We start from the raw sequence: 72089 nt of genomic DNA on the forward strand, positions 1-72089 counted from the left end.
TCTCTGTCTTGTCCTGCCTTCTCTGCAATTTCAAGTGTGTTCCATATCTAATTTTTCCCAGTTTTGATGCAAGGTCCCTCTTCACAGATACTATTTCAATTCCTGAGCAATTTCACCATTTTCTATTTTTTTTCAGATTGACAGTACTTTCCATCCCATCAAACTCTGCATTCAATAGATCATTCTTCAGAATTTTCCCTAACTTCACTGAGATTCCATCACTCTGACGATTCTTCACCTCCCTTCTCTTCTCAGCATTCCAAGTGGATTCTTTGGTCTTCTATCTTCCAAATCCTTTTCTCAGATAACTCTCCAATCCAACCGCAAGAGCTGCAACACCTGGTCTCTAGGTTTATCCCTTCTCATCATCCAGGAATCTTGAAGCACCCACTCACTTGGATTTCTTTCAAGCTGGTGCATTGCATTTAGTTTTTCATCTGTGTTTTGGTCTACACTGGAGAAATTGAAATATGCCAAAATGGAAGAACTTAAAAAGGAGTGCTGAGTGAGGAGTACCAACTAGGTACTAACAAATTGGGACACAGAATCAGGAATGCTCATGTATCCAAATGGGAGAACTGAAACTAGAGAGCCAAAGCTACAATCCCTGTACAGAAGCATAGTAAGAAGAGTATCCAAGTAGGAGTTCCAAAGAGGAGTGCACAAAAACGAATGCCCAGTTGAAACTGCTGAAACAGAAGTGCTGAAGCAACCAAACAAGAGCGCTGGGGCAGGAGGGCCAAAGCAGTGAAATCTCAAAATGTAGTACCAAAATCGTAGTATCTGAACATGTGGACCTAACTGGGTGCTTCAAAACAGCAGAACCTAATCTGGAATATGCAAACAAGAAGGTCAAATACTCAGAAAGGATTCTGCAGACAGCAATTGGGAGTTCTGAAATCAAGGGAAGCCAAACAGGAGAGTGAAATAAGAAGTCTCAAAAAGGAGCAACGTAAATAGTATAGTGAAAAAAAAAATCCAAGAATAGGATTGTTAAAACTGGAGTAATCAAACTGGAGCATCAAAATTGGGATACAAATGTTGGAGTTCCAAAACAGGGCAGAAGTAGTGCAGTAACAAATGGGTGCTTTGTGGAACACTTCAATTTAGCTCTCTGGGAAGGGTAGAGGAGGTTAGGTCTGTTCATGGTCAATATGCTTGGTGCAACCCCCAGAATGTGCATGCCTTCAAATCCTTTTGTTCCCTGTATCTGGAGTACTTTGTGCTGCTGTGTAGACCTTTCTGGCTGCCTAGAGAGTTCACGGCTGTTATTATCAAATCTGTGTATATTCCAGAGCAGTTTGATATTGACCTGGCTATCAAGGAATTATATGAGACCATCTGCACCTTGGAGATTGTACACCTGGAGGCTGCATCATTGTCACTGGAGACTTTAATCGAGCATCATTGACTAAAGTCTCTCTGAAGTTTTGTCAACACATCCAGGTGAGCACAAGGGGAGATAGTATACTTGACCACTGCTACTCTCTCTTCTGCAATACTTTCAAAGCACTCCTCCGTCCGTCCACTGTTTGGGAAGTCTGATCACTCCAGCATCCTCCTTCTGCCCGTGTACAGGCAGAAGCCGAAACAAGAGGTGGCCATAGTTAAAACCGTCCACTGACCAATCAGTTTCCATGCTGCAGGACTGCTTTGATGACATCAACTGGAATGTCTTTCATGATGAGGATGTCTCTGAGTTTGCTTCTAGAAGAGGTCACGAGCTTCATCTGGAAGTGCATCGAGGACGTTGTCCCCTAAAAATCAGTCAGGGTCTATCCAAACTAGAAACTCTGGGTCAACAGTTGCTTGTGCGCTGTACTCATCGTGCAAGACAGAACTTTCGCCATTGGTAACCACTAGGAACTCAAGAAGTGCATCTAGAATCTACGCCAAGTCATTAAGGCAGGGAAATGACAATACAGGGACAAGATCCAGACACAACTCTCCACCAGCAACACCTTATGGTAAGGTCTTCAAAGCTAAACGCAGCGGTACTGCCAATGTTGCTGTCTCTCTCTAAAATGAGCTAACTCTTTCTCACAACACACGAAAAACGCTGGTGAACGAAGCAGGCCAGGCAGCATCTATAGGAAGAGGTACAGTTGACGTTTCGGGCCTGGACCCTTTGTCAGGACTAATTGAAAGAAAAGATAGTAAGAGATTTGAACTCTTTCTCATGCTTTGTTCGATGTCACCAACTCGGAGCCCCCGATGCAACCTGCACCTTGGTTATCTCTGAGGCTGAAGTACGTAAGGGTTTCCAACAAGTGAACAGCCGCAAGGCTGCGGGACCAGACGGCATTCCAGGGAGCGTACTCAGAGTGTGCACGGCTCAGCTAGCTCGTGTGCTTACATACATTTTTAACCTCTCCCTCTCCCTCTCCCAGTGTAGAGTGCCCTCCTGCTTCAAAACATCCACCATTGTCCCTGTACCTAAAAAGACCAAGGTAACATGTTGGAATGACTGGCATCCTGTCACACTGACCTCAATAATAAGCAACACACATAAACCGCTGGTGGAACGCAGCAGGCCAGACAGCATCCATAGGAAGAAGCACAGTCGACGTTTTGGGCTGAGACCCCTCGTCAGGACTAACTGAAAGAAGAAAAAGTAAGAGATTTGAAAGTGGGAGGGGGAGGGCGAGATCCAAGATGATAGGAGAAGACAGGAGGCACTTATCCTTGTCCATTCGTCGCCCTATCCCTTCCCACCGATCTCCCTCCCGGCACTTATCCTTGTAAGCGGAACAAGTGCTACACATGCCCTTACACTTCCTCCCTTACCACCATTCAGGGCCCCAGACAGTCCTTCCAGGTGAGGCGACACTTCACCTGTGAGTTGCCTGGTGTGATATGCTGCGTCCGGTGCTCCTGGTGTGGCCTTCTATATATTGGTGAGACCGATACAGACTGGGATACCGTTTCGCTGAACACCTACGCTCTGTCCGCCAGAGAAAGCAGGATCTCCCAGTGTCCACACATTTTAATTCCACGTCCCATTCCCATTCTGATATGTCTATCCATGGCCTCCTCTACTGTCAAGGTGAAACCACACTCAGGTTGGAGGAAAAACACCATATATCCCGTCTGGGTAGCCTCCAACCTTTATTTATTATTTTTATTTTTTCCTTTTTCTCTCTCTCTCTCTCTGTCCCTCTCTCAATAACTCCCTGCCTGCTCTCCATCTTCCTCTGGTGCTCCCCTCCCCCTTTCTTTCTCTCTAGGCCTCCCGTCCCATGATCCTCTCCCTTCTCCAGCCTCGTATCCCTTTTGCCAATCAACTTTCCAGCTCTTAGCTCTATCCCTCCCCCTCCTGTCTTCTCCTATCATTTCAGGTCTCCCCCACCCCCTCCCACTTTCAAATCTCTTACTATCTCTTCTTTCAGTTAGTCCTGACGAAGGGTCACGACCCGAAATGTTGACTGTGCTTCTTCCTATGGATGCTGTCTGGCCTGCTGCGTTCCACCAGCATTTTGTGTGTGTTGCTTGAATTTCCCGCATCTGCAGATTTCCTCGTGTTTGCGTCAATAATAGGCAAATGCTTTGACAGGCTGTTCAAGGACTACATCTGCAGCATGATATCACCCACACTGGACCCCCTACAATTTGCCTACCTACACAACTGATCAACAGGTGACGCAATAGCCACAGCTCTACACACCATCCTTACACATCTGAAGAGGAGGGATGCTTATGTGAGGATGCTGTTCTTGGACTACAGTTCAGCATTCAACACCATAATTCCTTCCAGGCTTGACAAAAAGATCAGAGACCTCAGCCTTCACCCTGCCTTGTGTAACTGGACCCTGAAATTCCTCTCAGATTGTCGGCAGGTGATAAGAGTGGGCTCCCTCACCTCTGCCTCTCTGACCCTCAACACAGGAGCCCCTCAGGTCTGTGTCCTAATCCCCCTCCCTTACTCTCTGTACACCCATGACTGTGTCGCACCCACATATCCAAACTGCTAATTAAATTTGCAGATGATACTACATTTAATAAGGCAGCCTACAGAGAAGTCATCACCCTGACACAGCAGTGTAGAGAAAACAACCTCTCCCTCAATGGAGCTGATTGTGGACTACAGGAGGAATGGAAACAGGCTAACTTCTATTGACATCAACAGATCTGGGATTGAGAGGGTAAACAGTTTCAAGTTCCTCGGTTTACACATTACTGAGGACCTCACTTAGTCTGTACATATTGGCTGTGTGGCGAAAAATTCACGTCAACCCTCTTTCACCTCAGACAGTTTGAAGAAGTTCGGCATGAGTCCACAAAATGACTTTCTACAGGGCCACAGTTGAGAGCATCCTGACTGGCTGTATCACTGCCTGGTATGGGAACTGTACTTCCCTCAATCACAGGATTCTGCAAAGAGTGGCGTGGACAGCCCACTGCATCTGTGGATGTGAACTTCCCACTATTCAGGACATTTACAGCGTCAGGCGTGTAAAAAGGGCCCGAAGGACCATTGGGAATCCGAATCACCCTAACCACAAACTGTTTCAGCTGCTATCATCCGGGAAACGGTAAGGCAGCATTAAAGCCAGGACCAACAGGCTCCGGGCCAGCTTCTTCCACCAGGCCATCAGACTGATTAATTCATGCTGACACAACTGTATTTCTAAGCTCTATTGACTGTTCTGTTGCATAGCTTAATGTACATGCTATTTATTACAAAATACGATAATTTGCATATTGCACATTCAGATGGAGAGGTAACATAAAGATTTTTACTCCTCACGTATGTTTAGGATGTAAGAAATAAAGTCAATCCAATATACAGGTGATTTTGACTTTCTGGCTGCCTGTCATTTTAATTCTTCCTCCTACTTCAGTTCTGATCTATCTATCTGTGATCTTCTGTACTGTTCCAGTAAGATCCAATGTGACCTTCAGGAACAGCACCTCATCTTCTGTCTAGGCACATAGCAGCTGTCAGGATTCAGTACCAAATTGAACAACTTCAAATAACCTTGTCTTCCTCATTGTATCAGAACTGGTTAGTTCTGTTGTGAGGTTATCCATTTGTAATTTTTTTTTTGGCTCTTCATAGATATTAAATGATCTAGTAGATGTTTACATAAGAATTAAATTTTTACAAAATAACTCACATTTCTGAAATTCTCTTTTTCACTATCTACTCTAGGTTTGATCTGCATTTCAGAACTTTTGCTTGTCCCTTTTTTCTGTCTACCTAATTAATCAAACTTTTTAAAAATAATCTCCACTGCAACCTATATCTCATCCTATCATAGATTTTCCCTTTGTAATAGCCACTCTTCTCCCACCTTTCTTGTAATTAGAAATTAAATTATTTCTCATATTTCCATTCCGACAAAGGGACTTTGACCAGAAGTGTAAACTTGGTTTATTCTGTCTGACCTGAAGAGTATATCCAGTATTTTCTGATGATTTTTAGACTTCCAGCTGCCCTTCCAAAGTTGATATGAGGGCATTTAAATAAACTATAGTGCGGAAATGTTATCTTAACAAAGTCAAGTTATCTTAAACAGTATGCAGTGAATAGGGTTATCTTTAACTTTAAGGTTTTATTTTGTCATTTTGGCTGTTTTCTTGACGTAGAATTTACTTTATCAGGTTGACATGGGGTAATTTGATGTGGTGTTGCTACCTCAAAAACTACTGCCCATTTCTCGTCACTGAAATTTTGAAAGTCTCATGCTATTCAGTTCAACAACCTTTCTTGCCTTTTACAATGATTTTGTAATTAATAAATGATGGTAATCAAAGCAGTTTTCTCTTGCTAGGTGGCTCACAACTGCGTACGGGAGATTTAATCTGGAGTGCCAGAAGTACTCTGCTGAGACAAGCCATGCTGTCGAGCTTCAGTTCCCCGGTACAAACCCCCTGCAGTCCGGCTGCCCGGCGGTTGCCCTGGAAATCTGGCGCGCATGTGCAGCTGAGCCTAGCTGTGCGGCCTACTGGGAAGGCTGTCCGGCTTTCGAAGAGTTTGCGCCCTTCTCCAGGCCTGGATCGCGGATGGACGCGGACGGGCACGCTGGAGAGATGGCAGGGAGCGCCGGCGAGTGGTGCCTGATGGAGAGCGATCCCGGGGTTTTTACGGAGCTGATCAAAGGCTTCGGTACGGCTGGGACCGTTCCTCCGCGTGTCTCGAGTGGGAAGGATGGATGGGGGTGGCCGGGAGTCACGCCGTCGCTTGGGGCCTGCGCGCTGGATATCGGAGCTCGGGGCGGGCAACTTAATTGCAAGCTGTCAAAGCAAGGGACGAAGGACAGCATTAGGTTCAGCAACAGTAGGGTAGTCTTGTTATCACATATCTTTTGGTTGCAATTTGACCACTCTTCGTCACAAACGTTGCTAACATTTGAAACAGACTGTTAAAGGCCTAATATCTGCTCGAGGAATTTAGCGGGTCGAACAGCAGACGTTTCGGGGATCAGCGGTCGGAATAATCGGCGCTTCGACCCCTTATGCAGGGTCTCGGCGCATAACCATCGACAATTCTGTTCCCTTTGCGGATAACTGCTCGACTCGTTGAGTTCCTCTATCAGTTCGTTTTGTTTCAGATTATGCTTCTGCAGTCTCTTGTGTCGTTAGCATTTGGGAGCTGTGATTCAGTTATATGTACCGTGTCTTTGGGGAGATGATAGGTGTAATGTTTCTTCATAACAGAGCTTTAAAGTTGCAAGTATTGATCTCGCATATCGAATTCAAAGCTGCAAAATATTGTGGTCCAGATAGGAAAGAGTAATTTCAGTATAAATGCAAACAAACCTAAAATGTTGTTGAGATCAGACCACTTTAAAGCACTTACTTTTAGAAAAAAAATTACAGCCATCTTTAAACCATCAGTTTGATTTAAGTGTTTTTGTATCTTTTCAGCGGCAATGCCTTCCCAGAAGTTGTATTTTTTTGCTATACAATGACTGTTATATATGTTTTTAAATTTTATGCACACAATTGGGAGAGTATTAAATTTTAAAGTTGGTTCAATAACATGTTTCAGGATGCAAGGGTGTTCAGGTGGAAGAAATATGGAGTCTAGAACCAGAAAACTTTGACAAGTTAAAGTAAGTAACCGGATGGAATAAACTTTAAAATCAACATTAAATTAAAAACTGCATTTGGGTTCATCTGCATTCTAATACTGCATTCAGCAATAGAATATGACAGACTACCTTTAGCACTGCTATGGACTTGTTTCATGGGTTTTTGCTCTGTCTTGTTTCAGCATAGTCTATTCCCCCCACTGTCTTGTATAATTTATGTATAATTCGTGTTTATTTGTTACCTGAATATACATGCCTATGATTCTGCTGCAGGCCTGTACCTCATCATACTTGTGCATATGAATATAAACTTGATTTATCTTTATTTGGGTCTTAGCTTCATGCAGAAAAAAAGTACTAATTTGATGTATTGAGGGGAGATAGGTATTTGGTAAAAATTGAAAAGATTAGTTATGAATTATAAAGAAACAGACCAATGTGATAGGAAAATTAGGCAGGTCCTCCTTAACCTGGTAGTGTGGCTGGATAATGCACAAGGAAGAAGGGGGACATAGCATTTTTAATTGTGTTGTAAAGGATCAAAGGATGTTTGCTTAGGAATCTTCAAAAGTGGCAGGGTAAATTGAGGAAAACAATTATTTCTTCAAATAGAAGCAGAATATCCAAGTAAATGGTCAAAGCTTTCATAGTATGTTAAGTTAGTCCACGTGAATTACTGTCTGAAATTTTGGGCACTATTTCTTTTTAAATAAGTGCTAGGTCAGTTCCTCAAAAAAGTTATGGGATTTACTAGTGTAGTTCAAAGGATGACAGTCTTTAGTATGTAGAGAGATTAGATAAAGAGACGCAGGGAATCAGAGACATGAGATTTTGATGAAGGGACTCAACCTGAAACTTTGACTGTATATTTCTCTTCATAAATGTTGCATGATCTGCTGAGTTCCCTCAGCATGTTGGGTGTCATTCAAAGATTCAGGAGTTGCTTCTCTTGGAGCTTGAAGATTAAAGAGATATTTGATAGAAACTGTCAAGTGTTTTGATGAAATAATTTTACCAGTTATGAAGAGCAGAAAATACAGGACATCTACTTAACATGATTTCCAAAAGGAATTTTTCCACCAAATTAATATTTGTGATCTTGAAAACACTGTCTTGATGAGTTGTCAAAACATTCTATAATTTTCAAAGATGAGCTACTGTATAAAATGGAAAATGATGCTCACTGCTGATCAAGTATAGATTTGTTATTGACATGAATTGATTAGTTTGTTACCTGAACATTCTTTTGGATCTGTAGGATATCACTAAGCCAATTTTTAAAAAAAATTGTGGAATAAGTCTGCAGTGGAGTTCAGTATTTGTTATTAATTTCTAACTGCTTAAGAGAAGGGTACTACCTCAAACCAGTTGCTTTTTTCTGGTGAAGGTATACTCTTAGTGCTGTTGTGTGAGGAGTTCCAGGATTTAAACCGATTGACTGACCCTGAAAGAGCAATGGTATATGATTTTAAGGGGAATCTGGAGGTAGTAGTGGTCCCCAGACCTGAATCTCATAACCTCCTCAGTGGTAAGGTTCAAAGGTTTAGGAACTACTTTCACAATACTCTTGAGTAACTGCAGTGTTCCTTGCTGCTACATGTTGAAGCCATTATATATTGGTGGTTGAAAGAGTGACTACTTAGGATGATGAATAAGTTAGCAATTAAGCATGTGATGTTGTGTTGATGAATGCTTCTTGTGTGTTTTGCAACAGTCTGATAATTTAAATTTACTATTCATATTTTTGTCATTTGAGATTCATTTAACTGAAACTAAATCACTCAACTCCCGTGTTAGTATTTTACTTAGTTAATGGATCATAATTTCAGGCCTATGTATTTTTCTGGTATGGTAACATGATAAATTTCCAATATTTGAAACCTCAGTAAATATAAGAATGAAATTTATTGTGAGTTGACATCCATTGTATATGAGGCATGCAAGAAAAAGTTTGTGAACCTTTCAATTATCTGGTTTTCTGCATTAGTTACTCATAACCCTTTCAATTATCTGCATTAGTTACTCATAACATGTGGTTTGATCTTCATCTAAGTCACAACAATAGACAAACACAATCTGCCTAAACTAACAACACACAAACAATTGTACTTCTAGTTTACAAAAAGTACAGCGCCTATAAAAAGTATTCACCTCCCTTCATTTGTAAATCTGCCTGGAGCAGGCCATCCTCAAAAACTGAGTGACCGTGCAACAAGGAAATTAGTGAGGGAGGCTACCAGGAGACCCTATGATAACTCTGGAGGATGTACCAGCTTCAGAGGCTGAGATGGGAGACACTGCACATACAACTGTTGCCTGGGTACTTCACCAGTCACGGCATTGTGGGACAGTGGCAAAGAGAAAGCCACTGTTGGGAAAAAAATCGTATGAAATTTCAGTGCAATGCTGAAGGAGGTGAAAAAGAACCCAAGAGTAAGAACAAAAGACTTGCAGAGATCACTAGAACTTGTTAGAGTCTCTGTTCATGTGTCCACTGTAATAAAGAGACTGAACAAGAATGGTGTTCATGGAAGGACACCACAGAGGAAACCACTGCTCACCAAAAAAAACATTGCTGCATATTTCAAGTTAGCAAAAGACCACTTGAATGCTCCACAACGCTTCTGAGACAATGTTTTGTCAACAGATGTGACAAATGTGGAACTTTTGGGCAGAAATGCTCACTGTTATTTTGGAGGAAAATGGGCACTGCACACCAACACCAAAGCCTCATCCCAACTATGGAGCATGGTGGAAGGAGCATCATGGTGCTTCATTGCCTGGACAGCTTGTAATCGGTGAAGGAATAATGAATTCTAAATTGTATCAAGACATTTTACAGGAGAATGTCAGCTGAATGTTTGTCACCTGAAGCTTAATGAAGTTGGATAACGCAAGACAATGATCAGAAACACAAGAGTAAATCAACAACAGAATGGTTTTGTGTTTTGGAATGGCCAAGTCAGAGTACAGACCTTAACTCAATTGAGATGCTGCGGCATGACCTGAAGAGAGCTGTTTACGTGAGATATTCCAGAAATACTGATGAACTGAAACGGTTCTGATTAGGGTAATGTTCTAAAAATCCTCCTCGCCTTTGTGCAAACCAGCAAAGGCGAGGAGGATCAGCAAACGTTTGCTGGAGATTATTGCTGCTAAATTAAATACAAGGGTTCACATTTCCCAGCCTGGGTTGAGAATGATTAAATGATGTGTTCAATAAAGACATGGAAAGTACAATTGTTTATGTGTTATTAGTTTAGGCAGATTGTGTTTGCCTTTTATTGTGACTTGGATGAAGATCAGACCACATTTTATGAGTAATTGATGCAGAGTACCAAGTAAATGCAAAGGATTCACAAACTTTTACTCATCATTGTAAGTTCTCCAAATCTGGATCATCTGATAACAAGAATTCACTCTTTTAATGTACATGCAGCAATGTTATATGCATTGTTGGTTGCTAGATCTGTTAAGCAGACAGCTTGCCTAGCAGCTGGTAGTATGATAAAATTGCACTAAAATACTTAGGGTGTACATATTTCTTGCCATATTGAGGATAGTCTTGTGTAATAGCTTCAGTAGTTCTCTTTCTTTTTCAGACCAGTTCATGGCCTCATCTTCCTATTCAAGTGGCAGCCAGGCGAAGAACCAGCAGGATCCATTGTTCAGGATTCTAGACTTGAGAAGATCTTCTTTGCCAAGCAGGTGGACTAAGGCCGTTTCAATTAATTCTGGAACATGTGGTAAAACTATGATAATTTGGCACACTCTGCATTTTGTGATCCAACACGAGTTAAATTCACTAAAAAAAACTTATGCAGTATTATATGAATTTCCTAGTGAACCCTAGTTAGTGAATCTAAAGCAAGTGCAGGAAATGGGGTTCTGGTTAGTTTGAAGTAAATGCAGATGATGTCACCAGGTGAGCCAAACCATTGAGATTTTAGAGAAGTAGATTATCAGAGTTTTACTGCACTTGAGTAGTTTAGCTAGAATTATTAATTGGTAAACAAATAATGATATCGGCCTTGTGTAAAGAAGAATCGCAAGTATCACTGACTAATGACAAGTGGACATGCTTTGTAAATAAAAACTGGATAGGCTAAGCTCAACTGCTGCTTTCTCTGCTCACTGATTCATTACACCAAAATTTTCATCACATACTTTTATTTCCAAAATACGGATTGATAGAAAATATTTACCAAGATGTATTTCACCTTTGCTCTTCTGAATTATTTTTGTCTATTGTTAGCAAGTACAATAGCTAGATATAAAGGGCTGAAGTAGTGTGACAAAGCCAACAATATGACAGAGATTGCTTTCACTCAAGATCTGTCTACAAGCAAAAGGATAGTAGGAAGTGAAATAGAACAGGAGCAATAAATAATCTGCAGGAGTAACTGATTAGGTCAAACAACATTTGCTGTGGGGAAAGGAATTAATAATATTTTGAGTCACGACAGAAAGTGGAGAGGAAAGATGGCCAGTGTGAAGAGAAGACACAGGAGCAGAATTAGATCATTCAGTCCATTGAGTCTGCTCTGCCATACCATTACTCATTCATTCATTTATTTATTTAGAGATACAGAATGGAAAAGACCCTCCTGACCCTTTGAAACATGCCACCCAGCAACCCCTGATTTAACCCTAGCTTAATCATGGGACAATTTACAATAACCAATTAAACTACTAATCAGTACATCTTTGGACTAAGGGAGGAAACTGGAGCACCTGGAGGAAACCCACCCATTCCATGGGGAGAATGTAGAGACTCCTTACAGAGGATGCGGAGATTGAGTTCTGAACTCCAGTGCTCTGAGCTGTAATAGCGCTGCACTAGCCTCTACGCTACCGTGGCACCCACAATTACTATCCCTCTCAACCCCATTCCCTTGCCTTCTCCCTGTAACCTTTGACGAGTAGATCAGAAGATTATCAGTGAACTTAGGATGGTGACAGAATATATGTGTAAAATAGAACAGGATTTGGCTTGATGCCATATCTTTGGGAACAGTAAAGGTTCTTGAAGAGGTGCTTGAAAAGGGGATGCTTCCTATATCTTGGGAGCCTCTTCTTGATGAAAATAGATAACAGTGGTGAAATTCATCACAGCTTTCAGTGTCCTAGCACAGCCATTGATCATTTGAGGTTGTCTAAACATCAGGAACTTTGATCTTGTACAAAACCTGTGATGTATTGGGCATTAGTGATCCTTCCCTTCCAAAATGCCTCTGTGGTGTGGACTTGCATAGATAGCAGGCATCTCTGGTACTGGGGGAAAAAAACACTAATAATGCTCCACCAAGTACTTCAGTTTCACTGGAAAGAAAAGTACAACATTGTCAGTGCTTCTCCCTGTCAGCATCCTCAGGATAATGACCCTAGATATATCAATGAACTATATTGGGCAGGCCAGGTTGTTTTGACACCCAACTCCTTAAGAGACACTTAATTCCTAGCTTGCTCATGCAAAGAAGTGCCAGGTAAACAGGAAAAGATTCAAAACCTCCTTGGAGCAATGCTACTTCCCTCCAACTCTTGGAAACGGTGGACCATAACTAGTTGAAGTGGATTATGTTGAGAAGGTCAAGGGCATTTATTGGAAGCACACAGATGTCCCATTTACATCTTGAAGTGATAGTAGCTTTGGTTCACATTTTCACACCACCTATACTAAACTCTTCTAATCCTATTTACTCGCACTAGGTCTGTAGCTTCTATGCCTTAGTGATTGAAAACTTGTGTAGATGTTTATTAATTGTCTTGTAAGCTATCCACCCAGCACTTGCCTATTCTGTGGGAGTCTCCTACTCCTGTATTGGCCTCTTTGGTCACCTCAGCATCACGCAACAGTGAAGCAAAAACTTCTTCGTTGATACCAAAGGATTGGCAAAGACAAGACATAAGTGAACAAGTATTGTAATGCACTGTTGAGTTTCTTTTTGCAAGCAGGAAAATATAGAATTTTTGCCTACTCATTTCTCTTTGTAAGGATAGTGCAAATAAATATCAGATTGGTAGATATATATACACAATCAGTGGTTGTCAATTATGGGTTTGGAGGAAGTCCACCGAATTTTTTATTTGCTAGGCAACTAGTTATTAATTAACTACCAACAGCATTTTTCGTGAACAATTTGACATTTCTGAGGCCTGTCCTTCAATGACCTGTACTATTTGTGGCAGGCTATCAAGTGTAGAATTATATAAAGTATTCTGATCAATGGATCATTTTTCTGAATCCTCTGTAATGCTGACTATATGAATATTTTGTGATATGATAATGATTTTCATTTAATGATTGTCAGTGGAAAAATTTTTCCTGAACAAGATTTTTTTTTCTCTAAGTAAGACCATTTTGATATTTTCAGTTAATATATATAGGTTTATGGGTAGTTTTTATAGCTTTTAATATCTATATTGTGTTGGGCAGGTGGCCAAGTGGTTAAGGCGTTCGTTTAGTTATCTCAGGGTTGCTAGTTTGAGCCTCAGCTGTGGCAGCGTGTTTGTGCCCTTGAGCAAGGCACTTAATCACACATTGCTCTAGTGTCTGTGCGAGAAGTGGCGCCTCACACAGACTTCCAATCTGCGCCTTGTAAGGCATGAAAATGCCCGATGCAGGCCTCTCATGGTCTGAGTCAACATTCCCTCCCCTCCCCGTTCCCCTTAATATCTAGATACAAATTGTTTGCTGTATTAGAATATAAAACAGTTAAGTCTTCTCATCGAGATATTACTGTAGAATGGAACGATATTTTAACAGACTATAGGATGTTCTCTTTTTTTATATTTATTTCTTATTTAGTGTTTAAGTTTTGAATGTCATGGTTTTAAAATCAAAACTCAAAGCTATTTCCAATATTAACCAATGGGTACATACCTAAATAGTGCAGATTTAGGTGATTTGACAAAAGAATCAGGGAAGATGAAGAAAGAGGTTTGTAGCCAACTAATGCTTGGTATTTGCACTATGCTTTCAGTGTGTAACCTGGAGATTCCATATCTCTATAAATTTATTCAATGAAGAGGCAGGGAAGGGAACTAACTAGATTGTTCTTTGAAAGAGATGGTGCAGAGTCAGTGGAGCAGGTGCCTGCCATCTGTGTTCTACAAGTCTATGAATCCTTATATAAAATAATATAAATTCCCATATAGTGAAATTGCAATAGTGTTGAACAAGTGAATATAGACTATATTTGTTTACATAGGCATACTAAATATTATAAATACTATCAGACTATTGAATTAGTGACTTAAGATAGCTTGTTTGATCTGCAGTGGTGAAGTACTTGCCAGCTGAAGTTTTCATATTATGAAAGGATTAGATTGTGGCACCATGGAGAAAACATTTTCACTTCTGAGTATCATCAGCACTCTGGACAGTGAATAAATTAAAATAAACTTACCTGCAGAATTTAACTGCAAGGAGTGTTTAAGATGCTCAGCACCATATTTCTGGTTAAGCTTGATTTTAAAATCAATGGAGAGGAATGGAATGAAAGGATATGTTGATAGGAATCAAAGCAGGAGATGCTGTAAATCTGAATTAAAAACAGAATATGCTGGAAAGACAGGTCAGGCCGCAGTTATGGAAAGGGAGGGTTAAATATTTCAGAGACCCTCCATCAGAACTGCAAAGGAAAGAAGACAAGTTACTGATGAAGGATCTTTGACTTGAGTTGTTAACTCCATTTCATTTTCTACAGATGCAGTCTAACTTGAATGTTACCAGCATTTTCTTGATTAATTAAAAATGTTAGATAAAGAAGATAAGATTGGGGCTTTTGGCGAATAAATCAATATGCAAACTAAATAGGTTGATATCCATGAAGATATTAAAACAGGAAATACCTTTACTCATCCCAACGCTGAACTGAATCCACAATCTATGGACTCACTTGTAAGGACTCTACAATTTGTGTTTTCAATACTTATTGCTTAGTTATTTATTATTATTATATTTTTCTTTAGTTTTGCATTTGCACAATTTGTCTTTTGCCTATGGGTTATTTGTCAGTCACTGTTGTGACAGAATCAAGATAAACTGCACACGTTTCTTTGTATTTACTGAGAATGCCCACAAGAACATGAATCTCATGATAGTGTATTGTGACATATATATGCTGTAGTAATTAATTTATTTTGAATTTTGAATTAGAAAAGAAAAAAAGTTAAAACATAATCTGTATATTTAGTTCCTTGATTAGAAAAGTAAGTGAGCTAATAAACATGTTTTACTTTCTAGTCTTTCTAATTCAAAGATTAGAAGCAATTTAATATTAATGTCTTTATGGACATAGTTTTTTTCTATGATCGATTTTGATGCAAGAACATGTTAGGAATCTTCTCTGTCTCTGTGTTTGATGACTTTTCTCTTTGTTTTTCCTCTCAAGGTTATCAATAATGCCTGTGCAACTCAGGCTATTATCAGTGTGTTACTGAACTGTATTCACCCAGATGTAGAACTGGGAGAGACTCTTGGGGAATTTAAAGAATTCTCACAAAGCTTTGATGCTGCTGTAAGTATCCCCAAATTAATCTAATTTCTTTGTGTGCAGCATGCTTTACTCTAGTAATTGGAACATAGTTGGTCCATCCATAAAACATTTCCTTTTTATTTTCAGTCAATCCCCAGTGATCTGCTGTCTGATTATTTAGCAATCTCAATGGGTCAGCTCCTGGCTCATCTTGTTCTTTTCCTCGCGCTCCCTTTAAATTCGTGTTGTTCTCTGAGATTTAATAACCTCTTTAAAAAAAGATACTTAAAAATCTGCTACATTGACGGCTGCATTGGTGCTGCTTCATGCACTCATGTTGAGCTCATCAATTTCATCAACTTTGCCTCTAACTTCCTCCCTGCCCTTAAATTCACTCGGTCCATTTCTGACACCTTCCTCCCCTTTCTCGATCTGTCTCCATCTCTGGAGACAAACTCAACGAACATCTTTTATAAATGTACCAATTCCCACAGTTATCTTGACTAAACCTCTCCCTACCCTATCTCCTTTAAAAATACTATTCCCTTTTCTCATTTCCTTCGTCTCCGCCACATCTGTTCCCAGGATGCGGCTTTCCTTTCCAGGACATCAGAGATGGCCACCACCATCAAAAACGGGGTTTCCCTTCCTCCACTATTGATGCAGCTCTCACCTGCATCTCCTCCATTTCCTGAACAAACGCCCTCACACTGCCTTCCTGCTGCCTTAACTGTGATAGTTTCTCGTTCTTGCCTACCACCACACGAGCCTCCGCATTCAACACATCATCCTCTGCAACTTCCGCCATCTCCAAAGAGATCCTAACACTAAACATATCTTTTCCACCCCTCTGCTTTCTGCAGGGATTATTTCCTCCGTGATTCCCTTGCAAGTATTCTAAGTGCTACACCTGCCCATTCACCTGCTCCCTCACCTCCATTCAGGGCCCCAAACGGTCCATCCATATGAGGCAACACTTCACCTGTGAACCTGCTGGGGTCATCTATTGTGCCCAGTGCTCCCAATGCGTCCTCCTCTACATTGGTGAGACACATCGTAAATCGTAAATTACTCCACTCGATCTCGCTAAAGTGGAACTTGCTGGCAGCCAAACATTTTAATTCCGATTTCCGTTCCTACATGTTGGTCCATGGCCCCCTCTTGTGCCACATTGATGCCACACTTGGTGGAAGAGCAACACCTTATATTATGTCTGGTTAGCCTCCAAACTTATTACATTTTAAAATCTTTTTTATCAATTATTATTGAAGATCAACAAAACAATACATTAAAGTAATCAAGTCAACATGTCAATATGTACAATGAGAATTAAGTGATCAAATAACTGATTAACAAAGCTAAACAATTTATCAATAATAATAAGAAAAAATAAAATGTTAGATCTATTTTTTTGGGAAAAAGAACCCATACTAACTAAAAAAAACCCAACTAACAGGAAAAAAAAACGAGAAAAAAAAACCATTGGGAGCACAACTCCGGAGCTATACGCCGTACAAGTTTCCATAAAAGAAAAACATCAATCCGCCAACTCAATGCCTCCAAACTGATGTCATGAACATTGATGTCTCCTTCTGATAAAGAAAAACTCCCCCTCCCTTTTTCTGTTCCCACTCTGGTCTGTAACCTCTTCTCATCTGCCTATCACTTCTTCCTGGGTCCCCTCCTCCTTCCCTTTCTCCTATCAGATTCCTTCTTCTCTAGCCCTTTATCTTTCCAACCCACCTGGCTTCACCTATCACCTTTTATCTATCCTCTTTCCCCTCTCCCCCACCTTTTCATTCTGGCATTTTCCCCTGTTTTAGTCCTGAAGAAGGGTCTCAGCCCGAAATGTCGACTGTTTATTCATTTTCTTTCTTTTTTTTTCCTTTTTATTAAAATTTTATTTTTATTTGGATAAGGAATTCACAAATATCATGTACTTTTTTCACACATATAACCTTTTCCATTTTTTTATATGTATAAAACTATAATTATTTATACATTCTTAAGTACACATTGAGATGATATAAAAGGAAATTAGACACTTAAATAGATAATTATGTACTGTGGTAATTCTAATCTATTAGGCTAAGTAATGGTATTAGTTGTTAAGAAAAATGGTAATAATAGTTTCCATATAACTCTTCTGGACCATTTCCACTGGTCCAAAATGTTGTATATAAGCCTATGTAACAACCATTGTAGGTGTTTATATCCTAATTTGTTCATGCTTGCTCCTGCCCGCAGACATAATTATCCAATCCCTATGTACTTATTTACTTAATTTTTTCATTTTTTATCCCTTTCCCAAATCTTTCCCTTTACTTGTGTTAATTCTCTATTTTCCAAAAGAAAACAAAAAAAAAGACATTTAGACTAGGGGTGCTTACATTAGCAATATTACTGTGTTGATGAGAAGAGCAGTATAAATCAGTAGGAGAGTCATCTAAAGTCTGCTTGCATTGGGGTTCTATATTCAATCCATTTATTCCAGATTTGATAAAATTTTTATTTTTGAATTCTCAGGGAGTAAGTCAACTTTTCCGTTTTAAATATTTCCAAGATAATTTCGTGCCAATCTTCTAATGTAGGTGGTATTGGGTTTAGCCACTTTCTAGTGATTGATTTCTCACTTGTCGCTAAGAGGGCCTGCAGCAACTTTATATCTTCCTTCTGTTCAAGAAACAATACATGCCCCAAATAGAGCGTCTCAAAGTTCAGAGGTATCTGGGACCTAAGTACCTTAACTAATGTTCTATGAAAACCTTCCCAATATAGACTTAATTTAGGGCAATCCCAGAAAATATGAAAATGATTTGCCTCCTTGGAGCCGCACCTTCTCCAACACGTCACGTTTGTATCTTTATATTTTTCCTGATATGGGGTCTTGAAGTATCTTATAATGTTTTTCCAACAATGTTCTCTCCAAGTCAAAGAATTAGTCGAGGACCATTGAAAGCTGCAGATTTTCCCCCAAGCCTCCTCTGAAAGTACCAACCCCGCTTCTTTCTCCCACTTCTCTTTAATATACAGTGTATTTACATTTTTAGCATGGGAGAGTGCATTATATACTCGAGAAACTGATTAACTAGGTATTGAACTGCAAGCCGAATTCAGAATCTTGAAAAATTCTAATTCTACTGTTGATAGGTCTGTATATCTACAATTCTGGTTAACATAGTTTCGTACTTGAAGGTACCTAAAAAAGTCGTTATGTTCTAGGCCATGTTTGTCCTGCAGGATTTGGAAACTTTGTAATACTCTTTTATCTATAATGAGAGGTAGGTTGTAAGACCTTTCTTTATCCATAGCTCAAATCTTTTATCTCCTCTGTTGGGAAGGAATTCGGTATCATATGCACACCATCTAAAGAGTTTTAACATGTTATTAATTCCACATGAATTAACCACCTTCTGCCATACTTTTAATGTAAGATTTATCCAACTGTTTTTAAATTTTTCCAACTGGGCCATCAATCCTTTGTCAGCTGTTGAGGCCTGTAGAGGAAAACTGTCAAATAATCCAAATTCTATTTCCTTCCATCTAGCCTTATTTCCCTATTACACCAATATAACAGAGGGGTTATCTGTGAGGCATAAAAATAATTTCTCAGGCAAGGAAGAACCATACCTCCTTCCTTCCTTCCCTAACTGTAAGGTGTTATATCGAATTCTAGGTTTCTTTCCTTGCTAAATGAAGCGGGAAATCCATTTGTCCCATTCCCTGAATTGATTATCATCCACCTCCACCGGTAAAGTACGGAAAAGATACAATAACCGAGGAAGAATATTCATTTTTATAGTATTTATCCTTGAATTTAAACTTAAAAAGGGGATAAGATTCCATCTAGGCATATCTGCTTTTATCTCTGAGATTAATGGCCCATAATTTACCTGTGACAGTGTTGAAAGATCCTTCGGCAGGGTTATTCCTAAATATTTTAATGATTTAGCTTCCCACTTAAGATTGTATGTATCCTGTAATTTTTTGGATGGTGTATAATTTAGGGACATAACTTGCGTTTTCTTTACATTTATTTTGTAACCTGATATTTTCCCAAAGTCATCCAACAGTGTAAACAATCCTATAAATGATTTTTCTGGTTCACTCAGATAGACCAAAACATCATCTGCGAATAACGCCACTTTCTGTTCAATCCCTGCCACCTTGATACCTTTTACAATTTCGTTCTGTCTTATTAGTTGGGCAAGCGGTTCAATATATAGCGCAAAAAGGAGAGGAGAAATTGGACATCCCTGTCTACTGCCTCTCTCTAAGATGAAGGAGTCAGAGAGGTCCCCATTTATCTTAATTCGGCCTGTAGGGCTGTCATATAGAGTCTGAATTACTTTAATAAACTTTTCTTGAAAGCCGAATCTTCCTAACACTCTGTATAGGAATGCCCAACTAACCGAATCAAAAGCTTTCTCAGCGTCCAATCCTACTACCATTGTCTCTGTCTCGTTCTTATTAACCTGTTCTAATATGTGCAGAGTTCTCCTTATGTTGTCCTGTGTTTGTCTTTGTTGAATAAATCCAGTCTGGTCTAAGTGGATTAGGCCAGGTAAAAGCTTTTCCAATCTGCGTGCTAATATAGATGTAAATAGTTTGTAATCTAAATTAAGAACACTAATTGGCTGATAATTGCCACATTCTAGTTTATCTTTACCCTCTTTAGGGATAACTGAAATAATCGCTTCTCTCCAGGAAGGTGGAGTTTCTCCTCTCTGCAAGATCCAATTAAAGGTGTTAAGTAGTAATGGGGCTAACTGTGTCTTCAGGGACGTGTACCACTCTGAGGTAAACCCATCAGAACCCGGGGACTTTCCAGCCTTTAACCTAGAGATGGTCACGTTCAGTTCTTTGACAGTTACTGGTTCTAATAAACTTTCATTTTGTAAATCTGTAAGTTTAGGTAGATCTAAAAAATTCAATACACTGTCTATATAGGGCTTATTGGGGGCCCGGGGTTGGGAGTACAGCTCTCGATAATATGTTTCAAAACTCTCTTGAATTTTCCCTATTGTACTCTCCACAAGCTTTGTCTTTGGATTCTTTATTTTATGAATTGTATTGTCTGCTTGTTGTTTTCGTAATTTATATGCTAATAATCTAGCTGATTTACCTCCTACTTCATAATTCTTTTGTCTCAGGTAAAGAAAATTTCTTTGCGCTTCCAACGTATAAATATCGTCAATTTCACTTTGCAATTTCCTAATTTCCTGTTTTCGATTTGAATTACTTTTGTTGCTATCTACAACTTGAAGTTGTTTTAATTTTCCTTGAAGGTCTGCTAATTTTTGTGCATTGATTTTTTTCATGTGAATGGTAATGGAAATAATTTTCCCTCTCAGTACAGCTTTCAACGTATCCCATAAGATCACTGGTGATGTTTCTCCTGTGTCATTAAGGTCTAGATATTCTTTGATTTCTCCCCTTAATCTCTCCATTACTTTCGGGTTATTGAGTATATGTGAGTTTAGCCTCCATAGTGTTTTCCTCATTTTCCTTTCCAGGATTAGAGACATAGAGACTGGGCTATGATCCGACAGATCAATTGTTGCAATATTACAGTTTTTTATCCTGAGTCTATCTGTATTAAAGATAAAGAAATAGTCTATCCTTGAATAGGCTGAATGGGGGAAAGAGTAATGTGTATAATCTTTACTAGTAGGGTGTAATTCCTTCCAGACATCTATAATTCCCAACTCCTCCATCAATGAATTCATTTTCCGAGTCAGAGGTTTATTCTGAGTAACTATTCTTGAAGAATCTAATACAGGATTTAATCTAATATTAAAATCCCCTCCACAAATTACTACCCCTTGAGAACTGACCATTAGGTCAAAAATGTGTCTATAAAATGACCATTCACATCCTGGAGGAGCATAAACATTCAGCAATGTTATTTCTGTACCTTCTATTCTTCCTGTGATTTTTACAAACCGTCCTTCTTTGTCTTTAGTCTCTGAAATATGTTCATAATTAAGAGTACTTGATATTAAAGTAGCTACCCCTCTTTTGTGACTCAATTTATATGATGAATAAAATACATGCTTAAAGCCCATTCTTTTTAATTTTCCATGTTCAGATTGGCTCATATGTGTTTCCTGGAGGAAAGCTATTTGTGCCCTCTCTTTTTTCAATTTAGACATAATCTTATTTCTTTTAATTGAATTCAAAACCCCACTAACATTATAGGAAATTATTTTTACCAATTCAGTTTGCATTTTTCTCTAGTAGAAAAAAAACTCTCCTTTTCTAACCAAACAGTAAGCAATCCCTTCTCAGCAGTAAACCAAGACATATAACCACACCCTAGACATGTTTGAACGTGTAACATTTGAAAATTTTTCCCGACTTCCCACAGTGAGGCCTGAGCACCGACCCGCCTCAGTTCAGAGGGATAACCTCTATCTTCACCCTGTGTTAGAGGGCCCTCAGCAGTTTGAATAATCATAGAGAATTTTCTCCTATTTATGTCTCGACCAAATTGCTATCATTCAAGTTATTCCGCCTAGTTTATTTTCAGTTACCAGTTTTCATTTTACCTTTAAGTCCGATTTACTCTTTTCAGTCATTTCTCTTAATTAATCTGTATTCTCTGTACATTCGCGTCTGAATATTTGCAGCTTTTCCTTGTAGTTTGACACTCTGGTTCGAGTGGAGCGTCCTCGCCCCACTAACTGCCACGACTTCTGCCGAATCCTCTCCAGTAGCGACTCCGGTTGGGTGATAACTTTAATAGGTAGTCCCCGGTCCGCCAGGTCCAACCTTGCCTCCTCCACCGTAACGTAAGTTTTTGTCCCTTCGTCGTAAAAGACTCTCAGCCGAGCTGGATACAGGGTCTGGAATCTGATGTTGTTTTCCTTCAGGACTCTCCGTGTTTCCGCATATTCCTTCCGTCTGGCAAGAATCCCCGGTGCGTAGTCGTGGTCTAAACTGATTTTACAGTTGTTCCACATGAAACCTTTATTTTGCCATGCCCTTTTAAGCACCTTCGTTCTATAACTGAGAAATCTGACCAGAATCGATCTGGGCTGGGCACCTGCCGGGGGCTGTGGTGCCAATGCGCGGTGAGCCCTTTCTATCCGTAGGTCTTTTGTGGCCGGTATATCAAGGTTCTCGCTAAGCAGCTTCTCCATGAAGGGACTCATCAATCCGGGTTTACCTTCGGTTCCTTCGGGAACTCTGTAAATCCTCACATTTTCCCTTCTTGAGCGGCCTTCTTGATCTATTAGTTTCCACTGGAGCTGGTCTTGCAGCTTCAGCATTTCTGCTATCACTTCCTCGGCGTTTTGTAGCTTCTCTTCAATTCCAACAATCCTCGCTTCGGCTTCATCTATCCGCGAGTTAGTTTTTACTATTTCTCCTTTAATATCTTCCAGCTGTTTGCTGTTATCTTGTCGGAACTCGCAAATCTCTCCGAGAATCAAAGACAGAGTCACCGATTCCCCCTCATTATCTCCGTCCTGGCTTGCCGTGGGGGAGCTAGGCCCGTCGCCTTGCTGCGTCTCTTTATGTTTATCAGCCTTCGGAGCGGACTTTTTAATCTTGTTCTTAGACATCATCCTTGCCCCTTTTATTAATATAGTTATGCAATATTAAGTATTTGTCTAAATTCGATTTTGGGGCAGTTTACCTTCTTTTTCGTCGAGAGACCTTTTCCTTACGCCGCCATTCCCTTGATGACCCGGAAGTCCCCCCTGTTTATTCATTTTCATAGATGCTGCTGACCTGCTGAGGTCCTACAGCATTTTGTGTGTGTTACTTAAAATTCAGTTGATGTGTTAATGGTGCTGTCTAAGAGTCTGGGAAGTCTGCCAATCTGCCCGATGTCCCGAGAGTGCTTCATTATTGGAGTTTGACTGTGTTTGGAAATACAAATGAAGAAACAAAAAGGAACATTGGTATAGGTTTATTTTTGCCAGGTGTAGTGAAAGGCTTGTCATGCTTACTGTTCATTCAAATCAAATCATTACAAATTGCACTGAGGTAGAATAACAAAAAACAACAACAATGCAGTATAAGGAGTAAAAGCTACTGAAGAAGTGCAGTGCAGGTAAACAATACAAGATCATAGCAAGTAGATTGTGAAGTCAAGAGTTTACATTATCGTCAGAGACAGTTAACAGTGGGATTAAAAACAATCCTCCCTGATGTTTGCAGGCTTCCGTACCTTCAGCCTGATGGGAGAGGGGAGAAGAGAGAATGTTTGAGATGGATTGGATATTTGATTATGTTGGCTGTTTCACTGAGGTGACAAGAAGTATAGAATCCTTAAAAGAGCGGCTTCTTCTCGTAATGTACTGAGCTGTGTCCATAACTCTGCTTTTTTTTTGTGTGGTTTCGTGCAGAGCAGTTGCCATGTGAAGCTGTTACTAATCCAGACAGAATGCTTTCTATAGTGCATCAATAAAAATTGGTAAGGGTTAACGGGGATTTGTGAAATTTCTTTCGTCTTCTGAAGAAGTAGGGACGTTGGTGTTCTTGAAATTAAGGATGAAAGTGAAAAGGAAGTCATGTAACCTATTATGGAACCATAGAATTTTAGGTTCGTTGTTAAAGTTATTTTGGTTGGGATGTTGGGAGGGAGTTGATCAGTAAGTTGGTCAGTCACTTCACTTTATTTTGGTTGTGATGTTGGGAGGGAGTTAATCAGTAAGTTGGTCAGTCACTTTCACTTTATTTGGTGCAAACCTGAGCATGCAGGCAACATTGTCTTATTTAGATGGGGGTTTTTTAGGGTACCTGGAGCTAGAGACCGGCCTCAGAGCACTGAAATGTTACGTTTATCCTGTTACGTTATATGCCTCAGAGTGTTGGGACAATATCTAGTAGCAGGAGGAAACGAATTGAAGCTGCAGAGATGTTGTTTTTGAGGAGGATGCAAGGAATATCATGGATGAAACGAATATCTAACGAGGATGTCATGAACAGAGCAAACACAAAAAGAGAAATAATGTGTGAGACAATGAAAAGGCAACGTAAATTCATTGGACATGTGATTAGGAAAGAGGAGTTAGAATGCACAGTAATTATGGGAAAGATTGAAAGGAAGAAAGCAAGAGGAAGACAAAGACAAATGATGATGGAGACAGCAGCCAGAGAACTGGAAATGAATATTCCAATGAATTGATCCACTTGACCCGAAACAGGAGTGTGTGGGCCATGGCAGTCAAAGCTCAAACTGGGCACGGCACCTGATGATGATGATGATGATGGAGCTAGAGAGAGAGAGTGTCCCCACTGAATTAAGTGTGAAATACATATATAAAAATTCAGAAAATGATCACATTTGTTTTCTTTCTTTTTATTCATCTTGCTTTTTTTTTGCAGATTATTCTTTTAGAATACCAATCATCATTTTGTTTTTATTTGTAATTCAGAATATTTCAGGCAAACACGTGGGTGGGACTGGGGAGTGGTGAACATTTACATGAATCCTTGATTTAACATGGTGATGTACAAATAAAGCAGTCGTTGGATTGATTGATTTTAATCTTTATAACAGATGAAAGGTTTGGCTCTGAGCAACTCTGAAGTCATTCGGCAGGTTCACAATGGCTTTGCCAGGTATGAAATCTCTACATCACCTGTTTTCTCACCAGCTTTGTCCAAAGTTCTTCTGAACCTATTCTGGCACTTTTCTTCCCAGGCAGCAGATGTTTGAATTTGATGCCAAGACTGCAGGAAAGGAGGAAGATGCATTCCATTTTGTCAGTTACTTTCCCGTCCATGGAAGATTATATGAACTGGATGGATTGAGGGAAGGACCAATCGACTTGGGTAATGATGGTTCTCGTGTTTGGAGCTACTTGTCATGTATTGTCATAAAGTCAAATTGTAATGGATGTTTCTGATAATGTGTTCTTTTTGGGCTATGAATAGCACTTAAAATTATGTCATTTTTAATCTTTTGTGCATGATATAAGATGTAGCTAGAAATTTAGCTTTCCAATTAAATAAATATATTTTATTTTATTTAGTTCTCCCAACTATTTCTTCCCTGCTGAAAATAATGTTGGTTGTTGGAATATCATTTCAGAACAGCCCCATGGTATCCAGTAGCCATTCTTCATATATTGGTTTAGCGTTGGAAAGGAGATAGATTTTGGTTGTCCTTTTCCCTATATAAGTTTCACAGTAAATAATGTTTGAATTATATTCTCTAGATAATGGGATAAGTAACCGCATAATCTTTTTTTAGTAGTATTGATTGATGGTTGGTCATTGGTCCAAACATATGTAGCTCATCTGACCTGAGAGATTTTTTTTTGCTTCTCTAGGAAGGCATAGGCCTCAGTTTCAAGGCTCAACTTAAAGATGCCATCTCTTGACAATGTATTTTCAGCATGATTTGATTTTGGAAGGGGCAGTAAATATCACTCAGAAGGGCTCACAGTTGATTTTAATTCTGTTCTTAACATGTAACTTCGAAGTTCAGAGACTGTGGCATTGCTTAGTTAGACGTTGATATAAAAGGTAGGGAAAATTAAAATTCTGCATGTATATAATCTGTCTCCACACCTAATAAATTTACTAACATTTCCCTGTGTTGTTCAGGATTATTTGTAAAGTTATAAGAAGGCTGTTAGATTTTCGTTTGATTTAGAAAATTGATCTAATCTCAGGAAAACATTGGCTTAAAAAACATTAGAATGGCATGTAGTAGAAACTAGAATTTGAGGTGCCCTGCAACTAATTTGCCAAAAAAAAGATATATTTTGTTTCCATATTGCCTACATCTCTAGAAGTGCAGTCAGTTGTCACTAAAGGGAGTAGGAATAAAAGCAGCCTTCTCTGGTTTGCTCCAGATGACTAGTGACGTTCCACAGGGGTCAGTGTTGGGACTGCTTCTTTTCACGTTATATGTGAATAATTTGAATGATGGAATTGGTGGTTTTGTGGCCAAGCTTGTGGACTATACAATGATAGGTGGAGGGGCAAGTATTGTTGAGGAAGCAGGGAATCTGCAGAAGGACCAAGACAGATTTGGAGAATGGCCAAAAAAGTGAAAGATGAAAGATAGTGTAGGGAAGTGTATAGTCATGCACTTTGGTAGAAGGAATAAAGGTGTAGACAATTTTCTAGATGGGGAGAAAATTCAAAAATCAGAGATGCAAAGGTACTTTGGAATCCTTCTGCAGGATTCCATAAAGGTGAACATGCAGGTTGAGTTGGTGGTTAGGAAAGATGATGCATGTTAGCATTAGTTTTGTGAGGACTAGAATATAAGAGCAAGGATGTAATGCTGAGGCTTTATAAGGCATTGGTTAGACTGCACTTGGAGTATTGTGAGCAGTTTTAGGCCCCTTATCTAAGAAAAGATGTGCTGGCATTCCAGAGGTGGTTCACGAGAATGATTCTGGGAATGGAAGGTTAATGTACGAGGAATGATTGATAGCTCTGGGCTTTGTACTCGTGTAATTTAGAAGAATGAGGGGGGATTGCATTGAAGCCTTTTGAACATTGAAAGGTCTGGATAGAGTGGATGTACAGAAGATGTTTCCTGTAGTGGGCGAGACGAGGACCAGAGGACATAGCTTCAGACTATAGGAATGTTCATTTAGAATAGAGATGAGGAATTTCTGTTGCCAAAGGGTGGTGAGTCTGTGGAATTCATTGCCGCAAGTGGCTGTGGAGGCTAAGTCATTGGGTGTATTTAAAGCAGAAGTTCATGGATTCGCGAATAGTCAGGGCATCAAAGGTTATGAGGAGGAGGCAGGAGAATGGTGTTGAGAGGAATAATAAATCAGCTATGATGGAGTGGCAGAGCATACTTGATGGGCTGAATGGTATAATACTGCTCCTATGTCTTACGGTCTTATTGGAGAGGACACTTAGAGGCAGGTTTTATGAGCACTTGGAGCAACATGGTCTGAGGGATGGTCAGCATGGCTTTGTGAGGGGCAGGTCTTGGCTCGTAGGCCTGACAAAGTTTTTTTTGTGCAAATGGCAATATAAAATAATGAAGGTAGAGGGTGGATGTGGTGCATATGGATTTAGTAAGGCGTTCAGCAAGGTCCACATGGTAGGCTTGTTAATGAAGTCAGGAGGGATGGAATCTACGGGAACTTGGCTGCATGGAATCTAAGTTGGCTGGCCCACAGCGGGCAAAGTGTGGTAGCAGACTGAATGAATTCTACCTGGAGGTTGGTGACTTGTGGTGTTTTGCAGGGATTATAAATGACTTGGATGAGGAAGTGGAAGGATGTGTTAGTAAATTTGCAGATGACATGAAAGTTGGTGATAGTGTAGATGATGCAGAAGGTTGTCCTAGGTTACAAGGCAAATTGACAGAATGCAGAGCTGGGTGGAGAAGTGGCAATTGAGTTCAATCCAGAAAAGTATGAAGTGATTCACTTTAGAAGGGTGAACAAAGGCAGAGTACAAGGTTAATGGCAGAATTCTTAGTCTGAAGGAACAGAGAGATCTTGGGGTCCAAGTCCATAGATCCCTCAAAGTTCCCAAGCAAGTTGATAGGGTAGTTAAGAAGGTGTATGGTATGTTGGCCTTCATTAGTCAGGTGATTGAGTTCAGGAGCCATGAAGTATTGCTGCAGGTCTATAAAACTCTGGTTAGATCACACTTGGAACATTGTGTTCAGTTCTGTTTGCTTCATAGGAAGGATGTGGAAGCTTTAGAGAGGGTGTAGAAATGGTTACCTGGATTCTGGAATATCTTGTGAGGAAAGATTGAGCAAGCTGGAGCTTTACTCTTTGGAGCGAAGGAGGATGTGAGGTGACTTGATAGAGGTGTATAAGATTCTTACATAGGCAAGCAGATGAAAGAAGAATGGGGAGCTATGGGGGAGGGAAGGGTGAGATTGATCTTGAAGCAGGTCAAAACATTCTGGGCTGAATGGCCTGGTCTATGCTGTATTGTTCTATGTTCTAACAAGGATATTTTTGTACTGGTAAAAGTAACATCTGAACATTTTGCGATATTTTCCCCATTAGTGATATTGCACTAATGCTTCAGATTTCTTATATTGTTTTACTTGATTTATAAGCAACTGGAAAAGTATCATAATCATTTGAGCTTACAATTTTGGAAACAAATTCAAGATGTTTCAGATTTTGACTCAGGTATTTAGTTTAGCTATAAGGAAATCCAGTGTTAATGTGTGAAAATAAGAAAGCTTGATTTCCATTCAGGGATTAAATTAATAACATTTTGCTTTATTGTCGTTTAATATGTGGGATGCAGTGATTTATTGTCAAAAGCTAAATAGCAATGCTTGAGAGTTCAAAAGATATGCTTCCATACCAAAAGAGTACAATTGTAGCATTTTATCTTCAAATAATGAGATTTCATTGAATAAGGAACAAATATACATTATATGAACCTTAATGTAAGTGAATGAGAGCCAAGGTTGGAAGGCTTCCCTTGTGTATGTAAAATTGTTTAAAGAAGTCAAGTAGACAGTATTCACATTATGAAAGGGAAACGCCGGATATCGATTTGGGTAATATTCACAGAGAAAGAAAAACGGGCGATTTATGTCTACCATTTTAGAGCTGTAGTATTAATGTAACCAGAATGGTTTTCTTACTGTGAGCAATACTTGTGGCAAATATAACTGATAATCATTATGTCTTTACTTGTGTGTGTCAATTTGTGGTTTCTTTTTCTAGGTGCATGTAATCAAGATGACTGGGTCAGTGCAGTCCGACCAGTCATAGAGAAGCGAATACAGAAGTATGTATTTTCTTGTTCTTTATTCTGCACCAATGCTTGTTAAGTATGCTACTTCGAAGTTTGTTAACCTATGTTTGTCCTTATCTTGTAATGTATTATGTTGCTGCTGTAGCAGAATGTTAGTTGATGCCTATAGCAACAGTAAACTTGAAATTTTGGTATGGGAAGAGACCATTTAGCTCAAGGCATCCATGTTCACTTTTATAGAGTAGGTACATGCAGAGTATGATGGAAAATGTTGTGAGAACATCTAATTATGTATGTATTAAACATTCATTGTGTATTGACTCAGTTGGCAAAACGGAATTTAGTTAGAGAAAAATCAAGCCCATTGTGCTTTTTATTTTTTTTTTGCAGTTCTTTTGGTAATAATAATGAGGTAATCTGTTTGAATAAAGGGTGTTCAGCATTCTCCAACGTTGAGCAGCATTCAAGGAGTAGAACTGGGGTTGGCGAAATGTTTGTATATGTACAGCTTCATTTAAGCTTTCTGAAAACATGCAATTTAGTGCATCTCTAAAACGATGTACAAGTGATGTTTTGGGTGCATTTGTTGACATAATGCATGAACGTTGCATAGAGTGGATGAGATAGTTGAGTGACTTTTTTTCTAGAGTTGGGATTTTTGAAATCCATTGAAGACAAAGATATCTGTAACTTTTTACATTTTTATTTTTGCGAAACTGAGTTGATTCTTGAATATTAGCAACTAAACCTCCTAGTCTTAAGAACCGTGTATAATACTGGCTTTGATTCACTAGGGCTGTAATAAGTGAGTATTGTATTTTTATAGATGATGAGTTGTAATTGGAATGTCTGATCAATTTCATCTAAAAATACAGGATTTTATTTGAAAAGTGTCCTTAAATAGAGATGGGATTTATGTAATGTTTATGGGATTCTTGTGTATATTTGATCAGATTAAATACAGCCAGGTTTGACTAGGCATCTTAAGGTAAAGATTTGGAGTTCCAGATTCCAAATTCCATATTAGCTAAGGCTGTGCTACAGTAGTGAATGGCAATAAAGAGCAGGCTGGGCCTGGAAATAACACTGTTTCTTCTGTTCAGATCTCATGATGTGCCAAATACAGAAGTATCGTATTGCTTTTCAACAGCTCTAATGTGCTTTGAGCAAAGTCTAGGAGAACAGTGGGTTAGTAAGAGATGAGGTGATTAAGTATTCATTGTAATCAATGATGGGGCACTGAGGATTAAATGCTTATTAGTAATTCAATTCTGGTCTCTCAGCTGCACCAACTTGCTACCGAACAAACCCACTCCCTTGCCCCCTTCTCTTTATTGCCCTCTTAGAAACTCCCGCCACCCCAGGGGGCGATGTTGCTCACTGTTCTAAAGAAAGGATGAGGCAACTGTAGCTGTCTTGGGAAGTCAAATATAATGTAATAACATAAGAGAAGGCATACAGTATAGCAACAACAAGAGGATTGAGATGCTTTTAAAATCCAACTGAAGGCACCTAAAAAAGAAATAAGGAGAGGAATAATGAAATATGAAGGTAAGTTAGCCAATAATATAAAAGAGGCTAGCTATTTTTTTTCAGATTAAAAAACAAAAGAGAGGTGAGAGTGGATATTGGATCACTGGAAAATTGACGCTAGAGAGGTAGTAATGGGGAACAAAGAAACAGCAGACAAACTGAATAAGTATTTTGTGTCAGTCTTCACTGTGGAAGACACCAGCAGCATGTCAGAAATTTTTAAGTGTCTGGTAGAAGTAGCTGTAGTTGCTGTTACTAAGGAGGGGTACTTGTGAAGCCAGAAGTTTTGAAGGTAGATAAATCACCTGGACCAGATGGACTACACCCCAGAGTTCTGAAGGAGTAGGCTGAAGAAATTGTGGAGGCTTTAGTAGTGATCTTTCAAGAATCCCTACATTCTGGAATGGTTCTGGAGGACTGGAAAATTGCAAATATCACTCCACTCTTTCAGAAATGAGGGAGGCAGAAGAAAGGAAATTATAGGCCAGTTAGCCTTGACTTCAGTGGTTGGCAAGGTATTTAGAGTCCATTACTAAGGATGAGGTTTTGGGGCATATAATAAAATAGGCCGAAGTCAGCATGGTTTCCTTTAGGGGGAATCTTGTCCAACAAATCTGTTGGAATTCTTTGAGGAAATAACAGACAGGATTTACAAAGGAGAGTCACTTGGATTTTCAGAAGGCCTTTGACAAAGGTGCTGCACATCAGGCTCTAAAACAAGATAAGAGCCCATGCCATTGCAGGAAAGATACTAACATGGATAAAAGATTGTCAGGAGGCAAAGAATGGGAATAAAGGGGGCCTTTTCTAGTTTGATGCGAGTGACTAGTGGTATTCTGCAGGGGTGGTTGTTGTGACCACTTCTTTTCACGGTATATGTCAGTGTTCTTGACGAATGAATTGATAGCTTTGCGGACAACACAAAGGTAGGTGGAGGAGCAAGTAGTGCTGAGGAAGCAGTCTGTGGAAGGACTTGGACAGGTTAGGAGAATGGGCAGATGGAATACAGCGTAGGGAAATGTATGGGCATGCACTCTGGGACGAAGATTAAAGGATAGACTATTTTATAAATGTTGAGTGAATTTAGAAATCAGAGGTGCAAAAGGACTTGAGTCCTCGTGCAGGATTCCCAAAAGATTGTCTGAAGGTTGGGTTGGCAGTAAGGAAGGTAACTGCAATGCTAGCAATCACTTTGAGAAGACTAGAATATCAAAGTAAGGATATAATGCTCAGGCTTTATAAGGCATTGGTTAGACCACAGTTGGAGAATTGCGAACAGTTTTGGGACCCTTATCTAAGGAAGGATGTGTTTGCATTGCAGAGGGTCTGGAGGAGGTTCATGGGAATGATCTTGAGAATGAAAGTGTTAACATATGAGGAGTGTTTGATGGCTCTGGGCATGTATTCTCTGGAGTTTAGAAGAATGAGGGAGGTATCTCATTGTTAGGCCCAGACAAAGTGGATGTGGAGAGAATGTTTCCAGTAGTGGAAGAGTCTAGGACCGGGCGCATAACCTCAGAATGCAAGGAACAGATATGAGGAGGAATTTCTTTAGCCAGAGGGTGGTGAATCTGTGGAATTGATTGCCAGAGGTGCCTGTGGAGGCCAAGTCATTTGGTATATTTAAAGCAGAGGTTGATAGGTTCTTGATTAGTCAGGATGTCAAAGGTTATGGGGAGAAGGCAGAAGAATAGGGTTGTGAGGGAAAATAAATTAGCAATGATGGAATGGCAGAGCAGACTCTTTGGGCTGAATAACTTAATTCTGCTCCTATGTCCTATGGTCTTAATTTAGAAAGTAATAGTTAGTACAGTTCAGAAGTGTGATACTAATTTTGAATCTCTTTGTAATGGGCATGAAGGGTGCTGCAAATTTTTATTGCTAGGTTGGAGAAGGGCATTCAGTGTTCCGTTTTGTTTCATCAGACTAAACTTAAACTTTGATTTTAGATGCCTTGATCTCAATCTGCCATCTTTTTTTATCTAGGTACAGTGAGGGAGAGATACGGTTTAATCTTATGGCAATTGTGTCAGATAGGAAGATGATATATGAAAGAAAGATTACAGATCTACAAAGACAGCTGTCAGAGGTGAGAGTTATTTACTGGTATAAAACCGTGAATGTGTTTGTTGCCGTTTTATTTCTAGTTCCTTCATATTTTCATCTGATTTAATTACTTGAGCTTTGAAAACTACCCTGCAGGAAATAAAATGGGAAAGCTAACCAATCCTACAGTGAATCTAATGGTCTCTCGGGTATATTTTGAATTAAGTTCACCAAAAAAGCACGTTGGCTTTATGTAAGTAGTATGTATTAATCATTCCTGTATTTTCAATAAATATTTAATTTCTAAACTCTCCAAGTTTAATGAAAGAAATAAAGGTATTTTTTGAGCACCTGCTCTCTTTCATCGAGCAATAATGGTAATTCAATGAATGGCTTGTATATTTCAGATGGTTGAAAGGAGTACCATTTTGACTTATTGTATCTTTTATAGACAACATATTGTCTGACTTGTTTTTCTCACCATCTGGTAGCTTAGTGGCCATCAATAAAGCACCTAAAAATTGTGTTTCTTTTAGATTTCATATTTGGGATTGTTTTGATTTGCAGCCATTTCTGGAATGTATCCCCTATGAAAGTTAAGGGATTACTATACGTTCCACAATACAAATCTCCATGCAGCACAGAACTGTTTGGGCATCCAATCCCCTTGGTAATCAGGGAAAGTTGTACACAAAATCATTTGTGAATCAGAGATTACTCCGTAGTTTCAACCTGCATTGGCTAGTGATAGTTGTCTTTTCCTGTTTCTGAAGTTCTAATGATAATTGTTCCTCATTAAGATGGGCATTGAACCCATATTATCCCCTCTTTATTAATGCACCAAACTTTGAAGGACAAAGTGTTATCTTACATATTAATGCACCACCTGTTTTTTTCCTGGATGAACAATGTAAACAACTTGCTGCTGTTATTATGTATATTGTATAGTTCTTTGTCCTTTTGAATAGGATTTGCTATATCATGACTGCTTTGAAGAATTTTGTTTATCACCAGAGGCTATCCTTTCTGTTATAGCAAATAATGAAGCCAAGTGAAATTGAAACTTAGTTGTAAAGTTCATTGAACAATTACATTCTGCAATTTACTCTGGACCTTTGCCACATTTAACATTGGCTTTTGCTGGTGTGTAATTCCATGGACATTGGGACTCTTCTGATGATTTACACACATGGTCATTCTCACACACAAGGTTATTTTACTAATTGGAAGTGGAGTTAGTCTTCTGTGGGGAGATGCGTGGAGAACTAAAAGCAATAAAAAGGCACATCTTTCAATGAAAGGAATACGTACATTATGACACTTACCTGGTCTGTTTCTGTGAAGCCAGTGGACTATAATTGTGCTGTTGACTGACTTACAATTTTACCTTTATCTCATTTGGTAAAGTCACCTCCATTTTTTTTCTCTCAAGCAAATTCATACTCATCATTATTAAAATGGAAGTGCAGTTATCAAAGCTGTCTTGTGCTGAAAGTGAATGCAACCACCATGTTAGCTAGCTTCAGATAAATGTTGATGGTTATAATACTCCAATATTTGGAAAAAGGAAGGGCTGAAATACATGGAGATGCTAAGGTGAAAATTAGCTTTTAGAAAGTTCCTTTAGCAATTACACCCTGCAGTGCTTTTTACTTTGTCAAATTAGATTTGGATCTCAAAAGGCTTGAAATTCTATTATAATATATCCTGAATTCTCTAACTTGTAACACAATACATTAGTTAATGCAATGATCCTACAGGGAAGATTCATTTGTATTTAATATATTAAAGCCAGTGCTTCAGGAATATTTGTAAGTTGCACTTTAGAAAATCAAATAAATCTTAAAATCTTCAAAATTTCTAGAAATTCCTGCCAAGTCCCATATGACCTAATGATTCAAAATCATTTTTGTGCTTGAAGTTTAATTTAATTTTTTAATAATCTGAGTAATTTAAAATTTACAGCTAGGTAGATTTTTTTCTCAACGTAGATTGAATTTTAAGATTATTTAAATTTACATTAAATTTCATTGTAATGCACTTCCACAGATTCCAGGATTTACAGCTGTTTAATTTTTAGAACATTAACGTAAGACATGGCAGCACTGGGCAAACCATTCAGTGCACAATATTGTGCCAATCTGAATGCCCATTTAAAATAAATGTCGTCGTCCTCCTGTGTATCAGCCAAACATCCATTCCCTTCATATTCATGTGTCTTTCTAAAAGCCTCATAAACTCTGTCAAACTGCCTGTTTCCTCTACTATCCGGGATAACCTATTCCAGGTACCTGCCACTCTCTGCATTTAAAACAAGGCAATTTTCCCTTCATGTCGCTGCTCTTCCCCAACCGTCCTGACGAAGGGTCTCGGCCTGAAACGTCGACTGTACCTCTTCCTAGAGATGCTGCCTGGCCTGCCGCGTTCACCAGCAACTTTGTTGTGTGTTGCTTGAATTTCCAGCATCTGCAGAATTCCTGTTGTTCCCATACATCTTATTCTGTTGAATGAATCTAACATGAAGTGTCTTGTCAAATGCCCTTCTAACTCTCTATAAATAAAGTGCAGTGCCTACCTCTCATTAGGCTCCTTTGTCAGCTCCTCCAAAAAAAAAACTCAGTCAAGTTTGTAAGACATGTCCTGTCCTGCACAAAGCTGTGCTGACTGTCTGTAAGCAGGTCACGTCTTTCCAGATGTGCATTAAATCCTATCCCTCAATGTCATCTCCAGTTGTTTACCTATCACTGATGTGGACTCAGTGATGTATTATCATTTGAATTATCCCTACTTCTTGGGTGTAGCAGTTAGTATAATGCGGTTACAGTTCAGGGCATTTTTAGTTCAGTTCTGGTGTCTTCTGTAAGGAGTCTATACTTTTGCCACAGGGAATGCATGGTCTTTCCCCGGGAGCTCTGGTTTTCTCCCACAGTCCAAAGATATATCAGGTAGGTTAATTGGTCATTGTAAATTGTCCCGTGATTAGGTTCGGGTTTGTTGGGAGTGGCTGGGGCAGCATGGCACGAAGGGCAACTCTGCGCTGTATCACTAAATAAATAAATAAAGAGCAATTGTTGCAACTCTCTAAATCTCTGGGAGCTTGTCCATTACTACTGAGGACACAAGGATCTTTATCGAAGCCCCAGCAAACTTCTCACTTCTTTCTGGGATATGTGTCATCTGGCTCTGGGGACTTATCCTCCTTAATGCTTTTCAGAAGATGAAGCACTACTTCCTCCTTAATCTAAAAATGTACTCCTTGTCTGAATACTGAGTGAATGATATGTAGAAGAAATGATAAGATTTAAAAATGGTTATACATTTGGAACTGTTATTCATTCTGTTTATTTTTGTGCAGGAAGAACCCATGGATACAGATCAGAGTAGCAGTGTCATAAGCTCTATTCAGTCAGAATTAGCCAAATATCAGATGCTGATTGAAGAAGAAAATCAGAAATTGAAACGGTACAAGGTGCGTCTATTGAAAACAAAAAGAAGATATAGCTAATAACTTGTCTAATGCAGTAAAGCTGATCAAAATTTGAATAGTTATAGCCTGCTATAAACTTTAAAGATTTATGTAAGCAAGGAACTCTCAGTGAGATGGGTGTGTGGGGAACAAAAAAAAAGAGGACAATCGTACTTAATTCATACTAGGCTCCAGGGAAAATCTTTCCCTGTTACTCAGGTCCTCCATTCCCAGTGACATCCTTGAAAACTTTTCTCTGTACTCTTTCAATCTTATTGATATCTTTCCTGTAGGTAGGTGATTAGAACTGCACACAATACTCCAAAGGTTGGCCTTACCGCCGTTTTATACAACTTTAACATAACATCCCAAATTCTGTACTCAGTACTTTGATTTAAGGAGGCCAATGTGCCAAAAGCTCTCTATGACCCATCTATCTGTGATGCCAGTTTCAAGGAATTAAGGATCTGTATTCCCAGGTCTCTGTTCTAATGCACTCTTCAGTGCCCTAAAGTTCTTAGTGTAAGCCCTATCCCAGTTTGACCTCCCAAAGTGCAACTGCTCATTCTTGTCCGAATTAAATTCTATCTGCCATTCTTCAGCTCATTTTTCCAACTTGTCCACATCCTACTGTGACCTTTGATAGTCTTCCTCGCTGTCCACTACGCCTCCACTCTTAGTGTATCCTGCAAATTTGCTGATCTAGTTCAACACATTATCATCCAAATCGATGATAAAGATGACAAACAGCAACAGGCCCGGCAGCAATCCCTGTGGCACAGCACTAATCACAAGCCTTCAATCAGAGAGATAACCATCCACGACCACACTCTGGCTTCTGCCGTGAAGCCAATGTCCAATCCTATTTACTACCCCATCTTGAAGCCAAGCAACTGGCCCAGTTTACCACATTATCATCCAATTGTTGATATAGATGACAACAACGGACCCAGCACTGACCTCTGTGGTGCACCACTAGTCATAGGCTCCAATCATAGAGGCAACCATCTACTATCACGCTCTGGCTTTTTCCTGTGAAACCAATGTCAACTCCAATTTATTACTTCATCCTGAATGCCAAATAACTGAACCTGCGTGACCATCCTCCCATGTAGGACTTTGACAAAGGCCTTGCTGAAATCGACGTAGACAGCATCCACTGCCCTTCCTTCATCGATCTTCCTGGTAACCCCTCAAAAGTTCCATTTAAACTGGAAAGCTTTATGGATTTGAATAATGGCAGTCTCTACCTCAAAAGAGACATTTTCATATTTTTGTTCTAAGACCCTCATTTAGGTGACATACCAGCTATCCTGCTATTGAAATAACTGGAACTTCTGCTCAGCTGCCAAAAAAAAAAGCAAAATAATATATCAAGCAACACACATCAAAGTTGCTGGTGAATGCAGCAGGCCAGGCAGCATCCCTAGGAAGAGGTACAGTCGACATTTCAGGCCAAGACCCTTCGTCAGGACTAACTGAAAGAAGAGCTAGTAAGAGATTTGAGAGGGGGAGGGGGAGATCCAAAATGATAGGAGAAGACAGGAGGGGGAGGGATGGAGTCAAGAGCTGGACAGTTGATTGGCAAAAGGGATATGAGGGGATCATGGGACAGGAGGCCCAGGGAGAAGGAAAGGGGGGAGAGGGAGAAACCCAGAGGATGGGCAAGGGATATAGTGAGAGGGACAGAGGGAGAAAAAGGAGAGAGAGAGAAAGAATATGTGTATATAAATAAATAACGGATGGGGGACGAGGGGGAGGTGGGGCATTAGTGCAAGTTTGAGAAGTCAGTGTTCATGCCATCAGGTTGGAGGCTACCCAGACGGAATATAAAGTGGTGTCCCTCCAACCTGAGTGTGGCTTCATCTTTACAGTAGAGGAGGCCGTGGATAGACATGTCAGAATGGGAATGGACGTGGAATTAAAATGTGTGGCCACTGGGAGATCCTTCTTTCTTTGTCTCCCAGTGGCCACACATTTTAATTCCACATCCCGTTCCCATTCTGGTATGTCTATCCACGGCCTTCTCTGCCGTAAAGATGAAGCCACACTCAGGTTGGAGGAACAATACCTTGTATTCCGTCTGGGTAGCCTCCAACCTGATGGCATGAACATTGACTTCTCAAACTTGCGCTAATGCCCCACCTCCCCCTCGTACCCCATCCGTTATTTATTTATATACACACATTCTTTCTCTGTCTCTCCTTTTCCTCCCTCTTGGCTCGAAGGGCCGAATGGCCTACTCCTGCACCTATTTTCTATGTTTCTGTGTCCCTTTCACTATATCCCTTGCCCATCCTCTGGGTTCCCCCCCCCCCCCCCCTTTTCCTTCTCCCTGGGCCTCCTGTCCCATGATCCTCTCATATCCCTTTTGCCAATCACCCGTCCAGCTCTTGGCTCCATCCCTCCCCCTCCTGTCTTCTATCATTTTGGATCTCCCCCTCCCCCTCCCACTTTCTAATCTCTTTCTAGCTCTTCCTTCAGTTAGTCCTGACGAAGGGTCTCGGCCTGAAACGTCGACTGCACCTCTTCCTACAGATGCTGCCTGGCCTGCTGCGTTCACCAGCAACTTTGATGTGTGTTGCTTGAATTTCCAGCATCTGCAGAACTCCTGGTGTTTGCGTTTTAAAATAATATATCAATTGTTTTCATAAGAGACAGGGGTACTCAGCCTCTTGAGCTTGCACCAACATTCAGTAAAATTGTGACTGATACATTTTTCCTCAAGACGTACCTCCCTATACTCTTCCTGTAACCATTGATGCTATTGCTGATTTAAAAATAATTTTCAGCCTTTGAATTTGTTTCAGGATTCAACTTCCAAAGTTTTTGAATATACAGTATAACAAAAAGCAGTATTAAGGCCACTTGACCACTCATGTTTGCTCTGCCATTTCAATATGAACATTACCGATCTGCCTTGGTACCATAGACCTTGGTTCCCTAATTTTTCCAAAAATGTATGTCTCCTCTAAATACTTCCAAAGATCCAGCTTCCATAACCCTCCAAGATATAGAATTCCATAATTCACCACACTTTGTGTGGGGAAAAAGTTTCTACTCAACTTGGCTTTAAATGACTGCTCCATAATCTTGCAACTCTAGACTAAGGGTCTAGGGTTATGGGATAGTGAATGAAGAATCAATCATCTGTTTTCTTTCAGTGGCGTGGGACACAAAAGGAAGTTGAATGATGGCTGTTTGAAAGAGCCTTATTGCATGAAGATGCCAGATGAGAGTGAGCTATCTTCCCTGGCCCACTTGATATCTTTGCAAATCCTGCTTTCAATTGAAATTCATTCTGTTTACTGTTCAGCTTAACTGTGGGCCACTCACTGTATAATGCATCTCAATACCTTCTGCATGGGAGCTCTTATAATGTGACTAAACCAAAATAGTAGAACATGCCTGTTTTTTCTTTTGGGCAAATTGTTACATATCCATTGGTTTCTGGGTGATCCAAGGTGGGCATTTCTGGTATTTGTGATGATAGCTGTTTGATTTTCCCAAGGATATTATAAAGTGTTTTATAATCAAATTGTTCTTTGGCTAGGGGTATATAATAAATCACACTGACCCCCTGAAATCTTGTTTATGGAATGGAGGCTGGCCAGGAAAGTTTTTTTGCAGTCATCCCAGACTTTTCCTAGGCCTTGGCAGAAACAAAAATGTGTATGGACATTAGAAAACTAACTGTCATCCTTGGTAGTCAAGATGATGACCAGCTACTTTCTTTCCAACCCCTGCTCACATATTGAAGTAGCTAGAAACAGGCTAGTGAAAAATTGCTTGAAGTAATTCAACCAAGAATGAATTCAATGACTCCTGTTCAATAAGTTCCAATTTTCTTCAAATAACTAATTATCTGATAGCTATCAACATTCATTTGTAACATCTGTCTAATCTCATCTGTTTTTTCCTTATTGATTTATTAGCCTATACTGATATGAATATTCTCTTGTAGTTAGAAAGAGGTATAGTTTAAAATAAAACTTCAATTATTAAACCAGAAAAAAATCATTAAAAGATGTTTTGTTTTTGACGTTTTATCATTCATTGTCAGTCCAGTTTACAATTGTCAATTTATTTCTCAATCTTTTGAAGGTTGCCTTTAGGAAATGTAAAATGTTGGTTTTTAAATCACTTTGAGGACACTTTGTCACTTATTTGCTTTTTGATTGAATCTAGTTTGGTACTCAATGCTACATTTACTAATTTCATTCAGTTCCTAAGTGCATATATGAAGTTTGTTTTTGGATTATTATGCTTCTCCCATTCATTAATCTAAATTAAAATCTTTAATTGCACTATTTCAACTGTCTGTTACCTGGGTCTTTATATGCATATTTCTACATTTCACTGAAGCTCCACCCTATTTCACGATTGCGAGTTATAGCCAATTTGGCTAGTCATCCTGATAAGTACTACAGCATCTCATAAATAAAATGGTGCAAATTGTCTATTTATTTATTTTTGCAGATTGAAAACGTCAGAAGAAAACACAACTACTTGCCCTTCATCATGGAACTGTTAAAGACTTTGGCAGAACACCAGCAGTTAATACCACTAGTGGAGAAGGCAAGTTACATTGATTTCACCTGAAAATATGCTGAGTTTTGTTGGCTGTGGAGAGAATGCCGCACAGTTCCACTGGTCTGGTTTAAATAAAGACTGAAGACTGAACATGCCTATGTATTGTATTAGAAATATAAAGGAAGCTCTACCCAGGGATCACATATTGTGCAATTAGATTCACACCTCACAAAAGTTATTTGTGGAATTGCAAAGCATTAAGAATCTTTTGTTCTCTCAGGAAGTTGATAGAAAAGCAAGTCATCTTGCATATACTGTTTCACTTTTGACTGCCTGTTGAAAGTCTGGTAACTGCTCACTTGTACATTCTTAGTTTGGGGTGGGGGTGTGGGCAAGAATCAAATTAGAAGTGAAGTTGAAAGATTTTATAGCTAGTGATTCAATCAACCCATCAACTTGGAAAATGAAAACTACATTTTAGTTATGAAAGTGCACTCTTCAGATTAGATCATCTAAAATAAGTGGCAAAATTAGGATATCATGGTGGAGTGTGAGCCACACCAATCACTCAACATATGATCAGATCAAAGAGTTTGTTTTGACATTGAGTATTGCACATAATCTTTCAGCCACTATGGCAAGGTAACAGCTGTTTAGGTCTGTAGGTCTGTTTGTACATCTTTTATGTACATGACTGTAAGCATACATTATGGTGCAATTTTAAAAAGAAATTTCACAAGCCTAAATGCAGGTTGCATTTGAATATGTGTGAAAACTCTATAGCTCAACTTGACTTACTATTATATTTTGGTGCTCTAAGGGAATTTTTGCAGCACAGTGGAATCACCATTATGTGAGTTTTATGTGTATTTATAAATCTCCAGTCTTAGGTAGTGAGATATTGAAGAGCGGGTAACTGGAAGAGGAGATGACTCCTGCAGTCTTTGTATGCTTTTTCTTCTGAGTTACAGAAAGACATTGAATATTGGGAAGAAGAAAAATAAAATGGTGCATGTTGCTTGTTTCATGATTCAATGTTGCGTTTGTTTCTCAATACAGGCAAAAGAAAAACAGAATGCTAAAAAAGCTCAAGAAGCCAAGTGAAACCTCTTCTCAATAATGTTTGACCGTTTGCTGCTGATAATTCTGTTTTAAGAAGTGAACTCTGCCCTACAACAGTGAACTTTTCATATACTGTTAAAGGAGTGCAAAGCACTCTTATATTTAAAATTATACATCTCGTACAAGTCTTTCAATTGTTCCTCATCTGCATTGTGTGCATGCATTACATACTGTGTTTTAATACAAATGAGATTGGAAAAAAATCCCGTGCAAATTTTTCAGTGTTGCCAACACCTTACAACCTAGATTTCAAGAGAGTCACTTTTTGTCGTGTTGAGTAATGCAATTGATTAGATGCATGAAAAGGTAATAAATACTAAATAAAAGTTATTATTTAAAATCGTGCTACTCTTTCCTGTTATGAGTTGAATTAACAGATTATTGCAGGTTTGTTCTGAAAGGTCAGTGCTGACAAGAAAAAATAAACTTTGGTTATTGTAGTAGAAGTTAAGTTTCACGTGTTTCTTTTAAGCAAAGCATTGTGACTCGACATTTTCAGAATTGGAAGCTAAGTAAATAATAAATGTCATGAACACATAACCAGGTTGCCATGGACAGCTAAATGCCCATGACAGTTATCTTTTTGGCTTGTTTGTATTCTCTGTTCCCAGAAGTACAAACACTATTTGTTCCAGATTGATTTCTGAAAATGGGAATTTTATTCCTCTTATGTTGGCAACATTAAAAGAATAACTTAAAAACTAATATTAAAAAATAACTAGTCAGCAGATAAAATCAGCAATTTTCTGTGTTGTGTGACCAGGAACTTGCAGATGAATTGATATATCTATAGAATTCCCAAAAGGCTACAATGCCAATGGAGTTGATTTCAAAAGCTAACAATACTATCATTGCTAAGGAAGTTGAGATATAAGGAGCCTGAGTTTCAGGTACGGGAGGCAATAGTGAGACAATTTGTGTAGTGTTACTTAAGGAAGGATATTGAGATGGTTTAAAAAATATATATGTTATGAGAGTTATGAGAAAAGATTGAATAGTTTAGAGTTTAAAATCCAGAGGGAACTTGATTGATACTAAAGATCCCTAGGGGATTTAACAGTGTTGATGTGGGCATAGTTCAGAAGTAAGAAGTTCATAATTTAAAGTTGATAAAGGCAAAATACCTCTCTGAAAGTTATGTGTCTTTGGATTTCTAAAAGAGCAGAGGAAACTGAATATTTTTATATCGTTAAAAGGCATACAAGATGTGTGCCTTAAGGGGAGAGTTGCATGAAAATATTAAGATGACTTCTAGATAAGATGGTGAAAGGTTACCTATGAGTAGACTGTAGAGTTGTTACAATCAGCTTCATACTATATTACTGAATAGTGGAGGAAATTGGAGAGGCTAAGTAGCCCACTCTTCTTAATTTACAAGTTAATATTTAGTAGAAAATACAACTGAAATCCAAAGCATTAGTGGAATGCAGGGACTGACAGCATTACAAAGAAAATACAACAGATGCTGGAAATCCATAAGTAAAGCAGAAAATGCAAGAAATATTCTGCAGGTTAGGTAGTGTCTGAAGAGTGAAATGTAAATAGCTAATTGATTTTTATTACCTTACTGATGCTACCTGACCTACTGAGTGTTCCCAGTGTTTTTCATTACAGGTATAAATAGCAAGGACCACCCGTGAGGGTGCATTCAATATAAGGCCAAACAGCTGTGAAAGGCCATTTTCAGACACTTACCTTCTGAAAATAAATCACTAATTCAGGATTGTAAAGTATTATAAGAGTTTGAATAACCTTGTATCTTATTGAGATGAGGAAGAGCTGAAAAAAGGAATTGTGCAGTTTCCAGTTTCAGGCACCCATGAGGAAGCAAGTGCTGCTTTCCTGCTTGTACAAGAAGGGCATGAAAAGGCAGTTTCACAGATGTTATGACTCCATAGACATGCTTTCAAATTTCAACACAGCAGCTGAAGAATTTCAGTTCACTTTTAGTTTAAAAAAAAGTTTGGATGAAAAACAACTTAATGGGCCTACTGATTAAAAATCCTACCAATAGTGTTGAAAGTGGTGAAGGCATTATTTTTGTAGGGAAACAAAAGCACCACCAGGTGGCAGACATTTCAAGCACAACTTCTACATTAGATACTTGCTTTTTCTCTGAATCTTTTCAGCCAAAATGCAGAAGCTATTTTGCATGTCCAGTATTCTCGCTAAGAGGTATGCTAAGAAAAGTCTTGTTGAGTTGACATGCATGCATAGCGTACATATCTCACTAACTCATGGCATTCAGGTCCTTATTCTGGAGCCAGTTTTCAAGATCAATGTGCTATGAGCTTCATCCCTGTCTGGAGTTGCTCATTGTAGAATGATAAAAGTACTTTCTTCTGTGCGATTCTTCTAAAAAACGCTATCTTTTGGACTTCCATTTTCCACCTCTCATTTCCTGTCCTCAGTTTCACACCCTCACTTTCAGCTCCAGCCCTCAATTTTGCCTCACATTTTTGGTCTCTCAATTTCACCCCTCATTTATAGCCCCACAATTTGTCCCTCAGTCTGAGTCCCTTACTTTGTCACTTAGTTTTACAACGCAACTCAGTTTGAGACCTTTACTTTCAGAACCTCAGTGTTAGCCCTTTTCAGCTTCTCAAGTTCAGCCCTGTATTCTTGTCCCTTAATTTGTGACCTTCATTTTCATTCCCTCCTGTTCAGCATGAGGGTGACTGACCTTTTCAGTGTGGTGCAGTGAGTATTGAGGCCAACGTCAAGGATTGGCGTATGATCAGGGGTGTTGGAGGAGAGGGCATGACACAGAAGATTAAAGCGCAGGACATCCAAGTGTAAGTAATTGATGTAACTGGCAGGAATCCTAGTCTAGTCTAATATTGGGAGGACTAGGTTGTCCCAGGAATGTCCAATACCACCTGTCCTCAGGACAAAGTCACTAGCTGCCTGCATATGCTCTGAAAGGGTATTAACGATTATGTCATAGAACAAGATAGAACAAAGCATGGTTTCCTTATGGGAAAATCTTGCCTGATTAACCTGTTGGAATTCTTTGAGGAAATTACAAGCAGGATAGATAAAGGGGATGCGGTGGATGTTGTATATTTGGACTTTGCCTTTGACAAGGTGCCACACTTGAGGCTGATTACTAAGTTAAGAGCCCATGGTATTACAGTAAAGTTACTAACATGGTTAGAGCATTAGTTGATTGGTAGGAGGCAGTGCGTGGGAATAAAAGGATCCTTTTCTGGTTGGCTGCCAGTGACTAGTGGTGTTCCGCAGGGGTCAGAGTTGGGACCACTTTTTATGCTGTATATAAATGAATTAGATGATGGAATAGATGGCTTTGTTGCCAAGTTTGCAGATGATACGAAGATTGGTGAAGGGGCAGGTAGTATTGAGGAAACAGAAGGACTTAGACAGATTTGAAGAATGGGCAAGAAAGTGGCAAATGAAATACAATGTTGGAAAATGCATGGTCATGCACTTGGTAGAAGAAATAAATGTGCAGTCTATTTTCTAAACGGGGAGAAAATCCAAAAATCTGAGATACAATGGGACTTGAGAGTCCTTGTGCAGAACACCCTGAAGATTAACTTACAGGGAGAGTCAGTGGTGAGAAAGGCAAATGCAATGTTAGCATTTATTCCAAGAGGTCCAGAACATAAGATCAGGGATGTGATGCAGAGGCTTTAAGGCAGTTTTGAGGTCTTGAGTATTGTGAACAGTTCTGGGCTCCTCATCTAAGAAAAGATGTGCTGGCATTGGAGATGGTTCAGAAGACGTTCACAAGGATGATTCCGGAAATGAGAGAGTTATCATGCGAGGAACGTTTGATGGCTCTGGGTCTGTACTCATTTGAATTTAGAAGGGTGGGTGCGGGGTGGGATCTCATTGAAGCCTTTCGAATATTGAAAGGCCTAGACAGTGTAGAAGTGGAAAGGGTGTTTCCCATGGTGGGGGAGCCTAGGACAAGGAGGCACAACCTCAGGATAGAGGGGTGTCCATTTAAAACAGATGCAGAGAAATTTGTTTAGCCAGAGGGTAGCGAATTTGTGGAATTTTTTACCACAGGCAGTTGTGGAGGTCAGGTCGTTGGGTGTATTTAAGGTAGAGCTTGATAGGTTCTTGATTGGACATGGTATAAAAGGTAGGGAAGGCTGGGGGATGGGGCCAAGGAGGGAAAAAGAAAGGATCAGTAATGATTAAATGGTGGAGCAGACTGGATGGGCCAAGTGGCCTGTTTCTGCTCCTATGTTTATGGTCATCACATGTGAATATTAAGAACACCAAAAAATTGCTGTTACAGCATTTTACTTAAGAGTTATATTCAATTTTGAATTGCTAAATAATGAAAACAGAACTGGATAATAGAAATGAACTGCAAAGTAAGTGCTCTTGGTCAATGTAGCCGTCATTTTATTTGTAATGAAACAAAAATCACCACCAGGAGGCAGACATTTCAAGCACAACTTCAACATTAAGGATACCTTTTTTCCTCTGAACAACTTTACAGCTAAAATGCAGAGGCAATTTTGCACATCCAGCATTCTCACTGGGAGGTACACTAAGAATGGTCTTTGTTGAATTGACATGCATGCACAGCTTAAATATCTCACCAACCCATGGCATTCAGGTCCTCAATCTGGAGCCAGTTTTCAAGATCAATGTGCTATGAATTGCTCATCTTAGAAGGATAGTTCAAAGTCAGTTCTTTCTTCTGGTAAATTTTAAAAACTACTCACTTTCAGACCCTCATTTTCTACTTCTTATCTTCTGTCTCAATTCACCCCTCACATTCATTCCCACATTTTGCTCCCCTCAATTTCACTTTTGACATTCAGCTCCTCATCTTCAGCCCCTAACTTTGCCTCTTTATCAGACTCACAATTCATCCCTTTAACATCACTACTCAATTTCTCCTGTCACTTAAACCCCTCATTTTCCAGTGCCTGCTCCCCAACACGCACTCCCCAGATTCTCTCACTACGGACAACTTTCAGTGGCCAATGGAGAGAAATGAACAGTCAACACTTCAGGTCTAGACCCTTCCTTTGGACTCTCAAACAGTGGTATCTGAAATGCCAAATCTGCTAGATGTTCCACTATGCTATCCAATTTATGTTCAATTTATTCCAGAAAGGTTTCAATTATATGTTGTTTGCCGAATTACATCATTAGTGCACATTTCAGAATGATAGAAGTTTGGACTCAGCATTTCCAAATGTTTAGTGGTGTGTGTGTCCCTAATGGAAATGACCAGTCCAATTTTGCCAATTCACAAATTTGATGTAATCTGGATTACATTAATATTGGATGACATGGCACTGAACTAATCACCATTAAATGATTTAAAGTCTCTTGGTACACATATTGTTGCTAAACACCAGGATTTTTCTTCATAAACCCAATACTGGGCATTATTTAATCACTGGGCTTTGGGCTGTATGTACTCATAAATGCATAGTGCCGTGCAGGGTAGCTGTAAATCGCCTGATGTTAGGGTGGAGTGCAGTGGCAAAGGATTCTCTCACAAAGGGCACATCATTGAGTATAGTCAGTAAAAAAAAACACATGGAAAGTTCAGGATATCTGAATTCCAGCAAAGATCCCTTTCAGTTTTCTGAAAAAACATTGGCAGTTCTATGGGCAATGTGTATGCTATCATACTGTCTAGCTTTGGTCAGCTCAGTTTACAAATTACCAGGTGCACTATCAGTGTTTGAGCACTTAACCGTATAACATTACTTTCCATTTAATGGAAATATTAAATCATATATTAGCAACCTAGTTAAAATAACAAAGTAGATTATAATCACTGTGTTGATAACATACACAAGACCTCATAGATTCCTAAACACTATCCCTATTATCTTCTGTTAATTTTGCATGTCTGTGTGAATCATTAACAAAAACTACAGTTGTAGATGATCTGCATATTGTGATAAAATATATCCTGACTTTGTCAGCTACCTCTGAGTTTAGATTTGCCCTTAAACGTACATGAGGGTACTGAAGGAAAATTAAAACCATAGTAACGTTGCCTTTCATTTTTCCCCATTAAAAAAGGGAGAAAAGAACTTCCTATCCTTTTACCAAGTGACTTAGCATTTAAGGGGCTACTACCTTCATCCAAGGGTTTGATATTCTTCAGAAACAGCTTTTGATTAGGTGAGCTTTGGCATGTTATGACACTTCAAGAAAGTCATCCATATTTTAGTTTGTGTGTTTTGAGCTTCAAGAGATTTTAAAAAAAGGAAGCAAAAGAGAGGACGTTTTCTGTAACCAATTCTCACAGATTATTTTGGGCTTATTTTTGTGGCAGACGATTTTAAACCAACTTTTTTTTCAGCATTCAAAGGAGGTCTTGAAAGAACTGTTATTTAGAGGAATTATTTTTAACCATGCCTCTTAGCTTGCAGACTCAGTGCCGTCACCAGACTGTTGTCAAAAAAATATCCAATGCCTACACTTCTTCAGTAGTGTTTTATGTCAAAACAATTTCCGACATGCCAAGCTTATCGTCTTCCCTCTAAATTGGCTGGGCCTTTTTTTCAATTAATCTGAAGTCAGCAGGGTATAACAGATCTTCCCAACTGTGGATCATCTGGTGTACGATGGGATATTTTCCACATCTAATCTAACTTTAGCCCTTCACAGTTTTGAATCTGTGCCATTTTTCCTGTTGCTCTGACATTTCAGAAATCACTATCTGAGAGTCCAGATGAAGGGTCTTGACCTCAAATGTCAACTGTTCATTTCCCTCCATAAATGCTGCCTGACTAGTTGAGTTCCTTTGGCTTCTTGTTTGTTACTCCATATCTGTGGTCTCTTGTGTCTTCATTTGTCTATGTTTAACTGTCATTGAATCTGCCTCCTATGATACTAATTTATTCCCACTAGCTCGAGTGAATTTAATGAGTACTATTGAGGTTATGATGTCCTTATGAAGCTACAGTGAGCAATGACTTCTTTCCATATTGATCTTTAATACATCAAGGTTATTGGAATCTTATCAAATAAGGCAAAGAACTGTATTCAAGTGATATTTTAATTGAATATTTTTAATTTGTACCATGAGCTTCATAATCTTGTGATACAGTGTTCTTTCATGAATGTGTGGAAGCTTGATAATAATGAACCTGATAACTGTGCTGATGTATTCTGCTCTTATTTATAACTTCTAATGCCTTAGGATACCACAGTAGCGTAGCAGTTAGTGTAACACTATTACAGTGCCAGTGACTTCGGTTTAATCCCACCATTATCCTTAAAGAGTTTGGACGTTCTCCCTGTGATCAGGTGGGTTTCCCCTGGGTTCTTCGGTTTCCTCCCACATTCCAAAGACATATCGGTTGGTAGCTTAATTTGCCACTTGGGTGCAATTGGGCAGTGTGAGCTCATTGGGCTGGAAGGACCTATTACCGTGCTGCACCTCGAAATAAAAAATAAATAAATAAGTATTTTATTTGCGCTGAAGCAATCCACATGAGCTAACAGCCGTAGAAACAGTACCACTGTTAAAGGTCATTTGGGTTAGAGCTGCCAGTCTTTCCTTTTTGCTAAATTTGTTCAGTACCCTAGTAAATTGCATCTATGCCTCTGCTGGTGCTGCCGTCTTTCCCCTGTAATGTAACCAAAACTCTCTACCACTCTCCAGCTGTTTCCTTCCTGGTGTTTCATACAATCCTTGCTCACACCCTTGCACTTATATTCCGTGCCCTGTCTGGTAAATGGAATTAGAATTGGTTTATTATTGTCACATGCACTGGGATGCAGTGAAAAGTTGTCTTGCAGAGTGTTCATGCAGATCAAACCATTACACAGTGCATTGAGGTATTCTGAGAGACATAGAAATTAGCTTTAAAGGAGTAAAATATTTATACGAAGAGTAATGAGTGTATGTGCAGAAAGCAGATTGCAATGAGTTGCCACGCTTCAGCAGCATCTGCATATAATTTGTCTATAATCTAGATTTCCCCAGGTCTACAGATATGCACTTAAGGTCATTTGGTTCTTGTACAGTACTCAACATCCAATAATTTATCATGAATTATTTTATCTTTTTTCACCCTCCTGGTGTAAATCCTTGTACCTCTCTGTTCCTACCTATTGTAGATTCAGGAGAGCAAACCCAGAAGTCCATAAGCTAGTCCTTATTGGAGGTTCAGAGGTAGAGAGGGTCAGTAACTTTAGGTTCTGGCATGTTACCATCTCAGAGGACCTGTCCTGGACCTATCATATAAATGTAGTTGTAAAAAAAGCACAACAGTGCCTCTACTTCCTTAGGAGTCTGTGGAGATTCGGTATGACTTCAAAAACTTTGACAAACTTCTTTAGATGTGCAGTGGAAAGTGTGTTGTCTGGCTGTATCATGGCCTGGTATGGAAACACAAATGCCTTTGAATAGAAAATTCTACAAAAGGTAGCGGATTCGGCCCAGTACATCATGGGTAAGGCCCTTCCAACCATTGAGCACATCTACATGAAATGCTATAATAGGAAAGCAGCATTCATCATCAAATATCCTCACCAACTAGGCAATGCTCGTTTCTCACTCGTGCCATCAGGTAGAGATACAGGAGCTTCAGGACTTGCACTCTCAGCTTCAAGGACAGTTACTACCCCTCAAACATCAGGCTCTTGAACAAAAGAGGATAACTACACTCATCTATTGAGATGTTCCCACAACTTCAAGGACTCTTTATCTTGTTATTTCAAGCACTTGTTATTTATCCCTATTTATTTATAATTGTATTTGTACAGTCTGTTGTCTTCTATGCTCTACTTGATCTTTCATTGATCCTGTCATAGTTACTATTCTAAAAATTTGCTGAATACGCACTCAAGAAAAAGAATCTCAGGGTTGTTTTTGGTGGCACATACAGTATACACTCTAATAAGAGAACGCTAAACTTCTGAAATTTTGAACTTTGAGCTTTGAACTTTGTTGGTTGCTAACTTCCTACTACCCATAGCTTTCTTCTTCACTATCAACGACACGTCCTGCTATAGTATCATCAGCAAACATCTACGACGGGACTCTTATATTAGAGTTGGAGTTTCAGTGATCTTTCTGATGAACCATCCATCTCTGTGTTTTCTCCAACCAATATTTTACACTTATTCATTTTAACAACATCGATATCATTCACTGCTTTTGAGAAGACAGATACAAACATTTATTTAAAACCACGCTCACACCGTCAGTCTTCAATCATGGGTTAACTATTTGGTATCCAATTGATCCTGCTCTCTAGTTGTGCTCTTGTTTGTTGTGCATTTATAAAATGTCTTAAGACCTCTCTTATCTTCACCTATCAAGATGTAATTAATACCTCCTTTCATTAACTCACCTCCTTTTTTACTTCACTCCTGCACTTCCTTCATCCCTCTACATTTGAGCTGTCTGACTTTGACATGTAGCTCCTCCCTATCTTACAGCTGGTTTCCCTTTCTGTGAACTGTTCATAACCTGAGTTGAGCATTTGAGCTGTACATGAGTTCGGCATTTGCAAGCTGGGGAGGACCTGCATGCTGTCTTCCACCTGGCATACTGTTTAATTTTTTCAAATTCACTCTACAATTCACGAAGAGGCAGATGAGGACCCTGTTCCAAGTTCTGTTGTAGAAAGAGATTAGCTGGTGGATAGTAGAAAAAAAATCATGTTTTCAAATTTTCTTTGTGAAAAAGGCAGCATCCAGACTAATTCCTGGTGATCCCTTACACATAACTGCTCCGAATGTAGAAGGAGCATTTGAGACATGAACTGCAACAAAAAATTGGTGTAAGCGAGCACACAACTTCACAAACTACCCACCCGCCTTTCCTCTTAGGCTGCTCCTGTGCCTAACAGAGGAAAAATCAGTTGTTCCCACCTGGCCTCATCAGTCACCTGAGAAATCACTGAAGCTGAGTGGAAACAAGCCGGCAGAAATCTGAGGGAATGCATAAGAAATCCATGGGGCCATCATATTTGCTTCTCCTTTGGGAACATAGTTACATTTTTCCCTTATTGTCTCTTCAAAAGTTTCTCAGTGTGCCAAATCTGATTTAATTTGAAGTGAATATTTCAAGCCGACTTTAGTCAAGCCAAATCTCAGGTTTGTAAAATTCCCATATTCTTTATCAACAATAAATGTCACTGTGATTGGTAACATCAAAACTGGTAAATTAGTGTATTATTGTCACATGACCCAAGGTACAGTGAAAAACTTTGTTTTGCACGTGACCCATCTAGATCAATACAGATCATCCAGTGCTTTGAAGTGGTGTAAGGGAAAACAGTAACGGAATGTAGAATAAAGTGTTACAGAGAAAGTGCAGTTCAGGTGGACAGTCAGGTGCAAGATAATAATGAAGTAGATTGAGAGGTCAGGAGTTCATCTATCGTACAAAGGGACCATTCAATATTTCAAAAACAGTGGGATAGGAACTGTCTATGAGCCTTGGTGGTACGTGCTTTCAGGCTTTAGTATCTTTTGCCTGATTGGAGGGAGGCGAAGAGAAAATGTCTGAGGTGGGTAGGGTGGAGGGGGGGATGGTGTCATTGATTACATTCGCTACTTTACTGAGGCAGTTAGAGCTGTAGACAGAGTCCATAGAGACGAGGTCTCCCACATTTTCTACCTGTCCAAATTTACACACTGCAATTAAGTCCAAAACTGCCTACTGTCTTTGCAGGATTGTAACATGTTTTCCAATAAGTTCTCCCATTGAAAAAAGAAGTCATTACTCTTTTACACCGCTTCAATCTCAGAATAGCATCAGGATTGTTGATAGCCCTTCTTTCTTACTTTGCACCTGTCAGACCATATCATCCCTTGGTTGAGAAAGTATGGTACACACACCCAGCAAATGGTACCCGTCTTTATGTTCCTTAGTAGCCTGATTGCATGATCCAGCATAATTACAGCTACAATTGTTCTTTTAACCAACATTGATCTGTTTGTATTTATGAATTTTCCTTGATTTGGTTCGTTAATTTGCTTTCATGACCTTTTTTTTTGTTCCTCTAATCTCCTTTCTACTTTCCCCATGCTTTTGTTTTCTTCCAGTCAAGTCTGAAATCTCTGAAGTGAAATGCCATTCCTTTCACTTTGAAGTCATTTTCAGTCATAACTATGATAATATTTTTGCAAACATTTAAGCCTTCTGCTGATTTGTTTTATTCATTTGACTTTTTGATGACAATGATATGGCATTGAACATTGGCCAACTTTGTTGTTTATTTTAGAACATAGAACATAGAGCATAGAAAAGCTACAGCACAATACAGGCCCTTTTGCCCATAAAGCTGTGCTGAACATATCCTTACCTTAGAAATTACCTGGGGTTACCCATATCTCTCCACTTTCTAGCCTTTCCTTTGCTTTCAGGACTTTGGGCCGCACCCTGACACTGCTAGTAGTGCTGCTGTCTCACAGCAGCTGAGATCTGACCCCCAGTGGGGACCAGACCTTCTCTCTGTGACTCTCCTCCAGGTGCTCAAACAGACATTAGGGCTGCTGGGTCTATTGGCTGCTGAATTTCTCTCTAGTGTTTAGCTGAGCAGTTGGATCTGGGGAGATCTGATGGGAATGTGTGAAAAATAAAGAAGTTAGATTAATGCAGGTATTAGTACAAATGGGTTGCTGATTGTCAATGTGGTCTCGGTGGGACAAAGCTCCTGTTTCCATGCTGTATCTCTGAGTAATTCTAGCTTATTCAGTTTTGGTTTTCTAATTCCAACCTTGCCAATCTTCCTCTGACTCCATGCTCGGGTTTCCATTGCTTGGCCAATCTGATTCAAACACATCCTGATAGACTATAAGAGCTTCTTTCTAGTGATATTGATATCCATAGAAGCTGCCTGACCCACTGACTTTCTCCAGCATTTTGTGCGTTGCTCCAGATTCTAGCATCTAGCCTCTTGTGTCTGTCTTGTTATCAACACCGCTGAGATGAATTCCACCTGTCTCACCCAGAGGCTGTCTTCCCTAGAACTGGTCCAAATGTCCCAGGAATCTAATGTCTTCTTTACTGCACTGAATGTTCTTCAGTCACACATTCATCTACATTGTCTTCACATATTTCTGTACTCGCTGTGAGGCACTCTGATGGTCAAGGTTGACCATAAAAGTTGTGTCCCAGCTGTCTATGTGAAACGCAGGCCAAGCCAGTATGATATGGAGAGCAAGCTGTTGCCCATGTAGCAGGCAGCTGATGCATCCAAAGGAATTGTGGAGACCTATACAGTTTTACACCAGTGGTGTTGTAGGAGTTGCCAGTCAAGGCAAATGGCATTTATCTCCCGGTAACCCTACTCCTCACCAGTCACAGTACTGGCAGAGATTCTGTTGTCTGATGAATGGCAAAAACCTGAAAGAGAACCCAACTGCTGTGCATATTCAAGCCAGAATAAAACATGAGCCATTTGTGGGTACAGATGATAATGAGGAAGATTGTATTAGGTAACTGTATGATGTTGACCATTTGGTGGGATGGGTAACACAATGGCAGATGGAACTAAATCCTGAGAAGTATGAGGTGACACAATTTTTGAGGCCTAATAAGGGCAGAGCATACATTATGATTGTTAAAGCCCTCAGGATTACTGAGGATCAAATGAGTGAGGATCCTTGAAAGGTGTCAGCACAGGTTGATAATTTGGTTAAGTAGGCATACGAAATACCTACCTTATTTATCCAGAATTCTGAATATAAGAACAAGAAGGTTATGTTATAAAGTTATAAAACATTGGTTAGGCCACAGCAAGGGTAAAATGTACAGTTCTGGCTGCCACACAATAGGAAGGATATGACTGCTCTGTGGAAGTGCAGAGGAGATCCATCAGGATGTTGTCATGGTTGGAAAGTTTCAACTATGGGGCGGGGGGAACAGTGGATTAGTTGGTCTTGTTTTCCTTGGGGCTTAGGAGGTAGAGGCAGAAGGGAAGGAATATAAGATGAATTAGATAGGATAGGTGCTAAGAATCTTTTCCCTATTGCAGAGAGGTCCAAGGTTTAGGGTAGGGGGTAAGAGGTTTAAGTGGCTCTAAGGAAGAACTTTTTCATCCAAAGCGTGATTGGAATCTGGACTGCACTGCCTGAGAGTGTAGTTGTGGCGTTGGCACCTACATCAAAGTACAAAGTAATTTTATTATCGAAGCATATGTATGTCACCATAAACTACCCCAAGATTCATTTTGATGCAGGCATTTACAGGAAAATAAATAAATACAATCAGGTTTATGAAAAATATACATAACAAAGATGACAAACATCCAATGTGCAAAAGAGGACAGATTATGCCAATAATAAAAATGGTAGCTCTAGGAAAGCCAACATCTGTAAGCGCCCTTGAAGAAGCAGAGATGATCTTCCAACCTGAGCCACTATAGCCTGCTGGTGAAGGTAATCCCACAGTGCTGTTGCATAGCAATTTGTAGGGTTTAGATTCAGTGACAAAGAAGGGTCTATGATAAATTTTCAAGTCACGTTTGTGATGAGGAGAGGAACCTGCAGATGGTGGTGTTTCCTTGTGCTATCTGCTCTAATCCTTCTAAATGGTAGAGATCGTAAGGTTGAAAGGTGTTATCAGAGTAGCCTGGAGAAGTAACATTTTGTAGATGGTATACATTGCATTTGCTGTGGGTCAGTCGTGGAGGAGAGGAATGGTTAGAGTGGTTGATGGAGGCCTAATCAAGCGGGCTCTTTGGTCGGTATGGTGTTTAGTTTCTTGAGAACTGTTGGAGCTGTACCCAGCTAGGCAAGTGGAGAGCATTCAATCACACTTCTGACTTGTGTCTTGTAAATGGTGGAAAGGCTTTAGGATGCCAAAAGGTGATTCATGCCTTGGGATATCTAGTTTGTAACCAGTCTGGTAACCATGATAATTGTGCGGCTGGACAGTAGTGACCTTCAGGATATTATGATATATCAGGATACTCAGCAATGTCATGTCATTCATTAATTAGATCAGATACTCTCTTGTTGGAGATAATCATGGCTTTTCACCTTTGTGGCACTAACTGTATGTTACTTGTCATTTTTCAGTCTGAATGTTGTCTGGAACTTGTTAATGTAACTAAATGTTGTGTAATCACCAGTGAGCATCCCGACTGTGACCTTCTGATGAAAGGAAGGTCATTAATGAAGCAATTGAAGATGGCTGGGCTTACGACAAAACCTCGAGGAAATCCTATCATGACACTCTGTTATTGGGATCCAATACCCACAACCGTTTCCCTTTGTATGGGATTAAATTCCATCCACAGAATGTGTACTCTTTGATTCAAGATTCAAGATTCAAAAAATTTAATTGTCATTCTAACTGTACATCAGCTCTGCAGGGCAGAATGAGACAGCATTTCCCAGGAGCAGTGCAATCATAACAAATGCAACACTAAATAATAAACATAACAATAAATAGTAAAACACAACAGCCACATGTCAGTTAAAATCAAGTTATAAGTGTCCAGTGCAAGTTCAAAGTGTCCAAAACAGAGTCAGGTAAAGCAGCTATTAGCAGTCTGACTGCCTGTGGGAGGAAGCTGTTTAGTAGCCTTGTGGTTTTAGTTTTGATGCTCCTGTAATGTTTGCCTGATGGCAGAAGAACAAATGCCTATTGACTTTAGTTTTACCAGGATGGCTTGAAGCCATACATGTAACTTGATGTCAAGGATAATCACCCTCACACCACCTCTGGAATTCCTGTTTGGACTGTGGCTGTGATGGCATAAAGAACTAAGAAATCCTGGATAAACCCAAACTAGGCATCTATGAGTGGGTTATGAGTAAGGAAGAGTAGGTTGGTAGCGTTATCTATGATGGTTTCCACTATCCTGCTGATGACTGGAGGTGATTGAATAAGTGGTAATTAGTTGCATTAGATTTTATCTGCCTTTTGTGGACAGGATATTCCTGAGCAAGTGGAAAGGCTTGGGGCACTGCTTGTTCTGGGCTGCATACTGTCAGAATTACACCTGGAAACTGGCTTTTGTGACAGCGGGGACCTCCGTGGGAAACCAAGCTGAATCAAACACATTATTTCTGGCTGAACATGGCTTCAATCTTTTCTTTTGCATTCACCTGCTGGACACAGCCATCAGTAAAGATAGGGATGGTCTTGGAGACTCCTCCACCCCATTGTCCATGACTATTTTTGAGTACTGCACAAACATTAGGCAGTATTCAGCAGATAATCTAATCTCTTTTATCTGTCTTGGAACTAATATTCACATTACTTATTAAAAAATGCCTCCTGGTTGGTGTATCATCATTCAGATGGTCAGATATTCAGGAAAATCTTCTGTCAACGCTGCCAGCTGTTAGGAGATGCATAGGTTTTAACTCATCATTCCAGTTTGGGCCGTCCTTGTCTGTCTGGCCTCTGGCTTTAACTCTTTTTGAAAAACTCATTGTGTGGAGACCTACACCAAACTGCAATCTTTTTGCTTTGTATTGCTAGTTCAATCTGAGAACAGAGACAAAAAATGAGAACTAGATTCAACAGGCTTGTTCCAGTCACTACATACACCTTACTTGGTAAATATGAGGCTGGGATAAGCCTTCTGGATTGTTTCCAAGTTCAGTTGCTCCTCTATTTTGAGTTCCTGGGCTGAGAAAAAGTAAAACCAGCCATAATTCTCACTTCTGTTCAATATCCCTTGTCAGTGATTTCGGTATTGGCAATCTTGGGTTTGACTGAAAGGTTGTGGGCTTTAAGTCCCTCTTGAGAGACTTGAATACATGATCTTGGCTGAGACCAGCTGAACTGATTGTACTAACTGTACTGAGGAAGTGTCCACTTTCAGAAATGTCATGTTTTGCATGAGACATTAAACCTCTAGACTGCCTGTAAAGGATTTCAGGATGCTATTTTGAAGTCAGACAGAACAGAAATTCTCTGCTATATCCTGGTCAATATTTTTACCCTTCAGTTAATGTCACTATAACAAACTGATCATGTGACAGTTAGCTTGTTATTTGTGAGGGCTGGATGCAGGTTGCCTGCTGAATTTTCCATATTTCAACAAGTATTAAATTTCAGAGATGCCACAATGGCAATTATGTGATTTAGAGAGGTCCTGATGTTAGGAAAGATTTTATACAATGACTTTTTTATGCTGCCACTGGAAATAATTGTGTGTGTGTGTGTGTGTGTGTGTGTGTGTGTGTGTGTGTGTGTGTGTAGTTGATGCATGGCTCCATTCTTTATTCACAATCAAGTGTCAAACATGGACAAAATAATATAGGGTTGATTGTGGTTATAGAGCTTGCCTTCTAGAAGGGCAAGGACAGGAGAAATAGATGATGATATGTTCTGGGGGGTGACTGATTAAAGTGAACATAAAAGTTGGGATGTCAAGATGTAGTCGTGTTGGACACTATTGAGGGTGCATTTGAAGAATAATATTCAGTTTTTTTCATCCTGTTGTAGAAAAGAACTTATTAAAATGGAAAGAGTGCAATAGAGATTTAAAGGTTATTTTCAGGGCAAGCGACTGAATTATAGAGGAGAGTTTGGACAGGCTAGGACTTTAACTCCTTGGACCATAGGAGAGTGAGGAACCATCTTATAAAGATATACAATAACAACTTTTAAATGACAGTTGATCAGGTAAAGGATAGAAAGGTTTTGAAGACTATGGTCCAAACTCTGGCAAAGGGAGTTAGCTTGTATGGGCGTCTTGGCTGGCGTAGACCCCATTGGACTGAGGGGCCTGTTTTTGGTCTGTGTGACTTTATAACTCTTTGACTCTGTAACGTGAAAATACTGCTGGTTATGATGGAACTATTAATGTAGGAGAGAAAACTAAGGTGAATAGGGCTCAGCTCTTTTTCCACATCCAATTACAGCTGAATGCAATAGAGCATGCACACAAATGTTTGACATTTTCTTTAGTCAAATGCTTGCTTTGTTATAATGCTATTTCAGAAAGCAAAATAACCTGGCTATTTCACAAAAGGTTGTTTATAGACTCAAGCTCAGCATCTTCTTAACTGATTAAGTCTGCTCTCCTAATTTAAGAACTTTTCAAAGTAAAATAGGAAATAAGAATCCTATGTATTTATTATAGTTTTATAAAAAAATTGAAATAAATATTCAGGGCCTTGGGTATTTTATTGGCTTTCTAAAGAGCAGAATTGTACAGCATAAGCATTACAGGGCACAATCAATGTCACCATGGAAAGAAGTCTATCCTTTGTCAGGTGCACCGAATATGTAAAGCAGTAAAGTAAGCTTGATGAAACCCTCTTTCCAAATTTTACTTTCCATTGATACAAGGTGGCAATATATTTTAAAATTTATTGACAGAATAAGGACATCATAGGACATCATTTTCTGCCCATTATTAAATGACCTTGGGAAGGCAGTGAGCCATCTTTCTGGGCGACAATAATCTTTCTAGTAAAGATACTTCCAGATGGCTGCTGAGTACGGAGGTCTCAGATTTAGATCCAGCTAAAGTAAAAGTAACATGTTTCCATGTCATGATTATACTTGCTTTGCAGAATAAATACCAAGCAGTGGTGAATCTATACATTCTTCTAGGATTCTCCTAGTAGATGTTGGAGATTGGGACTTGTGGTTGAAAAGTTCTGCAAGACATCTCTGCAAGCTGCAGTTATGGAGGGTGTGTGTGTATTATTGCATGTATCTGTGATGGTAGATTGGTTACTAATCCAGTAACCTTGGCTGATTTAGCCAAGATACTGATGAACCTCTTTGAATGATGTTGTAGCTTGTACCACGTAAATAGCAGTAATCCGTGATACTCCTAACTTTTACCTTGTCAGTAGAGGAAAGATATTAGTGAGTCTGTAAGTAAGTCATTCACTACAGGGTATCCCATGTCTGACCTGGAAAATACTGATGTCTCAGTCTCTCATTAACCAGCTCATGTATAATTAAAGACAGCACATATGTAGCTCCAAATGTCCACCCAAACCCTCCCACAGGCTCTGCTGCAGACATATATTTGCTCATACCTACATTGAAAAATGCATACACACAAACATAAGCATGCAAACACACCAGTACAAGAATGCAATATACAAGTGGCTACACATGATACATAAACTCACACACAAATGCAATAATAAACTTATAGATCCACAAACATACACACATTATCAATTACACACATATGCACACTCATTTACACACACAGATACACACATTCACTCACTCACATAGACCAGGTAACCAATAAAATCTCTTGGTAAAGCCACATGGCTTTATTCAGGAACTGTTACCCAATTTTTTTAATATATCTCTAATCAGCAGCAGTTTGTTCTGTTAATCATAGGAAGGAAGGAAATTACATCTATCTCTTTGTCAATTAACATCAACATACAAAAAATAATGTCAGGCTTGGTATGTTTAAAAAGCTGATGTGAACTCATTGGATCAAGTGACGGCCTTGTGTGCCTTAACAGTTTAATGATTCCTGATTCAGTGAAGGATTATTTTGCAAGGTTCCTTTCCTCTGCTCTCCTTATTTCCTCTTTGATTTTCACTCCTCTTGCTAGTTTGCCTTTACCTTTATCTCCCTTTCTCACATTATATTTCCTTACATTCTAATCATTGCCCTCATTCTTTGACTCACGTACTAATCCATCTTAATCTCTATTAATTTACTAATTCTCTATTCCATCCCGTTCTCTTCTTTCTCTTTTTTCAAACTTTAACTGCTACAGAGCAAGTTTTCCTGTTTCCTTTATCTTCATTTCACAGTTTGCTCTTTGCCTACTTAACTTTTCCTTCCCCTATTTCATTTTACTTAGCCTGTAAACAACTAAGTCTACAACTCCTAAAACCCACTGCATATATTCTTTAATTTTTCTTGTGGAGGAAACTTCTTTCCGATTGATTTCTTTTCTCCATTTCATCTCATCATAACTTAAACTTTTCCCGACCTTTCTCTTTTTCTTCTTTTCATATAGCTTGTCTTACACTTTTATGAGGGGGAGTGATATTGGCAGCTTTCTTAGTAGCCAAAGCAGCAGTCTGCAGCTTTGTTAATTCTCCACTAACACTTAGGAGTAGTCAGTTGCTCATGAGTAGCAAGCTAACTGGTGATGGTGTGGCAAAATAGTGGCAATTTTCTGTCATTAACCACTCAAATATTCTGGGAAGGTTAAGCCATCTCATCATAAGTGAGATATTAATTACTTATAATTATTTTTACAGCTTTTCTCAGTCGCTTAAAACGCTGGTCAAGCAGTAGCCACATTCTCAAACAGTTGGCATGGCCCGCAAAATCAACTCATCCTGGCATAGTTCCAGAGGACTGGAAAATTGAAAATGTCACTCCATTCTTCAAGAAGGGAGAGAGGCAGAAGAAAGGAAATTATAGGCCAGTTGGTCTGACCTCAATGGTCGGGAAGATGTTGGAGTTGATTGTTAAGGATGTGGTTTGGAGGCACATGATTAAAAAGGCTATAGTCAACATGGTTTTCTTAAGGGAAAATCTTGCCTGACGAATCTGTTGGAATTATTTGAAGAAATAACAAACAGGATAAACAATGGCGAATTGGTGGATGTTGTGTACTTGGGTTTTCAGAAGGCCTTTGACAAGGTGCTGCACATGAGGCTGCTTAATAAGATGAGAACCCATGGTATTACAGAAAAGATACTAGTATGGGTAAAGCAGTGGCTGATTGGCAGGAAACAAATGGGAATAAAGGGAGCCTTTTCTAGTTGATTGCTGGTGACTCGTGGTGTTCTACAAGGGTCTATGTTGGGATCACTTCTTTTTATGTTATATGTTAATGATTTGCATGATGGAATTGATAGTTTTGTGGCCAAGTTTGCGGACATAATGAATATAAGTGGTGGGGCAGGTAGCCTTGAGGAAGCAGAGAGGCTACAGAAGGATTTAGATAGAGAAGGAGCAAAGAAGTGGCAGATGGAATGCAGTGTCGGGAAGTGAATGGTCATGCACTTTGGTAGAAGAAGTAAAAACATATTTGTCAAAGGAAGAGAAAATTCAAAATTCTGAGGTGCAAGGAGACTTGGGAGTTCTCATGCAGATTCTCTAAAGGTTAATTTGCAGGTTGAGTATCTGGCGAGGAAGGCGAATGTAATGTTAGCATCCATTTCGAGAGGATTATAATATAAAAGCAAAGATGCAATGTTGAGGCTTTATAAAGTACTGGTGAGGCTTCACCTGGAGTATTGTGAACAGTTTTGGGCCCTTATCTTAGAAAGGATGTGCTGACACAGCCTCAGAATAGAGGGGCATCTTTTTAGAATGGAGATGAGGAAGAATTTCTTTAGCTGGAGAATGGTGAATCTGAGGAATTTGTTGCCAAAGGTGGCTGTGGAGCCTAAGTAATTGGATATATTTAAGGCAGAGGTTGATAGATCCCTGATTATTTAGGGCATGAAGGGATACAGGAGAGGGGGGAAGGCAGGGGAATGGATTTGAGAGGGAAAATGGATCGGCCATGATGAAATGGTGAAGCAGTCTCAATGGGTCAAATGGCCTAATTCTGCTCATATCTTATGGTCTAAAAGACTAACACATTTTGGAAAACTCCTCATTTTCACTGCAAAGTACACTCAGCCCATCAAAAAATAAATACTTGCAGCATAAGTGAATAATTCAATCAAAACTGTAACACACAGTATTACATCACTGACACATACAGTATAAGCAATCACTGGATAATCACTGGCAAAACACAGACTATCCTTCTCACTGAGGCATAACATGAACAGTCATACGGTATAACATTTGTTGCTTATGATGCCAGAGATCAGGACATTTTGTCCATTATTGTAAATATAATGATTATTAGTCCAACCATGAGTAAGGACCAACAGAATGAGAAGCAAGAATGAAAGCACACACACACAGAGTCTTCACGGTAATCTCAGCAGCTTACTGTCTGTCATTGCATGAAGGTCAAAGACAAAATTCATCTTCAGGGTTAAAAAAATCATACATCTCAGATAACAGAAATACGGTCACCTTTGATCTATTCTGCTCCTCATGCTGGGCAGCATCATTTCATCAACATCAAATGGAATGTGATCCCTAGCAATACAGTGAGCGAAAATACCTCCTGGGATGCCGAATCCAGCCCTGGCAGTCTGACATGATGATTATCCAACAAGCCCCAGTCAGAGCGTACGTCAGTATTTGGTCGCGCGAATGCTTGTCACAGACTGTCCATAAACAGGAGGAAAAGAACTCCTCAAAATAATTAAAGAACATGGAGCATGGTAGATGGAACTCCATGGGCCCCTGTACGTGAGCCTGAAGGGGTTTGTTACTGCAGGTGAGTTGTGGAAAGACACATTGTCCCGTATGAAGACCAAGTGTAGACCATTGATCCTAAAGTGCTGTTCCTTCTCAGACGCTAAGAAACATAGAAACATAGAAATATAGAAAACCTACAGCACGATACAGGCCCTTAGGCCCACAGTGCTTATCCCTAGCCCTCTGTTTTTCTAAGCTCCATGTACCTATCCAGGAGTCTCTTAAAAGACCCTACGGTATTCGCCTCCACCACCGTCGCTGGCAGCCTGTTCCATGCACTCACCACTCTCTGTGTAAAAAAACTTACCCCTGACATCTCCTCTGGACCTACTTCCAAGCACCTTAAAACTGTGCCCTCTCGTGTTAGCCATTTCAGCCCTGGGAAAAAGCCTCTGACTATCCACACGATCAATGCCTGATGCCACACGATCAGTTCTCTGTAAAACCCATCAAGGAATGTGACAAGATGTGGGGTGTTACGTATATGGCCCAATGGTAGGGATGTTCTTTATTTTGTGATACAGTGCAGAGTTTTCCCTTTCGGCCCTTTGAGCCTTGCCACCCAGCAACCTGCAACCCCCATTAACCCTAACCTAATCAAGGAAGTATTTACAATGACCAACTAACATACTCGGTATGTATTGGACTGTGGGAGGAAACTGGAGCACTCAAGGGAAACCCTATCATTCCACAGGGAGGATGTACAGAGACTCCTTATAGAACAGCACCAGGATTGAACTCCAAACTCCAGAACGCCTCGGGCTGTAACAGCGTTGCCCCAACTCCTATTCTACCATGGCGCCCAGAGCAGTGATATGCAGTCAATGATTTGGGATTGATTGCTGTCAGCTGGGGGCATTTAATTGTGTTTTGCTTGACCTGACCCAGTCAATTGATTTTAGAGTCCTCTTTATGTCTTCTGATGACTGTTGTATCTAGTGTTTTGCAACAAGTTCATTAGCATTTGAGACAGCTGTACATGTAATGGGAAATCATTGACTGGTGTGCTGAGGTGGTTGTTATTTTGCTCATGTGGAGTTTACAATTGACCATATGCACTGATCAGAGTCTAGGCAACTGAGTAAAACTGAAATGGTGACTAGCTACATTTTTTAGGTGCCTTTTAAGTGTTTTGTTCTTCTTTTGAGATAAAATGTTCATCTTTTTTTATAGTTGAAATTAATTTTTAAGGTTCTGAATGTTTCTAAATGTCAAAGTCTTTCCAGCTAAGCCAAGGTTGTCAAGGAGGTTTGGTGAACTGGTAATTCTCTTAATGTCTTTTATTTGTAGTTCTGTTCTCCCACCCATCCCTGCCGTCAGGTGCTGAAGCTATTTTTATTATTCAGGTGTGTGCTGCAGATGCGTGGCGCTCCCTTGCTGGCAAGTTTTCAGCCAGTTTGGGTTCAATGAATTCCTTTCTATTTTCATGTCATTTCACGTTTTTTATTGATACACCATAGAAAATATCCTATGCAGATGTATCACAGCTTGGTATGACAACCTCTCCGCCCGAGAACGTAAGACACTACAAAGAGATATGGACACATCTCAACATATCACAGAAACTAGCTTCCCCATCACGGCCCCCCTCTATAGTTCTGGCTGCCTTCATAAAACAGAAAGCATAATTATAGACCGGTTATTCTCTCTTTTCCCCTTCCCACTGGGCGGAAGATACAAAAGGCTGAAAGCACGTACAATTAAACCAAAACCAGCTGTTATATGTAAGTCTATTTGATGGTCCTGTAGTACAATAGGGTGGATTCTTAAACTCACAATCTACCTTACTATGGCCTTGTGCCATATTATCTGCCTGCACTTCACTTTCCCTGTTGTCCCACTTGATTCTGTATTCTTTCATTGCCTTCCCTCGTAATACCTCAATGTACGGCTGGAATGAAATGATCTGAATGAATGGCAGGGGAAATGAAGATTTTCACTGTGCCTCGATACATTTGTCTATAATAGACCAATTTTCCAATTTTCTAATTTACCAATATGCAAATTAAAAAAATACAGGTTTCATTAGTGGCATTTAGAGGTCATCCTTTAATGACCCTAAGGAGAGTGCCACTGTGCTGTTAAGTTGGGTGCTCAAGGGGTTTGACACAGATAGAATGAAAAGACTACCCATACATGTACGTGACTTGAATTAAACCTGGATTCTGATGGTGTTCTTTATGCCTTCCCCTTTCCTAAGCAAAGTAGAAGAGGTTACAGATGGAAGATGCTGCTGAAAAAGACCTACTGAGCTGGTGCAGCTCATTTCTTCGGGGTACTCAGTGAAACCATACTAAACCACTGATGGAAGTTTGGAGTGTCATTCAAGCCAACTTTTCCTGAGCCATGCAAAAACTTATTTGAAAGTTGCTGGAGCTGCAATCATCTTGGCGAATGTTTCATCATATTTCCCCAAAGGCTACCTTTCAATCGCCTGTGAAACATCATAGTCAAAGACACAGCTTCTGACCTGCGCTGAAATCCTGTGATAATAATGTCAATGGATATCAGGAATTCATACTGAGATTCTCCCTTGATGGAGGTGGTCATCTATGCTACACAAATATTCTTTGCACTTTATAGCAGAGCCCTGAATACTGCGAATGTTGTGTTTATGCAGACACAACTGCTTTGTTTTCTAAGGATTTCCAAGTGGAATTGAATGAAATCATTCCAGTTACTACTAAACATCTGACCTTGTGATAAAAGGAAAGACATTATTAAGGCATTTGAAAATTATTGCAGTTGAAGTGCTGCCCTGAGTAGCTCCTATGTTGCTGTGTTGGAGCTAAAGTATCTGACCTCCAATAACTACAGCAGTTGTCCATTTATTCTAGATATGACCCAATTGCTGGAGTCATTTACCTGATTCAGTTTTAGAAGGCTAGTGCAGTCATCGAGATATGGATTTGGCTGTTCCATAGCCCGCCGAGGTTACCGGCTGCCTCGAGTCTTGGAGCCACCCTGGACCTAGCTCCCTTCCTGTCCACTGCCTCTGTTGGGTAAGCCAGGCCGATTGCCGTTACCCCACGGTTGGTTCTGTCCCTTCCTGTCCCTTGCCTCTGTTGGGTAAGCCAGGCTGATTGCCGTTACCCTGCGGTTGGATATGTCCCTTCCTGTCCGGTGCCTCTGTCGGGTAAGCCAGGCCGATTGCCGTTACCCTGTGGGTGGGTCTGTCCCTTCCTGTCCTTGCCTCCATGGGATGGAGTCCTGTGTCCTGCCCAGGAGTTGCCTCGAAGTACTGTTGCCCCACCATGTCCTTGTCTGGTCTCCAAGAACCTGAGCCTCCAAGAACCCAAGCCTCGTCACGTCTTCGCCTGGTCTCCAGGAACTCGAGCCTCGTCATGTCTTCGCCTGGTCTCCAGGAACCCGAGCCTTGTCACGTCTTCGCCTGGTCTCCAAGAACCCAAGGCTCGTCACGTTTTCGCTGGTTTTGGGGTCCGAGCCCGAGTCAAGACCCAGGTTCTGGGTCCTTGTCTAGTCTCTGGCTTGGAGTCCATGCCCAGGCTCCTTGTACCCAATCCCTCGTCCTGGTCCTGCTTCCCTAGCCTAGTCTGCATTCCTGTCCCTACTCCTAGTCTGTGTCCTGTCCCATCATTTAGTTTTGTCCGTTCCTGTTCCTTGTCTGTGTCTTGCTTTTGGGTCCATTCCCAACGCCCCCCACTATGACAGACATAAGTCATGAAATGTATTGTTTTGTGGCAGCAGTGCAGTACATTGGAAGACATAAAATTTACTGTCACATAAATAAATAAATAAAAAGTGCAGAAGGTGAATAGCAGGGTAGTGTTCATGGGTTCCCGGATCATTCAGAAATCTGATGGCGGAGGAGAAGAAGCTGTTCCTAAAACATGGACCGTGGGCTGTCAGGCTCCTGCACTTCTTCCCTGATGGTAGTCCTGAGAAGATGGTAGTGATGACCTGGCTGCTGAGTTCCTTGATGATAGATAATGCCTTCTTGAGGCACCACCTTGTGAAGATGTCCTCGATATGGGGAGGGTTGGAGCTGGCTGTGCCTACAGCCCTGTGCAGCCTCTTTCAATCCTGTATATTAGAGCCTCCATACCAGGCTGAGATCTGGCCAATCAGAACGTGCTTGACCATACACCAGTAGAAATTTGCTAGAGTCTTTGGTGACGTACCAAATCTCAGAAAACTCCAAATGAAGTATAGCCACAGCCGTGCCACCTTCATGATTGCATTGATGTACAGGCTCGGCATAGACTCTATGAGGTGTTGATGCCCAAGTACTTGAAACAGCCCCCTTTCCACTGCTGACTCCCTCAATGAGGACTGACGTGTGTTCGCCCAACTTCCCCTTCCTGAAGTCCACAATCAATTCCTTGGTGTTGCTGACATTGAGTACGAGGTTGTTGCTGTGACATTACTCAACCAGCCGGTCTATCTCTCTCCTGTATACCTCCTGAGATTTGGCTAACAACAGCTGTGTCATTGGCAAATTTATAGATGGTGTTTGACCTGTGCCTTGCTGCATAGTCATGAGTGTAGAGAGGGCTAAGCACCCATCCTTGAGGTGATCTTGTGTTGGTCATCAGCGAGGGGGAGACGCAATTACCAATCCACGCTGACTGTAGTCTCTCTATGAGGCAAGGTAAGTATTCAGTTACAGAAAGAGGTATGGAGGCCCAGGTTCAGAAGCAGTGTGATCTTGGGAGAACTCAAACTGATCAGCAAGTTTTGTTTGATAGCATTTGCCATTAAATGGTTGTTGTTTAGAATAGATAAATGGAACAGTAATTGGCAAGATTGAATTTATCCTTCTTCTTATGATTGCAGTACCTTTGGGCAATTTCCTCTAGGTGAAACAGATGGCAGTCTGTTCCAGGCACCTAACAGTGAGGGCCTCCACTGGTCAGGGTCAACCATGGATATTGCTCTATACTGCACCTTTCAAATTTCCCCTTCTCACCTTAAATGAATATGCTCTAGCATTTGACATCTTTACTCTGGGAAAAAAATCTGTCTACTATATCTATTCCTCTCATAGTTTCATAAGCTTCTATCAAATCTTCTCTGAGTATCCAGTGCTGTAGAGGAAACAGTCCAAATTTGTCCAACCTCTCCTTGTAACACATTCCGTTTAGTCCAGGCAACATCCTGGTAAACCACTTTGTACCCTTTCCAAAGCCTCCACACCCTTCCTGTAATGGGGTGGCCAGAGTTGCACAAAATTCTCCAAGTGCAGCCTAATCAAAGTTTTATATAGCTGCAACATGACTTCCTGACACTTGTACTCAATGCCCTGACCAACAAAGGCAAGCATGTCACATACCTTCATTACCACGCCATCCACTTGCATAGCTATTTTCAAATTCCAATTTCTTTGTCGAAGTATTTTGTAACTATTGCCAAAAAACTTGGGCTCTAATTTACAGACAATGCCAACTTGTTCTTTATAATTTCTGTCTATTTATCTTTTTAAAATAACATACTAGATGACCAGTCTTGTACTAAAGCTTCAATAATGGCTATCTGCCACAGAGCGCTACACCAACTAGGAACTACGCTGAGCAATAGGTGCGTGCGTCTCCACCTGGGAACAAAATGTTTGTTCCAGATCCTCAACTAAGTGTTTGCCTTGAGGCTCAGCTCTCACACCAATGCTCAGACATGTGCACACACATCCACTGAAAATGAAATCACATGGAATTAACATTTTCCTGGCAATGCAAACAGCCCCCTTCAGTGATGTTGGATCCGTCACACACGTTGATGTAAATACTGTTTATGAGGTGCACCCAGTCAGAGACATGCAAATCACCCACAGAATAGTTTCTGAGTTTCAGCATAATAGCAATGGCGAAGGGCGTTTCCTGAAGGTAAAATTTTGCAGCGACACTGTGTGACGCGGTTCCACCCATGCACACTCTTTCTTTCGCACACTCTCTCTTTCACACACACGCAGTAGAGCCAGGCTGGATCGCACGTTGGTGGCTCTGTCCAAAGAGAATTGTACCTACTAAGATTAACAAAACAGGCTGGTGGTGTAGTGCCATGCGCACTGGGCTTTGAGGCCAGTGATCCTGGGTTTGAATCCAGCCAGCTCCTTGCACGTTTTCGTCCATGCTGGTTAAGGGTTGAGCTAGCAATTTAGCCTCATAGCCTCCTAAAAAAAACAGGCAAATACTAAATAAAAAGGCAAGGTTGCCACCTGTTCTGCCACGAGGCATGGAAAGGAATAACAAAGCAAGGATAACAAAGACCAAACTGCAAGCAGAACCTAAAGATCATCAGTCTCAGTGTTACAGATGTTAATGTCTCTGCTGTCCTCTATTGAACACAATGTCCTGGCATGGACAATAGAATTATAGAGTGTTACAGAACAGAAACAGGCCCCTCAGCTCATCTAGTCCATGCTGAACTGTTACTCTGCCTAGTCCCATTGATCTGCACCTGCACCATAGCCCTTCATTATCTTCCATTCATGTACTTATCCAAATGTTTCTCAAATGTTGCCATCAAACCTACATCACTTCTACTAGCAGTTTGTCTCCTCAGATTCCCCGTTAAATTTTAACCTTTCACCCTTAGCCTATGATCTCTAATTCTAGTCTCACCCAACCTCAGCGAAAAAAAAAGCCTGATTGCATTTACCCTGTCTATACTCCTCATAATTTTGTATACCTCTTTTAAATCTTCCCTTATTCCTCTAGGCTCCAAGGAATGAAGTCCTAATCTATTCAACATTTCCTTATTACTTAGGTCCTCAAATCCCAGAAACATCGTTTTAAATTTTCTCTGTACTCTTTCAGGCTGACAGATACCCTTCCGGTAGGTAGGTGATCAGAATTGTACACAATTCTGCAAATTTGGTCTCAGCAATATTTTACACAACTTGAACATAACATCCCAATTCCTGCACTTAATACTCTTAATTTATGAAGGCCAATGTACCAAAGTCTCTCTTTAAGGCCCTATCTGTTTGTGACACTGTTTTCAAGGAATTATGGATCTATATTTCCATATCCCTTTGTTCTACTGCACTCTTCAGTGAACTACCATTCACTGTGTAAGTCCTACCTTGGACTTACTATAAGGACTGATAGTATTTATTCTTAACTTGTTGATATCTAGCCGAAGGTTGCAATATGATACTTTATTGGAATCTTCAAGCCAGCTCCTGACTGCCAATGCTGTTGTATTTCATTCCCCAACCATTGTTATACAGCAACAACCCTACAGGAAGTCTAACAAATTATGGCAAACAGACATTTCCCCATCCCCCTGGTCCCTACCTCTATCCATTGTTTGAAATTGTTTACGTTCTTCTGGATTCTGAAAAACTGCAACATCAGACTTGATTTTTCAAACGTGGAAAACTAGTTGAGTCACAAGAAATCCCAACCAAACATGTGCCGGACCTAATATGGACATTAGGATTATGACTAGGGGAAATCTCGAATTAAGTCTCCACAAGAAACATAGTGACTATCACCTGATGCACAAATAGGAAAACAAAATTCTCCTCAATATATTACATCTGGGAGGACATTTTCAGAAGTTTTTGGATGACTCTGCCATAGTTGGATGCATCAGCAAGGGAGATGAGGCTGAGTACAGGGCTACGGTAGGAAACTTTGTCACATGGTGTGAGTAGAATTATCTGCAGCTTAACGTGAAAAAGACTAAGGAGCTGGTGGTAGACCTGAGGAGAGCTAAGATACCGGTGACCCCAGTTTCCATCCAGGGGGTCAGTGTGGACATGGTAGAGGATTACAAATACCTGGGGATACGAATTGACAATAAACTGGACTGGTCTAAGAACACTGAGGCTGTCTACAAGAAAGGTCAGAGCCGTCTCTATTTCCTGAGGAGATTGAGGTCCTTTAACATCTGCCGGACAATGCTGAGGATGTTCTATGAGTCTGTGGTGGTCAGTGCTATCATGTTTGCTGTTGTGTGCTGGGGCAGCAGGCTGAGGGTAGCAGACACCAACAGAATCAACAAACTCATTCGTAAGGCCAGTGATGTTGTGGGGATGGAACTGGACTCTCTCACGGTGGTGTCTGAAAAGAGGATGCTGTCTAAGTTGCATGCCATCTTGGTCAATGTCTCCCATCCACTACATACTGTACTGGGTAGGCACAGGAGTACATTCAGCCAGAGACTCATTCCTCCAAGATGCAGCGCAGAGCGTCATAGGAAGTCATTCCTGCCTGTGGCCATCAAACTTTACAACTCCTCCCTTGGAGGGTCAGACACCCTGAGCCGATAGGCTGGTCCTGGACTTATTTCATAATTTACTGGCATAATTTACATATTACTATTTAACTATTTATGGTGCAACTGTAATGAAAACCAATTTCCCCCGGGATCAATACAGTATGACTATGACTATGACTAATGGTTGTTGTCTAGAAGAAACAACAAAACACAGCTGTATAATATCTCAGAACATCGTTCACATGTCTGAAGGAGTCATCGTTACTTTGAAGTAATTACCTGAACCACCCTAAATACAAAATTACTGCTTTTCTACATTTATATCACCGTGAAATAAAATAGCTAAACCTTTATTAAATCACCTTTAGACATTTTAAATTGCAGAGAATTCAAATCTAGGTTTTGTAATCTCTCCTTGCTATTGAATCCAAGTATGCTGCACGTGGTGGATTAGTGGTACAGCCTTGGGGTTGGTAGTGGTGTTAGAGTTGTGGTTGATTGGGGTATAGAAAAAATAAAATCGGTTAGGGTACATGTCTTGCTGAAGGGTCTCGGCCTGAAACATCGTCTGTACTTTTTTCCATAGATGCTGCCTGGCCTGCTAATTTCCTCCTGCATTTTGCGTCTTGTAGTGTACAGGGGTGCTTGATAGTTGCATGAACTCGATGGGTCTGGTTTTGTACTGTGTGACTGCAAAACATCTATTTTTGATTTAAAGTAGCAATCCAAATTTGCCTAAATAGAACTGTGATATATTTTACGCATTTGCGCAATCTATTAACACATTTATTGCTTCCAT

General features: G+C 39.9%; 1 protein-coding gene across 1 annotated transcript; it reads left to right on the forward strand.

The window, feature by feature from the left end:
- Positions 1-5917: 5917 nt before the first annotated feature.
- On the forward strand, positions 5918-42233 carry uchl5 (ubiquitin carboxyl-terminal hydrolase L5). The gene is made up of 11 exons (XM_072274197.1): positions 5918-6109; positions 6995-7058; positions 10640-10745; positions 15434-15559; positions 25032-25093; positions 25176-25306; positions 29158-29221; positions 32708-32810; positions 36123-36236; positions 40713-40811; positions 41826-42233. Exons 1-11 carry the CDS (start codon positions 6007-6009, stop codon positions 41868-41870), a joined length of 1017 nt encoding a protein of 338 aa, XP_072130298.1. The 5' UTR covers positions 5918-6006; the 3' UTR covers positions 41871-42233.
- The last annotated feature ends 29856 nt before the right edge of the window (positions 42234-72089 follow it).

The sequence above is a fragment of the Mobula birostris genome, chromosome 12, assembly GCF_030028105.1.
Source record: "Mobula birostris isolate sMobBir1 chromosome 12, sMobBir1.hap1, whole genome shotgun sequence".
In the NCBI taxonomy this organism is placed as follows: Eukaryota; Metazoa; Chordata; class Chondrichthyes; order Myliobatiformes; family Myliobatidae; genus Mobula; species Mobula birostris.

Excerpts from the sequence above, each read along its gene's own strand:
- uchl5 (XM_072274197.1), top strand. The coding sequence starts at position 6,007 with ATGGACGCGGACGGGCACGCTGGAGAGATGGCAGGGAGCGCCGGCGAG. Across the intron at positions 15,560-25,031 it reads CACAAAGCTTTGATGCTGCT|ATGAAAGGTTTGGCTCTGAG; the intron begins GTAAGTATCCCC and ends TCTTTATAACAG. Across the intron at positions 25,307-29,157 it reads GGAAGGACCAATCGACTTGG|GTGCATGTAATCAAGATGAC; the intron begins GTAATGATGGTT and ends TTCTTTTTCTAG.